Source organism: Scophthalmus maximus, chromosome 19, assembly GCF_022379125.1.
Source record: "Scophthalmus maximus strain ysfricsl-2021 chromosome 19, ASM2237912v1, whole genome shotgun sequence".
Classification (NCBI taxonomy): domain Eukaryota; kingdom Metazoa; phylum Chordata; class Actinopteri; order Pleuronectiformes; family Scophthalmidae; genus Scophthalmus; species Scophthalmus maximus.
In genome coordinates, this window is record NC_061533.1 from 14,318,338 (window position 1) to 14,387,992 (window position 69,655).

Consider the following 69,655-nt stretch of genomic DNA (forward strand, 5'->3'; position numbering starts at 1 on the left):
AGGCTCGTGCGGAAAGATCCGCTACTCGCTGGAGGCGAACCTCAGCAGGCCCATGAGATTAGACTGCAAAGCCAAGGAGCAGTTCACCCTCCTCCACAGAGGAAACAGTGATCCATCGCTGATGGTACCCAACTCAAAACACATAGACTGGCTCATGAATGCATTTCCAAGGTGTTCGCTTTTAAACAGACTCTGCCGCAGTAATGGGATGTTTTAACACCATCTCCAATTAATTTGTCGTTTCTGTCAGACTCCACAGCACAGTGTCATTGATAAGAAGATGAGACTCTTTACTTCAGGAACAGTAGGGATGGATGCAAATATTGCGCACACAGGCTTCCGCCAAGGTATTAAATCATACACTCACTCATTCATGCAGAGTATGTTATCAATGGGCTGTAGTAAAAAGAAAAAAACTAACAGCTGAACTATCTGTAGTTCAAAGTCCCTTTTTGTCATGGAACTTTCTTATGGTCTAATGATAAGCACATTCATCATAATAATTGTTTTTTAGTATTAAAGTATTAAAACAAACCTTAACTGAATCCAGTAAACTTAAGCTATAGCTTTACTTTGTTTGGCTATTAAAACAACAAATTACAACAAAGTCAAGATGGATATTTTTATATAACAGATGAGCAATGTGTCAGTCTGTGAAACCATTCTCCACTTGTTCTGCTGTCAGGCTACATCTTGGCGTTTATCAATTTCTACTTATGGCCAAAGAGGGAGCCCTTCAACAAATAGTTGCATGAACCAGCTTATGTGTTATTCTTACTGAACTGAAATTTTGTATTTCATTTAAATATGTTTTCAATATAAAAAGTTAGTTTTCTAGTTTAGCTCTGGAGATGTTTTCAGACATGAACTCTGGAAAATGTCCACAAAATTGGATCCGGACAATTTCCATTTCCCTTCACATATGAAAAACGCAACAGGAGCTTGTCAGCAGATGCATTCACACCAGCAGGGAAATGTCCCAAACATTTATGCGAGGAATGTCGGCCAGGTAGAGCGCCCACTTGCTCGCTGTGAATTTTCTGGAGATTTTCCAGTTGTATTCTCACATGGACTCACTCTGGCATTTTTGGGAAATTTTACTTGGGGGGGACTGGCAGAAAAAGTTTTGCGTACATTCTTTCTCACATACAGTCCCTCGGCAAAGATGAGGAAAATCTCAGGACGGTAGTGCAAGTGGGAAAGCAGCTTTATAGTAAGAGAACAAGACACATTCTGTCCCAACATGTATCCTCACAGTGACTCCAATTTATCATGTGTCCACAACTAATGCAGCTGGAAACAGCTGACTTTTTTCATTACGTTTGTAGTATTGATTTGCGCGGCTTAAAAATGCCACATTTTGTACGCAGTATGAGATTATTGTTCTCACTTCTGTGTAGGTGTTAAACCAATGAGTAAGACAATAAGTGCTACTGTTGTTGTTTGTTTTTTTCCAGGGGAAGGCATTAAGGTTGTGGCCTCCATTCACAACAAGTCATCTCGAGACATCAAGCCCAAGTACTGTTTGTATGAGAAGATCAGCTACTTTGCAAAGGGGAAGAGACGAGTGCAAACCAAAGACATCCTGAAAGAAGTGGGCGACGCCATTCCACCTTCTGCCGGTCAGACTGTAACCAGGACCATCACCATCCCTCCCACCACGTGTGCGTCCATCTTAAACTGCAACATCATCAAAGCAGAGTACAGGCTCAGGGTGAGTACCTCCCATTCCAACACATGTTCATGCATGACTTTACAGCAACAGGACTCCGCGATCAGTATGACAAACGCAGACCATTTCTTCACCAAAGGTCTATCTGGATGTTAAGTATGCTTCAGACCCTGAGATCAAGTTCCCCATCATCATCCTGCCCGCTTTACAGGGGCCTGTTGAGGAAGACCAGCCACCTGCATACCCCGCCTATGGATATGAGGGATTTGCCAACTCAGACATGCTAGGAGGAACCAGCTTCTTACAAAACCCGACAGCTTTGGTACCTTCTGCTCCTCCCCCGACCTATAGCACATATGGGCTGTACCCCTCCCTGACTGGTTATGATGAAAAGTAGATATCTATATATATATATATATGCAGGCTAATGGCCAGAATGATGCCTGTCAAAGATTTGAAGATAATCTATTAGCAAGAATAAAGGGAGTCGGATGTTTTATGAGCTATTGCTTCGAAAACTTCATGTATGAATGTATTTTCCATTCCTTCCATATCTCAGTCATCATATCAGTTTGTTCATTCCTACAGTATGATCATAAATTATACTCCAATCTATGTGGGCTTCAGGTCGCGTCTAGAGACCTTGGATGCAGAAATACAGCATAAAAAAGGCCTTTTGAACTATTCATGATGTCATTTTCTGACTTCATTGTGATTTCTTCACTATATCACTGATCATATGATCTAGTAAGGTGGGGAATAATTATCTGATCAATATAACCACTCACACGCACAGAAGTGAGAACAATTCCCTGTAGGGTAATAACTCAAACTAAGAGATAAAGCTTCTGGTACAAGAGATTGCATGTTTTCTTTCCACTGGAAAATAAAGCCTGAATGGGTCACGTGCTGGTTGTGATCATAGTTCATAGGTGAGTGAGCTCATCTAAAGGCTGTATGAGGCTTCACCTTAATATTCAAAAGAGGGCAGAGGTGAGTCTTTTTTTCCAAGGGACTGTTTATCTGTCAGCTGATTTCATGTGAGCGAGGCAGCCGAGACATTTCGTTTGCTTGTTAAATAACATTACTCACTTTGTGTTCCAGTGCATTCAGGCCTTGTTGACCCTCTTCAGTGTGCCTGTTACTACGTCTGTGTATGAGGCTGCTTTCTCTGCAGGGGGTTTGGTGACCTGGACACTGTGCAGGAGCTTCTTTGTGAAGGAGTCGTTGTTCCGAGTTCGGTGTGTTCATGTGCTTTGGAGTCAGAATGTGGAAAAACATGGTAGTTGTGAACAAAAATATGTTGTATTTATGTGTTTGGAGCATTTATACAACACATTACTATGTTCGCACAACGTCGAAGAGCAAAGAAAAGGGAGGAGGTGTGACAGGAATGTAAATAATAATAGTAATAAAAGTTGTTATTCTGACCTGGGGGTGCGTTCACGTTATCCCCTCCTCCCTTCCCCTTTTTCAAAGTGAATGCTTCCCTGCAAGGAAACTGTCCTTCCGCTCTAGACAGCCATGTGTGTATGTGTGTGTGTGTGTGTGTGTGTGTGTGCACAGACCAGAATATAGGGTTTTAGTTCCATTATGGGGAAATGTGCAGTGTTGCAGCAGCAAAGGTGGTAGTAAAAATAAATGTATTAACATCAGTAAATAAAAGTAATAAATAGGTAAACATGCCATACAAACACAAGGAAATGTGAAAAAAAGTAGAACTCATACATACAGTGTAGGCAGAATATATACAGTGAAACAGGGATGCACATCAGATAATGGAGTTGCACCGAAAGACAGCGAGTGTTGCACATTAAATTCAGTTGAAGCTGAGACATCAGCGTTGACTCTGCCACGCTCCATCACATCTTCATGTGGTGTACAAAAGGTGCGACACCCAATCGTCTCGTTTGATCAGACGACATGGACATACCTGTGTGCAGCCTGACCTCGGAGTGTGACGAGAATCCTTCCAACCGTCCCACGCGGCTCCTCTTCAGGATGGGGACACGCCCACCGCGGAGCAGAGCCGCTTCCCGTCCTCCTCACCCGGCGACCACGCACCATGTCGACCACCGTGAAGAGCCTCAAAGTCACCTACGACCCCGTCAACGAGAAGAACACCTTCGTCTCTGGCGACCTGGTCGCCGGGCGGGTCGCTCTGGAGGTGGCCAAGGAGTGTCAGATAGACTCCCTATTGATCAAGTTTAAGGGCAAAGCGGAAGTCTTGTGGACGGAGAGGCACGGCCAGACCACCGTCGTGTACCACTCCAAGGACAAGTACTTCAGCCACAAACACTACTTCATCCGAGGCAAAGATGTCAAAGGTACGTTGGCTTTCATTAACTGCGTTCCTCTCCCCTCGGGGGGGGGGGGGGGGGGGGGGGGGGGGACGCTGCGACGTCACAGTTTGCATTTAATCGGGATTCGATCGGCGTTGGAGAAGTTTGCGTGGACGCGAGGGGATTTTCAAAATAAAAGTCTCTGCGAAATCAACGGCATGTTTACTTGACCGTCGCCAAAAGAGTGTAGTAAGAAAGCAGCTGGCCAATCCCGGCTGACATTGGTTGAGAGGCGGGGCCCACACGTTGCCAGGGATGTCACAGGGCCAACATACAGGGACAAACAATCATGCTCACTCATTCTTGATTTTCCAAATAACCACGTCTTTGGACTGTGTGAGGACGCAGAAGTACACACTCTAGAACCGGGATTCAAACCAAGAACCTTCATGCTGTGGGGCAACCACTGTGCAACCGTCCAGATAATCACATATATTCTTTTTTTCAATTCTTCCATGTCGTATATATTACACATAGCAACACTCTGGACACAGGAAACAAAACTAAACAAACCCTACTTGGAGACATTTTTTGTTCATGCTACTTGAAAACAAAATATTATCAGAAATTTGGACAACAAAAAAATGAACACGTGTCAAACAAAGTCAATGTATTCACTGAATTGGCTGATCGACAGGAATCTAATCAGCACCTAAATCTATTTTTTGACATTTTAAACCAACTGTTGGTTATCAGATTATACACGGAAAGTATTTGCAGATTGGTAATTGAATCATTAATCGTGATATTTCCCCAGTTTAAAGAGCAAATTCTGTTTTTGCTAAATCAGTGAACTTCTGTTTTTCAGACGATGACAGCGAAACACTATTGACAACTCAGCATGGAGATACATGTAGGTATTTCACAGTTGTCTCTCGAGCTCTGCTGTGGATTAACTGTTTTAATTAAACAAAAATATCCGGTGTTGTTTTAATTCAGTCAAGAATATCTTCAAACAAGTGTAATATAAAAATGTTATATTTGGCCAATATTAACAGCTTCAGTGAGCTGAGGTGCCATTATTATTTTCAGTCAAGTGCCACAGGTCTGCATTTACTCTCTACTGTCTAGCTATTGAAGACATTTTAAGAAGCATCCTACCACCAGCCCCAAACTCCTGTACATCCACAGGATCAGTCCACACTTTGTAAAAGTTTAAGGGCAGTAAAATAAACAGATGTCTGAACATCTTTCTTTTCGTTTTCAGACAGCAGTGTTGTCTCCCCAGGCTGCCATGTCTACCCATTTTCCTTTCAGGTTCCTGACCAGTAAGTAATATATATTTTCTAAGTGGTTCAATAATGAAATAGAGCAGGGTAAACCTTATCCTCTCCACACTTGAAAATAAGGCACTTCCATATTATCTTTGCATCATAATAATAATAATAACATGTATAAAGCGCCTTTCAAGGCAGCCAAGGATGCTTTGCATTTCACTCACTCACACACGCATACACACACACACACACAAAGGTCATGAGAGATTTTAGGCCTTGTTGAACAGGTGGGTTTTTAGGAGTTTTTTGAAAAAAGAGGGGGCGTTTGGGATCTCTGAGGGGATCAAGTTCTAGAGGGTGGGGGTTGCAAGGCAAAAGGCTCTGTCCCCAAAAGTCTGCAGTATGGTGTGTGAGGGATTGAGAGCGGGCCGATTCCAGGATAGGGTTTAGGGATGGAGAAGGTCCAGTAGGTACTGGGGGGCAAGGGCATAGAGAAATTTATTGGTGAGGAGGAGGATTTTGTATTTGATGCGATGCTTGACCAGGAGCCAGTGAAGGTGAGTGAGGGTGGGGGTGATGCGCTGCCAGGGCCTGGTGTGAGTGAGAACCCTGGCAGCTGAGAGTTCTGCACATGCTGGAGCCTGTCCAGGGCTTTGCTGGGTACCCCGAACAGGACACCATTGCAGTAGTCCGAACGGGATGTGATGAGGCCATGAATGACTGTGTCTGCCACAGAGTCAGAGAGTGAAGGCCAGAGCCTGGACATGTCCTTGAGGTGAGAGAAGGCAGATTTGGTGATGAGTTAGATATCTGACCGGAGTGAGTGGGTGGAGTCCAGGATGATACCCAGGCTGTTGACATCTTGGGTTGGGGAGATGTCACAGCCCCTCCACCTTGAGGAGCAGATCTCCGACCCTCTGGAGCAGTTGCTTGGGAGCCACGACTGTGTGCTCTGTTCTGCTGCTGTTGAGTTTGAGTAGGTTAGTTTACATCCACGATTTTATTTCATATAGGCAGTTGACAAGTGAAAGAGGGGGGAGCTGATTGGATGTTTTGGTGCTAAGCTGAAGCTGTGTATCATCGACCAGTGGAAAATGTCTTGATCAAACTTATGTTTTGGAACTGTAGTTTTAAAAAAAAAGAATATTTGCTCAAATAATTAACCACCGGGGATATTACTTAATAGATCTGCTGCATATTCATGTGTTTGCTTGCAATCCATTTCTTGTGTTCCTCTTCTGGCCTTCTGCTCTCGTGCTGTAGGGATATGCCGTCCTCTTTTAAGGGTTCTGTTGGTAAAATTGTGTACTTGCTGGAAGCCAAGCTGAGCAGATCAATGAGGATTGCCAAGAAAGATTCGACCAAGATCAACTTTGTTACAAAAGCAGACTTCATCGGCGACCCTGGGCTCATGGTATGTGCTGAGTTAAATCGTTGTTTCTGTCATTCTGAAGGGGATCCAGCCCTTGTTTAGAACGTGCAATGTTTTTGAACCCTCCAGAATTATTTACATTCAGCAAACACAAACTCTAAAAAACATTACAGCATACTCCATCATTCAACACCTGCATTCCTTGGCCATATATTGAAATTAAATTAACTGAGGTAATTTTTTGTGTGTACCTGGAACAGATATTTCCTAATGGTTATTTTAACATGACACCTGTTGAACTGATGTAAGCCTATGCACTGGATAGGGACATTTGAGACACCAGAATAAAAGATGAAATGTTTAGTGTTTTCTATCCGTTGTTTTTAAGTGCATTGCATGAATCAATGTGGTCTTCTTTCAGACTCCGCAGCACGATTCTAAGGATAAGAAAATGAAGTTTTTCACATCAGGAACAGTAGCCATGGACGTAGATATTGAAAAAACTGGTTTCTTACAAGGTAAGAATATTATAATGATACTATTGACCCTTGTCACTTTAATGCCAAGTGTAATTATGATGTTTTTTTTGTTTTGTTTTTCCAGGAGAAGGATTAAAGGTTCTGGCCCACATCCAGAACAACTCCTCTCGTGAAATCAAGCCCAAGTACTGTGTGTACCAAAAGCACAGCTTCTTTGCAAACGGGAAGAGAAGAGTGAATACAAAAGACCTCATTAAAGAGGTGGGAGACCCCATCCCTCCTTCTGCAAGCGAAAAGGTCACAAGGGTGATCACCATTCCCCATGATTTTGAGCCCTCCATCCCCAACTGCAGCATCATCAAAGCCGAATACAGACTCAGGGTAAGCAGCTACAGTATACGACCAGGAGACTGGCAAGATGAATACGTGTGCTTTGTTCTCATGTCACTGTGCACAATATGTCTCTAAAAAAAGTATCTATCAGAGAATATGGTGATGAATAGAGAGAGCTCACTTTTGCACCAAGCATCTTATCTCTGAAATATGTAGCAGCGAAAATGAAAATGAAAAATGAAAGGATATTGGCTTTCCTTGTTTTATCAATTGTCTCACATCTTCCTGCTTCTTGAACACATGCTCAGCAGCATAGTATCTAAAGGCCATGAGTGCATTACACACACACAAGGCCTTTGTCTAAAATCCTACAGCTGATTGTTTTTGCTGAAAGCTTTTGAATCCATCCCTCTCTGTTCATTGGGTTTTCATATGTCAATATATACAAAACTTGTTGAGCAAAGACACCAGACTCTCCATGAATCATTTCAGTAAAAAACAATATAAACAAAAGCCTAAGACTATCTTATTGACAATAAAGTAAGACCTGAGTAACTAGATTGACTCTCAATAGAGCACATTCCTTCTTGGCCCATGCTCCATCCTTCCACAAAATCTCATGGAAATCCTTTTGACTGGGACATTTTGTTGATGCATGTTTGGAAAATATGCTACTGTCAAATACTTACCCAAGTACTCCCACTCCTTACAACAAATGAAAGAACTGTTCTAATATATTGATACTTCTGTGGGGCTGGGAAGCGGAACAAATAAAATCCAACAAAATAACATTGGCAGTGTTTTCCACAGGTCTACCTGGATGTCAAATATGCTTCAGACCCAGAGATCAAATTTCCCATAGTCATCTTGCCGGTCACTGAGGTTCCTGCTGTGGCACCACCACCTGCTGCTGCTGGCTTTTCGTCTGGATTCCCGAGTGCAACATTCGGGACTCCAGACCCAGCAGCCTGGGGCGTCGCACAACCACTGCCACCAACTGCACCTCAAGCTTTTGAGCCCCCTCCTGCCTATGGAGCACATGGGATGTACCCTCGTCTGTCGGATTTTGGCAGCAAGTATAAGTGACGGGACTGATAAATATAGAGTTAGTAGTTAGTAGTAGTTCTAGAGTTAGAAAGGAGAGTTACAATTTTATGCTTTTATGAAATTATTAATCTAGAGTGCATTGCTTTCATTGGTACGACTTTCCACAACTTTTAAATGTCAAACCATAGCAAATTATGGGCAAAGTGCCCTGTAGTGAAACAAGTTACCTCCTTTGATCACAGCCTCAATATATTTACTGCAGGAAGTGAGATTTTTAAAAGTTTTTGGGGGGGTTAGGGTTAGGGTTAGCCTGGTGGTAGACACCACCACTATCTGCTATTATGGTCCAAACATTTCTCTTTCAAGTGAAGGGAATTTTATCGTGCAAATGTGATTGAGCCATTTTAATGTCAGTCTTTGAGTGATTTTATCATGTGTTTGATTGTATTGATTGTTATCCGTTACATTTCTCTGGGAAAAATGCTTTTTGAAATAAACCTCAGACTATTATCTGGTCTCCAAATGAATACTGACTATTCAGAGTTACCCTGAGTGAGTGAAAAGCATTGGAGGAATGATAAGTAGCCTCCGCACGCACAAGTTGTAGACACCCTAATGCAGGCAGTGCTAATGTTTTTATACATGTAAATCATATGATGACAAATAATTGGTTAATCTTAGATTTAGATTTCCTTGGTTGAAAAGGTAATGCATTACTACACTATATTAATCATTACATCATTTTTACACTATAGTATCGTCATGGTGATGTAATTCCACAGTATGATCAGGTCGCGTCTACAGTCCTTGGATGCAGAAATACAGTGTAAAATGCATTTTGAACTGTTCATGATGTAATTTTCGGACTTCTTTGTGATTTCTTCATTATATCACTTGTCATATGAAATCTAATATGATGGGGATTAATAATCCATTCAATATAATCACTCACACGTACAGAGGTTAAAAAACAATGCCCTGTGGTGTAATAACTCAAACTAAAAGATAAACCTTCTGGTACAAGAGGTTGCATGTTTTCTTTCCACTGCAAAATAAAGCCTGAATGAGTCATATGCTGGTTGTGATCATAGTTCATAGGTGAGTGAGCTCATCTGAAGGCTACAGGGTGTTTTCACCTTAATATTCAAAAGAGGGCAGAGGTGAGTGTCTGTTTTTTCCAAACTCTTATCTGTCAACTGATTTGTTGTGAACAAGGCAGCTGAGACATTTTGTTTGCTTGTTGAATAAAATTACTCACTTTGTGTTATAATTAAATTGAAACAGAAAGACAGTGAGTATTGCACATTAAATTCAGTTATTACATCATGCTACATATCCAAAAGTCATTACATTATAAGTTGATGTGGTTAACAAGAGGTTTGACACTTAACAGGGCTTTGCGATGGACACGCAATCATTTAATTTTATCAGACTGGAATTAGGAATTATCTGTTTGTAGCAGCTAAATGTAACAAAAACTTTAAAAACTTATACACCTGGTTCCTCTTTAGGATTTGGACACACCCATCGAGGAGCAGAGCTGTGGTGAGGTGGAATTGTCAGATTGGCTTAGGAAGTTTCCTAAATCATGAAGTCTACTGGAAGTATTTGATCAGATAAAAGCTGTTAGATATAGACACCCCAGAATTCATTGCGGCAGCGATATTTAACGTGGAGTGGCATGCACGAACGTAAAAGATTCAATCCGAAGTAGAAGTAGAAGAAGTAGAAGGGTATGAATATGACCCAGAAGAGATGCACGTCATCGTGTCAGTCACTGTTAAATATGAATCATTTACATCTGATGTCACAGGGTGGTAAAACACACTGACATATGCTGATGGAGCCGCTGCGTTTTTTGTAGTTCATCTTCGGAAATTTGTAGTTTCACCACGGCAGACGCACGTCAATAACATCCGCCGCCGCATGATGACGAAGTACATTGACAGTGAAGTTGGATTCTCTGAGCAGCACTCTTGGCTTTGTGTCCTATGAGTCCTCCTTTACACCTTTCCTTTACCTCATGACATTTTCCACTGAGGTCTAAGAATAGTAGATAGGTATAGTAGATAGGAAGGACATTTCGACCGCACCCTTGTTCTGCTTTCTCCTCAATAATCACTTTGTGCAGCCAGCGTGTGTCTGCGTCCATGCACCATGAAAGTGAATTTTTTCCCCCGAGGCTACCTGAAAACAAAAGATTTGGACAAGAAAACCCTAAAAACACAAATGTGTAAAACAAAGTCAATGAATCCTTTGGCTGATTGTCAGGATACTAATCAACACTCAAATCTTTTGTTAGACATTTTAAACCAACTGTTATTAGATTATACAAGGAAATAATTTGCAGATTGGTAATTGAAAAAAAAAAAATCATCCTAACCAGCAAATTCTGTTTCTTGCTAAATCAATGAACTTCTGTTTTTCAGACAATGACAACGAAACACTATTGACAAACCAGTATGGAGATAGATGTAAGTATTTCACAGTTGTGTCTCAACCTCTGCTGTGAATATACTGTGTTTTTTATTACGCAAAAAAATCCTGTGTTGTTTTAATTTGGTCAAGAATGTCTTCTAAAAAGTTAAATTAAAGCTGTTTTATTGGGCCAATATTAACAGCTTCAGTGAGCTGAGGCCATTATTCTGTCCAGTCACATCCCGCTAAGTGCCACAGGTCTGCATTTACTCTCTACTGTCCACTGCGAAGCTATTGAAGACACCTGTGTTCCAACAGTCAGATAGGAAACTGCATCATACTGTCGTGGAATTTTGTCTATCCTCCCCTGAGAAACTGTTAAGACGAGTATTCTCAGGCACCAAGCAAGGTCAACCTGTCTGTGGCAAGCCACAACGATCATCGAGCAACTGAAGTCTCTCTCGAGGTGTCATAGTCGCGGGGAGATGATGACATTACCCTGAACTAAATACACTACAGAGACCAGGAACAGGCAGATTGTCTTGGGGCTTCATACACTGACCACCCTTGTTGATCTGTGTAAACGAACCAGAAATCTCCTTGATATATATTGAACTCTTATAATAAATACTTCTGCTTAAGACATCCACTGTTTCCGTTTCCCTGAATCAGCATCCACTCCATCAATTATTTCTTTTCACCTACCACCAGCCCCGAACTCTTGCACATCCAAAGGATCAGTCACTTTGTAAAAGTTTAAGGGCAGTAAATGTCTGACTAATACATAGTGTGTAAGCAGAATATATACAGTGAAACCCCTTTGTCTATAAACTGATTAGCTAAATGTAACGAAAAACAATTATGACACCTAGTTCCTCTTTAGGATTTGGACACACCCATCGAAGAGCAGAGTTGTCCTGCTTCCTCCTCAATAATCACTTAGTGCAGCCGGCATGTGTCTGGGTCCACGCACCATGTCGACCACCGTAAAGAGCCTTAAAGTCACCTATAACCCTGTCAATGAGAAAAACATCTTCATCACTGGCGACATGGTTACTGGTCAGGTCACTCTGGAAGTGGCCAAAGAGTGTCAGATAGACTCCCTATTAATCAAATTTAAGGGGAAAGCCGAAGTCGTGTGGACCGAGAGGTGCGGCCAAACCACTGTCGTTTACCACTCCAAGGACAAGTACTTCAGCCGCAAGCATTACTTCATCCGAGGCAAAGATGTCAAAGGTAAGTTGGCTTTCATATCGGCAGAGTTAACTTTGTTCTCCTCCACTCCAGAGGAGGCTGTAACTTCATAGTTTACATGTTAAGTAGGATTCAATCGTTTTCAAGTGTTGAAGAATTTTTCATGTATGCAGAGGGATTTAGAAAAATAAAGGCTCTCTGAAATCAACGGAATGTTTACTTGACAGTTTGTCAAAGAGTGTAGTAAAACAGTAGCTGCCAAGTCCTTTTCCTCTTCTTCTTCCTCCTGCTGCTGCTACTGCTGCTGCTGCGGTCTGAACCTAAATTTCGGTGTCATTGGATTTAGCACAACTTCAAATTAAAGTGAGCCTTTTACATGAAAGAGACTGGAAATGTTAAAGGTGTGTGTGAGAGGTTCCATGTAAAACATCCATCCAGCTTTATTCTTTGGGGTAGTAAAATTAGATTATACAAGAAATAATTTGCAGATTGGTAATTCTTAATAAATCAGTGAACTTCTGTTTTTCAGACAATGACTATGCAACACTATTGACAAACCAGCATGGAGAAACATGTAAGTATTTTGTGGGTGTGTCAACCTCTGCTGTGGATCAGCTGCATTTTATTGTGCAAAAACATCCAGTGTTGTTTTAATTCAGTCAAGAATGTCTTCAGACAAGTTTAATGAAAAGATGTTGTATTGGGTCAATATTAACAGCCTCAGTGAGCTGAGGTGCCACTATTCTGTTCAGTCACATCCCGCAAAGTGCAACAGGTCTGCATTTTCTCTCTACTATCCACTGGGAAGCTATTGAAGACATTTTAAGAAGCTTGATGAAGATGTTTGTCTCTTTACCATCTCATTACATCCCACCTGGGTTCTAACAGTTCTGAGTCAGATAGGAAACTGCATCTTACCACCAGACCCAAACTCCTGTACATCCCTACTCTGGGGCGGACTATGGGGGGTACCCTGGTTAAAAAAAACGCGTCACTTAAGTGCTCTCTAGAGTGGCGAAAACAAGAGGAAGTTCCCTCTTGGCTGCCCTTCACATGTGAAAAAATTATTGAGTGCTCTCTAGGGTTCCCTTTCATGCAATAAATTATGACGATGTGCCCTTTAGAGCAAGAAAACTTTAAAACGTGTCTTAATGAGTGCCCTTCTTGTGGAGAGAACATGATGCAGTGCCCTATAAGGTGCCCTTACAATGGTCTAAACTTGACGTTCCCTATATGCGTGCCCTTCCAATGGAAAAGGGTGCCGTTATGAAGTGCCCTCTATGCTACCCCTACATGACAGTGCCCCAAAGGGTGCCCTTTCCAGGAGAGAAATGTGATGCAGTGCTGTATACGGTACTCCTACAGGTGAGAAAACATTATGAAGTGCCCAATTTGGTGCTACTGTAATGGAGAAGTGCCCCTCCAGTGGATGAAATGTGATGCAGTTCTGTAAAGGGAGTCCTTACATGTGTGAGAATCTGGAGAAGTTTCCTAATGGATAGCCCTTTCTCCCAGGGGAGGAAATGTGATGTGGTGCCATATAGGTGCACTTACATTGGGATAAACTTAAGGTTCCCTACAGGTGCCTTTCTGATGAAAATCTCATGAAGTGCCCTCTTAAATCCCCTTCCAAGTGAGAAGACTATTTCACCATACATGATGCATTACAGCTTTTTGCGCGTTGTTGGGGCACAATGTCGTGCAGTAGGTGCCCTTTTATTTTTTTTCGCCCCTGCCCCTCAAACTCCCGCAGTCCGCCACTGCTGTTCATTCAAAAGATCAGTCCACACTTTGTAAAAGTTTAAGGGCAGTAAAATATACAGATGTCTGAACATCTTCTTCTTTGTTTTCAGACAGCAGTGTTGTCGCCCCAGGCTGCCATGTCTACCCATTCAGCTTTCAGATCCCTGTCCAGTAAGTAATATATATTTTCTAAACGGTTCCATAATGAATTAGAGCAGAGTAACCCTTATCCTCCCCACACTTGAAAATATGGCACTTCTTTATTATCTTCTGAAAAATGTCTCCATCACACTTATGTTTTGCAACTGTTATTTTGATGGAATACTTTATTAAATAATTAGTATTGTTTTATAGATTTGCTGCATATTCATTTGTTTGCTTGCAATCAATATATTGTGTTCCTCTTCTGGGCTTCTTCTCTTGTCCTGTAGGGATATGCCATCCTCCTTCAGCGGTTCTGTTGGTAAAATTGTGTACTTGCTGGAAGCCAAGCTGAGCAGATCAATGAGGATTTCCAAGAAAGATTCGGCCAAGATCAACTTCGTTGCAAAAGCAGACTTCATCGGTGACCCTGGGCTCATGGTTCGTGTTGAGTTAAACCTTCATTCCTGTCATTCCGAAAAGGATTCTGCAGGACCCATGACTTTAATCCAGCCCTTGTTTAGTACCTGCAATGTTCTTAAACCCCTCCAGGAGTATTTACATTCAGCAAACACAAACTCAAAAAAGCAGGTTTTAAAAATATCACAGCGTACTCCAGCACCAGCAAAACTGCATTTGGCCATATATTGAAATTGAAGTAACTGAGGTACAGATATTACCCAACCGTTTGTTGGCACCTGTTGAACTGACTCAGGCACATGCACTGGATATGGACATTTGAGACACAAGAATAAAAGATGAATAATTGAGTGTTTTCTCTCTGTTGTTTTTGAGTGCATTGCATGAATTAATTCGGTTTTCTTTCAGACTCCGCAGCACGAGTCTAAGAATAAGAAGTTGAGTTTTTTCAACTCAGGAACGGTAGCCATGGATGTAGATATTGAAAAAACTGGTTTCTTCCAAGGTGAGAGCCCTCATAATAATATTGACCCCAATCAGTCTCATGCCAGTTTGTTGACTGGTGTGTTGTTATGATGGTTTTTTTGCTTTTTTCTTCAGGAGAAGGATTAAAGGTTCTGGCCAACATCCAGAACAACTCCACTCGTGCAATTAAACCCAAGTACACCATGTACAAAAAGCACAGCTTCTTTGCAGGCGGGAAGAGAAGAGTGAATACTAGATTCCTCTTTCAAGAGGTGGGAGACCCAATCCCTCCTTCTGCAAGCGAAAAGGTCACAAGGGTGATCACCATTCCCCATGATTTTGAGCCCTCCATCCTCAACTGCAGCATCATCACAGCCGAGTACAGACTCAAGGTAAGCAGCTACAGTATACGACCAGGAGACTGGCAACAGAAATGCATGTGCTTTTTTCTCATGTCACTGTGCACAATATGTCTCTTGAAAAGGTATTTATCAGAGAATATGGGGATTGATAGAGAAAAATGAAAGGACATTGGTTTCCTTGTTTTATCAATTGTCTCCCACCTTCCTGCTTCCTGAACACATGCTCAGCAGCATAGTATCTAAAGGAGTGTCTGTGTTACGTACACTCATGGCTTTTGCCTTAAATCCTTCAGCTGATTACTTTTGCTGAAAGCTTTTGAATCCATCCCTCTCTGTTCATTGGGTTTTCATATGTGAATATATACAAAACGTATTGAGCAAAGACACCAGACTATCCATGAATCATTTCCGTAAAACACAATACAAACAAAAAGCCTAAGACTATCATATTGGCAATAAAGTAAGACCTAAATAGCTACATTGACACTCAGTAGAGCACATACCTCTGCAATTTTTTTTTCCATTGTTATCCATGTTTAAATCCCTGGGAAACTGATCCGCCCCTTTGTCTGGATCTGCCCCAAACTTGAATGGGTTCCTTCTTGGCCCATGTTTGAAAAATCTGCTACTGTCAAATACTTAGACTTACCCAAGTACTCCCACTCCTTACAACAAATTAAAGAACTGTTCTAATATATCGTAACTTTTGTGGGGATGTAAAGCAGAACAAATAAAATCCAACAAAATAACATTGGCAGTGTTTTCCACAGGTGTACCTGGATGTCAAATATGCTTCAGACCCAGAGATCAAATTTCCCATAGTCATCTTGCCGGTCACTGAGGTTCCTGCTGTGGCACCACCACCTGCTGCTGCTGGCTTTTCGTCTGGATTCCCGAGTGCAACATTCGGGACTCCAGACCCAGCAGCCTGGGGCGTCGCACAACCACAGCCACCAACTGCACCTCAAGCTTTTGAGCCCCCTCCTGCCTATGGGGCACATGGGATGTCGGATATTGGCAACTATTAGTGAAGGGAGTGAGAAGATATTTGTGATATTATTATTGTGATATTAGTGATTCATGATGTGTTTGATTGTATTGATTATTGTCCATTAAATTTCAACTATTATCTGGTTTCCAAATTAAAAATGATTATTCAGAGTTGCTCTGCAAATGAGTCATGACACAAAACTCTTATTAAAAGATTTTGTTTTTGCTTGTCCGACAGCTGGTGAAACTTTTCTTCTTATTTCCATTTGTAAGTGAATATATCAGTTCATAGCCATTACAATTTTAAAGTTTCATTTAACTTTAACCACATTTGCACTAAAATCCTGTTATATCAAACAGCACATGTGGTGCACTAAATTTGTTAGACTCGAGTGGAAATTTTGTCATGTGCCCTACGCATGTGACACACTGAGAAAGGGACAAACTAGGCCATGTTCAGACCTGGTATTAACATCTGGCTTGGGTGCGTTCACACTGACCACTTGTGATCACCTGATACTCGAATAAATACCAGTGTGTTGCTTCGATTTTCCAGTTGCATTGTAAGATACTGTTTTGCATTTGTTACAAAACAGCGAAGTGGATGGCTGAATGTTTTTTCCGTCACCATGCATGCAGGCTGCTGGCGCATACAAGAAAAACAGGTGTAACCACATTTGCATGCTGTTGATCAGACATAAAGCAGCTGTGCAGAGCATACACGGCTTCAGTTTCTTCTTGGTTTTACAAGAGACTTTTATTTTCCACTGTGTTCCTTTGTGGACGATGACCATCCAGAATTTCTCAATTGAATATGATGCCATCAACAGCCAAAACACCTTCACAAATGGAGATACCATCAATGGAAGAATCATTTTGGAGGTTTCCAAAGAAACTAAAATCCAATCGCTCATGTTTATAGCAAAAGGAAAAGCTAATGTTATCTGGCATGAACATTATGGGCAACATCAACACCGTGTTTTCTGGTCTGATGAGAAATACTATGAAATCCAACATCATATCTTGAGAGAAGCAAGACAAGATGGTAAAGTATTAAATTCATACATTGATATGTGATGCATTGTACCTAATGAAATGACTTTTATATGATAAGCCATTATCAATATACCGCCAAAAGTTAATTAAGACTCTAAATAAGTGATTGTTCTTCAGGTACTGAAGTTGTTGGGAAAGGAAGACACATATTTCCCTTTTCCTTCAAGATTCCTGAGAGGTGCCTATTCTTTACTTAATCTTTATTTAAGATTGATGTTTTATTTTGCTTCAATTATTTATGTATTTTGTTATTTCACTTCACAGAAAAATCCCATCATCTTTCAAAGACTGCACAGGCAAAATCGTTCATAAAGTGGGGGCAGAGCTTAAACAATCAATGAAGCTGACAAAAAAAGCCAAAGCCCACTTCACATTTGTCTCCAAAGCAGACATGGATATTCCAGACCTTATGGTAAGAAATGCTTAATCTCTGGGAAAAAAATTATAAAGTAATGAATGTTTAAGAAAGAAGATAATTATCCGCCTGCATTAATCAGAGGTGGGGATCTGTTCTTTTAGGAACCTCAGTATGGCTGCAAGGATAAATCGCTCAAAGTCTTTGGCTCTGGAAATGTTTCGATGAATGTTCACACCAAGCGGATGGGATACATGCAAGGTAATAATCTCTAACGCACCTGGTGAGTTTTAATTCACTGCTTTTCCTCGTCCAGTAACTGGAAAGACCGGTCTCAGTGATTCGGAAAAGAAGGTATGTAAAGCTGGCGAGTGAAAAGATGTTCAATCACGGAAACATGACTTGCGAATTCTTGTTTCCTCCTTGGCTCCTCCTACATGGCTTCTTTACATATCTGAGGGCTGGAAATCTGTGTGGTACCGCATTTGCCCTGAGATAGACTGTCTGAATGAGGTCATGAGAATGATTTGAAACCATTAAAAGGCAGCATCTATGTAAAAAGGACATTACAGATTTATATACATATATATACAATTAATACATTTTTAACAGGTTCAATCAGGCTTTTGTCAGATTTTATTTTAGGGTTATATTCATTTTGGGATTGTTTTAGACTGTAGCATATCTTGTATGTAGACAATGGTTAGTAGACTGTAGTTTCACATTGAATGAGTGTTCATTCAGCTGCCAATGAACACTGTGAAATTGCTCCCTGTCAGTGTGAAATGTATTTCATAGAAATGCATGTAGGGTTTCAACAGAGGGTTTTCAAATGTTCTGTCTTTGTCATGTCCTTGGTGACAATTCAGCACCTTTTTGTATTACCTTGACCACTGGCCAAGTCATTGTGTTTCATGCATTTATTCCCCCGCCATTGTTCACACTGTCCAAATAGACAGTAGAATTGCACAGAATGGTAACAAGATGTGAATCTTGTTTTTGAAATCTTTCCTTTGTTCGTGTTACAGGGGAGCCGGTCACCGTCACGGTCGAAATCACGAACCGCTCGAGTCGCGGGGTGAAGCCCAAGTTTATACTGTACGAGAAAAGGAGTTTCTTTGCCCAGGGTCGCAGGAGAGTTCACACAAAAGAGATTCTTAAGGAGAAGATTGAGGATGTTGCAAAGTCTGAATCTGAAGAGTCTGTGACCAAGGTGATCCCCATCCCTAAAAGACTACCCCCCTCCATCCTGAACTGCTCCATCATCAAGCTTGAGTACAGGCTGAAGGTAACAAGCATTATTGTTTTTTACAGTTTGGATAGATTGGGTAGACTGTGGGAGGTAATATATCTGGTTACTGTTTTGCTAAAAGGGCCAATGTGGGAATCTTGAAGGGTGGATTTCTTTGTTCATTTTCCAGTATTTTAAGTTTCTCATGTCATAAAAAAAATAATAAAGTTAAACAAATCATTTCTATAGAAATTCTGCTGTGCCATGATCTATTCAGTGGGTCAAGGAAAGAATTTCCTTATATGTGTTCATTACATGACAATGCAAATACTAAAATAATCTGAAGTAACTCATAATAAGGCAAAGCACACACTAATGTAATCAACGAAGGAAACTGCAACTCCCCAAGGTCAAGAAAGACAAAAGCTGAAGGGGACCTGTGATTATAAAACAGATGAATGATAAATATAAGCCACTTAGACTGATGCAAAACGTAACAAATATGAATATCAACATTCATCAGTAAAATCAAAGTGGAAATAAAAACGAGAAACCATGGGTTTTTTAAAATTGATTTTACAGATCTACCTGGATATCAAATGTGCGAAAGACCCAGTGATCAAACTCCCCATCGTTGTCCTGCCTGAGGTGCCTGCAGTAAAAAATTCTCCTGCTCCTGCTGAATTTGGATTTGAAGCACTTGGGAAACCGAACCAACCGACCTGGAGCTCCACACCACAACAAGCAGCACACCAACCTCTTGACCCCCCACCTCCATATGGAGTATATGCAATGCCCCAGAACACCAATACTCATCTGGACAAAGCACTGCCTTCTAAATACCTGCCCTAAAAGAGTCACCAGTTTGGCTTTGCACACCTAGAACATGTTTTGACTTGTGATGGACGGTTGAAAAAAAAAAAAAGGAGCAAAACGGATGTTAAGCTGAGATGTCACCTTTCCTCTTCTTTGTCATAATGTGTTTTCTGTATTGCCAACAGTGGAGTGTTATTTAGCACGTAAACACACAACGATGAGTTAAATCAGCGGAATGTTACAAGAACTACATCACAGCTGCATCCTGGCAGTTAGAAATACAAGGCTTACTTTAAACACTTTGGATGCAAACTTTTGTATAAGTATTGTTGAATTCAACATCCTGGATATAAACATATAAAGTAGATTGTAGAAATCTATTTGCCGTAATAGATTTCTACAATCTATTGTACAAAAGACCTTTGTCTTACCCCCAAGAACGTGTCTCACGAAGAGTTCATTGGGTCTACGCTTGCCTATTTTATGCACTGTAAAAACTGGGATTGGGGTTGATTCATTTGTATGAAATAAATATATATAGAAATGAAGGGAGACTGTGTGACTACAAATTGTTTACAAAGTTCCCCCTGATGTAAATTAACAGCACGTTATGTTATTTGCATCTGTATCAATATTGATCTCTCATTATCGATGTTGCTGCTCTGTTTTGTAATGTGTACGGTTAAACTGACAGAAAAAAGTGTCAATGAACAAAAATTAGGAAGGAATGCCATATTTTTAAAAATTAAAAATATATAAGTGCTCACATTTTGCCGTGCTTTATACCAATGAACTTGCTCACACAATGGACAGCGTTTGTTCACAATATCATTCTCGGTTTATGTTGCCTAAGGCTGCGAGGCTGTTGGCTAGAGTTACCTGTGTGAAAGTGACACCTGCGGCCCCTTGATCACGGGATCTCATGTGACACAGATACCGGCTCTGGAGAACGTAAGACTTCAGCACCACTGTGGATCTATTCAAACCTGCCTCAAGTTAACTCATAGGAGCTTCTTCTTGCGCCAACATCTTCTTCGTTCTGCACCACAAACATCTGGACGGTTATTCGATGTAACCTTATCATGACTGTAAAGCATCTCTCTGTGGAGTACAACAAGGCGAATGAACGAGGGACCTTCTCTCCCGGGGACACTCTCACTGGGAGGGTGACGGTGGTGACCAACAAGGAAACCAAAGTGCAGTGTTTTCTGGTCAGAGCCAAAGGAAAAGCTGAGGTGACATGGTACGAACAAAAGGGACAAACCACAGTGGCTCACAGCGACAAGAAGAAATACTTTTATTTTGAACAAATTATTCTTCAGGATAGAAACAAAAGAGATGGTTAGTATGGTCCCTCTCTCTTGTGAGACCCTCAAAGCTTCTGAATTAATGGATGATTCCTAACAGATGAATGTATGTTTAACACAAAAATGTCTCTTTTTCCAAGGTTCAGAAATCCTCAGCTCGGGGAGAAACGTGTATCCTTTCACGTTTGCGATTCCCAATACGTACGTGTGCTAATCTAACCTTAACATAAACACCTCCTTACCAGCTGGTGAAATGAAATGATTCCCCTTTTTATTGCCTTACAGGGACATGCCCTCATCTTATGAGGGGAAATGGGGCAAGATAACGTATAGTTTGCGAGCACAGCTGACCCAGTCAATCTGGCTGGTCCACAAAACCAAGACTGAGTTCCCTTTCCTCACCAAGTCGGATTTCCCCTTTGCCTCCAAATCAGAAGTGATGATCATTGGACTTAAGGCAAGGAATTAATTTTATACATATGTATGCTATACGTGTGTGTGTGTGTGTGTGTGTGTGTGTGTGTGTGTGTAATCAACTATGCAGCTAATGTCGGATCAAACAGTTTTAGATCTGGCTTACTAATTGCTTGTGTCTTTGTTAGGAGCAACAATGTGCGACCAGCATTTCATTTTACGGCTCTGGAAAGGTTACAATGAATGTTACCTCAGAAAAAATGGGAGTGAAGCAAGGTAAACAGGTTGCAATAATAATAATGACTTGGTATCTGTTACGTGGCCTTGAACCTTAACAATAAATGTAAATGTAAATAGGTGAGGCGATGGGAGTCTCTGTTGAAGTCGTCAACACCTCAGCGCGCACTGTAACACCCAAATTCTACCTGTGCGAGAAGCAGACGTTTGTCTCCAAGTCAAAGAGGACAGTGCACACAAATGACATCCTCTTTGGAACGGGAGACTCTGTGCCAGCTGACACCAGTCGGACTGTAACCAAAGTGCTGAGTATCCCTCCACAGACTCCCCCTACCTTCTGCAACTGCTGTATGATGAAACTCGAGTACAGACTCAAGGTGGACTACTTCACTGTTAACATTGACCCACAACCAGCTCCATTTGTACGAGGGATTGCAAATGTTTACGACGTCAGTAAACACGAGATCTGAGAGAGAGACTCATCAGGGCCATTTGAAGATGTCATTAATTGACTTTTAAGTTTGGATAAGCTGTACGACTGCTTGCTGAAAACCTTCCTGTGCAGGACCTGTTGTGACAATAGCACCACGCAGTGGCTGTATGGAGGGCGGCGAGACAGAGGGAGGAAAGAGAGGGAGAAGCGAGGCCTCCCGAACTAACGAGGGCACATTTAGGGAAAAGTGTCACATTACAGTCCAGCCTGTCGTAGGTCAGTGCTGTCAGTAAACACAGTGACAGAGAGACAGACCGAGCAAAGTCATCATACTGTTCAATGAAAACAAGATTCATATTAGATTTTAATTCAACCTGTAGTATTAGTATGACTCTTGCTCAATTATTACAAAAGGTCATTCAAATGACTAAAGTGGGGTTTTTCCACCTGAATTTGGTGTGCATAAGCTAAAAACAACATTCATAATTGTGTTTCTTTGGTCACAGGTGACCCTCAATGTCCCGCTGGCAAGAGACCCGGCGGTCAAACTTCCGCTGGTGGTTCTGCTGGGTTCACCAAAGCCGCATCAACCAAAAGCAAAGAGATCCATCTGGTTTAGAAAGCTTCCTGGTTAGAAGACTGCACGTGATCAAGAGAAGGTGCGTCTCATGTAAGACCAGGAGTGACAGGACTCAAAATCACAACACAGGGTAAATGTGCCAAATCAGTGTCGCGGCATTTATCTAAGTGGATGTTTTCCTTTTTTTTTGGGGGGGGGGGTCAAACTACCTTTTAAGACCCCCTGAGAATCTGCTCACTGTTAGTTCTCAAGACCACTAGATGGAGATGTGCCACTAAGTAAGTTGCCAGTAACAATCTGACTCATTAGTCAAATTGTCCGATTTATACTATTTAGTGAAAACTGTCTCCAGTGACTGACAAATGATGATATATAAGCTGCATTATTAGATCGTTCCACTTTACTGCTGCAGCTCAAGCTTGTCGTAGTTAGTTTAAACTACTTTATTTCTGTGGTTCCCGGGTCGGAGCCGTCCAAAGAGTCGTGACATGATTGATGAGCTAGGAAAGAAGAGAAAACAAAGCACTGCAACATAAATCTCTTATCTATTCTTTCATTTTTCTTTTTTCTTTTCAATAGTTGCCTTTTTTTAAAACATGGGCGTATGTTGAGCCTCTAGCTGTTAAACAAAACCATGTGAGGAGTGTAGAGGGGAAATGTCTCTTTGGTGGAACTGCTAACCACTCACTGACATGATGAACGTTCTGTAACAAGAGGCCATGGTTCAACAAGGTCACAGGTCAACAAACCTAATGGTTAATCTTAATCTGTGAATTCTTCTCTTGGACTTTATCTACAATGTTTGCTTTAATTGAAATCTTATTCTGACAAAAACCTAGTTGAACTACATCGGTCTGGTGTAGTGGGGTGGTAGTAGAAAGAAGCACAAACTGGAAAAGAAGCTAAAAATTGTGCTAATTCACTTGAGTACATGTACTTAGTTACTCTCTTCACTGCACCTGTGAAAGGGCTGAAGAAATCATTCAAGTCATTCAATTGTCTCCTCATTATCTCGGCTGTCGGGAACGAACATTCATTCAACACAGCAGAGAGATGAACAAGGAAATCAGCAAGTGCGGAAAATTAGATGTCAAGGATTTCTCATGCTCATCATTGTCCGTGGACACATTTTGCCACAGAGGAAACTATTGAACAAAGGCGCATTCATGATACTAACTACATGTGTTGCCCAAGCAGCGGCTCTTAAGTGAAACCAGGCTCGTGCTCTTGACAGGGACTCAGATCCTTCCCTGCCCAGGAGGGGAAACATGTTGAGCGCTAAACATTTTATGGTTGGGATCCATCCTGGAAGCATTAGATCTGGCTATTGTGACACCACATACAGCACACCCACCTACCCAGAGAGAGGGGGCGCAAATAGAAATCATAGACTTCATATTCATCCCTCAAAACAGAGAAGAAAACCAACAATGTTCTGCTCTCAACCTTAATAATAGAAAAGCACAACAGTGACCACCAAAGGCTTCAGACTCCACCGGTCTGATGCACATGTCCCCTGCACTGCTGTAGTGGGAAATTCAAATTAAACTCCTATTTCACAATTGACTTGACATCATGTGTCTTTTGAGTTTAATAAGAAACGTATACATATTTAAGTGGAAACACATTAAGTTTAATTGAAATAACATGTCAAAATGCCTTGGGCAGTTTTTAATTTATAAATTATCGTGAGTAGCTAATACATTTGACAGTGTAGTAGTGTTACATGGGTAAAGGAAGACTGACAGCTACTGACACAACTGTGGTTTCGTGCAGCACACTACGGATTCAGCTGATCTGTCCTTCTACCTCTGCATGAAGATGTCTTCGGAGCAGCCGAGTGTCTCGGGTTCTTCAATGAAAACAGAATATAAATGTTGAGCGTGTGGTTGGGTATGATGCAGAACACGGTGCGACAGATTCCCTTAATCCCTGAATCCCACACCTGCATGAGGAAGAAGACGTCTCCTGAGCAGCAGTTTGGTTTCATTTTCTGGCTGCAGCCGTGGTCTTGGCTGTGCTATAGCAGAGCCTGCCTGGTAACCAGCCTGGCTCTGCGTACAGTGTGCAGGCTGTCAGCCAGCCAGCTCCCTGCACGCACCCCACACACACACACACACACGCACACGCACATGCACACGCGCCACAGCCTTGCCTGTTTTTGGAGCAGGGAGGTGCGGCCTCTGGCACTCCCCCCTCCCCACTCCCCCCTCTGTAGCCAGAGCCTGTACCATGACAACCGTGCGGGCCTGCTGGCGACTCCCTGTCTTCATCAGCCACGGTTGCCATAGCAACTCCCCATGGGGCTCCCGCAGATCAGCGGGATGGGCGTCCAGTTGACTAACCCTCTCCCAGCTGGGGAACGGCTGAGGGAGAGTGAGGGAGCGGAGGGGAGGGGAAGGGGGGAGTGTGTGTGTGTGTGTGTGTGTGTGTGTGTGTGTGTGTGAGAGTGTGTGAATGTGTAGGATGGCACAGCAGAGCCTGAGGAAGGAGAGAGAGTGAGAAAGAGAGATAGACAGACAGTGTGAGAGAGGGAGGAGAGAGGGAGGAGAGAGACCTCAGAAGGAGTCACAGGAGACGGCGAGTCTGATGTGCTGAAGCAGCCTCTCTCTGCCTACATTGCCGTCCTTAAAACAGAGTGGACAGAGAAGAGCATTGATGAAAATACACAACAGTGAGTTCAACAGTAGCCACAAACATTTCTTAATTCGATTCTCCGGGGACGGCCGGGACAGCGCTGTGATGTAGGACACCGTTAAATGAATGTCGTCTCCCTTTTAAGCTCAGTCGAACCCATCAGTCACAGAGATTCCTCTCCCTAAGAAAAAAACGGTCTCTTTCTGTCATCTTTCTTCCATTTTCCCAACCATGCCAGTAACAAGCACGGCTCTCTGGGTTTGGACTCTGTGTAGGCCACAGATGGCTCCGTGTCTGTGGTGCGGTTGGAGAAAGAAATGGCATCACTAGGTCCGTTGGCTGCAGAGGACTGAGGGGCTTTTCCTACTCTCTAATTGCTCCAAGCTGTGTCCCTTTGAAGGCCCAGAGACACGCAGATTTTCATGCGTGTCTCTGGGTGAAGGAACACAACAAGCCACCGAAGTTGAACCCATTTCGAACCGGTGTAAATCCATTCGATACTCAGATTTCATTAAAAATGTTTTTTTCCTCTTTAATATTAACTATGGTGATAAAAAAAAAAAAGAATAAAGAAGAGGTGATTCGGTTAAGTTCATCATAGTGAAGTTTTTATTTTGGAAAAGGAGAGAGATAAACTTCCCATAATAAACATTTTCTGGTCTACTGTAAGTGCAGAAAAGTTTGTTTTCTTCTTTTTCATATAAAATCCTTAACATATTTTAAACGTATAAAAAAGAGTGACACAAGGCAGTTCCATCAGTGTTACAGAGGGCAAGTTGCCAAAACATTCTATACTTATTCAAATAATCTACAGTTTCTCACTAAATTTTCTCTATTATACGTGCAGTAATATTTCTATCCTAAAACTAGCTAAACTTTAAACTGATAAAGTATGTGACTACGTTGTGCACTTGTAGTGGTGACCTTTGGAATTACAAAGTGTTTTACTGTTTAAAAAAATCCCTTGACACAAATTGTTTGATTACACAAAAGGATGTATATATATATATATTTAAAAAAAGTACAGTTTTATTTATGAAACTCAGAGAAGCACCCTCCCCTGCATAGGTGGACATTGCATATCTTGCAGCCGAACACGCTTTCGTGTCGCAGTCCCTTGTTGGTGCAGTTCCTGCAGCGACGGGAGCGCTCTGACATGCGCTCCAGGCGGTGTCCGTACTCTATGGGTGAATCTGCGTGTCTCTTGCGCGCTGCCCGCTCCATGCCCCTTGCCCCTTGGTAGTCTCCAATCAGCTGCTGTGCCAGGCGCACGCGGAAGTGGCGCTGGGTGAACTGCTTGCCGTTGAAGCCCGCCGGCGGGGCGCCCCCTCGGCTCTCCCGCAGCATGATGTAGGCGTTGACGATGCACAGATTGACGTAGAACCACAGGAAGTAGCGCCACCACTTCTTGCACGGCCGGCCGACGTGGTAGCATTCCCTCAGCTGGTCGCACAGGTCCACTCCCCTCATGTTCTCCTGGTACAACAGCAAGGGCAGAGGTCGGGGGACACCGAAAGACAAACCCGAGCTGTCCATACTGTCGCTCTCCCCCTCCCCGTCTGTCTCATGCTGCTGCCGACCTGGACTGATGCCCACAATCCCCGGGGCAGAATTGGTGGAGAGGCAGCTGACCGTCTTGACATCCCGTGTCACCGTGGCGACCAGGTTGCCACGCTGGCACTGGTAAAACTCGCCCTGGGACAGCTTTCCGACATTGCGCGGCCTGAGGACCTCTGGGTAGCCTTTGCGGCCCGGCTGTGTGGGCCCGCAGGCGTACAGGCCGTCCCTCAGCAGCCTCTGGAGGAGGGGCACGGAGGTGAGGAAGCTGTCCATGAAGAGGTGGTGGTACTGACCCTCTAGGCCACGCACTAGGGAGGTCACCACCCTGTAGCCCAGGGAGGCCACCGCCTCGTCCTCGCTGGGCTTGCCCACACAGATCTTGGCCCGGTGGCAGTAGCCCGAGCGCGAATCGCACAGCATCCACACGGTCAGCCCCTTCCTCAGGGGCTCGGAGGGCATGTACTGGCTGGGGGAGAGGCGTCCCCCGGCCACAATGGCGCACTTGTCCACGGTCAAGCAGCGGTTGGGCGCGTACGCGTCCCACATGGTGTTCTCCAGCACGTCGAGGAGAGGCCGGATTTTGAACAGGCCGTCGTACCCGCGCTCCCCCCGCACAGGCTCCGACTCGCGGTCGCACAGCTGGAGATACTGGGTGAGTTTCTCGAAGCGCCTGGCCGTCATTGTCTTTTTGAAACCCGCGTTGCCTATGAAGACGTCGCTGGCCCAGTACATGCCCGCGTCCGGCAGCTGGTTGATGCCCATGAGGATGTTCAGCCCCACGTAGGCGCTCATCTCCCTCGCGTCCGTGGGGTGCCAGTGGGGGTCGGACTTGCCGCTCCTCCTTTGCCGATAGAGGGCGTAGTTGTTTGTTTGTTCTACCATGTGTTCGAGGAGCGAATCTGGGAAGAGTATCCGGAAATAGTCACGGGTGTCAGCGTCGTCCCCCAGCGAGTGCTGCGGGCCGCTGGCGGCGGCGAACGGCTCGATCGCGATGAGCTGGTCGGGCTCGCCCCAGAAGTCGGCGGAGGAGCAGTCGTCGTCCAGCTCGTCGCCGAGGCGGAGGAAGCCGCCGCCGCCGCGCCGCTCCTCCTCCTCCTCCTCCTGCTCCAGATCCGAGAAATCGATGTCCGAGTCGCGCTCGGCGGCGGCGGCGGCGTCCGAGCAGTTGGTGGAGGTCGAGTAGTAGCAGTCCTCCGCCTGCTCCTCGTCGTCGTGCTTGACCCCGTTGCTGCCGGTGACCAAAATGATGTTGCAGCCGCCTCCGGCGATCAGGCCGGCCGCGTCCTCCTCCTCCTCCGCAACCGCCGCGGCCGCGAACCCATTCTCCCCGCCGCCGCCGCCGTCGTCGTCGTCGTCGTCCTCCCGCACCCCGTCCTCCTCGTCCTCCTCGTCCGAGTCCGGCTTCCTGAACGGGATTTCGAACCACTTCACATCGGCCGACAGATTAAGCGGCGACTCCTGACCGTCGCACGCGCCGCTACTTTCGGCGTCCGCGCTAGTTTCCAAAATAGTGAAAAGCTCTCTCCCTTTTCTTGCCGTCGCCATGTCGGGGTATTAAAGTGCCCCTGCATGAGTTTGGTGGTTTTTTTGTTGTGGATAATTTTCCGCCGTAGATTTTAAAAAAACAACAACAAGAAAGAAAGAAAGAAAACGGGGGCTCAAATCTCAGCGAGCCGCTCGGCCCCAGACGAGCCGACGTCGCGCCCCGTCGCCCCCAGAAGAGCTCGCTGCTCGCGGAGCTCATGCGGCGGCGCGCGGACGCTCGGCTCTCATTGTTTCCGCTCCCGGTCCTTCTGCTCGTCGCGGCGCAGTGTGGCCGCAGACGTCAGAAGCTGCATGCATGTCCTGCTCTGCAGGGCGTTTTGCGACTGCAGCTGGTGGGGCCGCTCGCTCGCCCCGGCTGGCAGATGGCCGCTCGCTGTTCTAATGCCCGCTGGCATTCGCCACTATCAATACGCCGGATCCCCATCTCCGAGGCCGCGGGCATGTAGGAAACCACTGCGTAAAAACGCGAACATGAGAAAAGGAACCCCCCCCCCCCACCACCACCACCGCCGCCGCCGCCCCCCATATCAGGCTGCTGTCAGTCAGCTGTGATCAGGGGTCATATGGAAACTTTTGCAATAGCCACTGCAAATCGATCACACACTGCAAATCTGTGTTTCACAGTTTATTCATCTTTTTTTTTTAAAAAAGAGAGTGTATTATGGCCTTTTATAAATGCACCCACAAAGCAGGCCAACTGCGTCAAAACGCACACAGTGCGGTCAAAGTGCAGTGATGGATGCTGCCCCGGTCTCACAGGACTCCCTGTTCATCCGTTTGCCGAACAGACTACACACTGAACTCGTAGCTTGTTCATTCATAAACATGCTTCTTGCCTCTGACAGGTTCCTACACGAATCTGAAGCCCTATAGGCTATTGTGGAATTAGGGACCTCCCTCTATTTTATGAATGTGGGCAGATACTCTTGTGTTTTGCTCCACAACTGAGGTTGACGAGCTCTCCCTGATGAGATTGATCGAGCAACCTGCAGACCTATTTTTCTCTGTTATAGCCTGATTCTGTCTTCATCCTCATCATGTTCTCAGTAAATAATCACCACAACAATGTCAGTGACATTACCCATTGGAGCAGCATGCCTGTGAAAGTACGCCACTCGAGGCGTGTTTATTATTGTCAGCGCCACGTGTCATTATCATAGTTTCCCTTATGACCTGTAGTCATAAGTATGTTTGATAATTAATGGCAGAACAAACAGCCCACCTTTCATTCGCTGCTTTTATTTTGCAGCGTTCTCCCTCAGGTGCAACACCCGGTGATAGGCAGGAGGAGCACCAAAATAACCCTGGTGTTATGTGATGCGAGACAAGACAGACAACACCCAGACGCCGAAGAGGATGCACTCTACAATTTCCAACATAATATTGTTTTGGAAGTTAAATGGGATTACATATCATGTCTTTTGATTGATACGGGGTTATCAACCAAAAAAACCCTGCATTTTCTATTTGTGTCAGCCCAACATGAAATGTATGACCCTTGGCCTTGACCCAAAAACAACACAACTCTGGTCGTGGAGGCCTTGCTCACTTGGGAGGAGACGAGTAAAATCACGTCTTCTTGTATTGGGGGGGAGGGGCTGCAGGAAGGGTCCTTTCCAAATTCTTTCACCAATGGCCTGAGTCTACATGGCTGGCTGAGCACTGGGTTGCTGCCCCTGGGCCCTGCAGCGGAGGCACGATTTATGCGTCCTTCCTCCCTGGCTTATTGCACAGATTCTCAGTGGTATCATGTTGCCTGACTGAGCTACAGGCCTAACCGCTGTTTCTATCGGCGGAGTAAGGTTGGAGTTGGAGCTGTGTGAGCCGCCGACACTGGGAACCAGTATGTTGAGAAACAGTGGAAAATGAGCGAGGATGTGGTCCTCCAATATCCAGCCCAAAAATAGAAGTAAAGAAGAAAAAAAAAAAGGCTCACTCCAGCGTTTCCAGGCCCCTGGAGCAGAGTGCTGCAGCAGACCCCTCAGAGACTCCCGCGGTGGGGTGGAGAGACGCCGACCAATGGGGGCTCAGGCGTTCAGTGTGTGTGTGTGTGTGTGTCTGTGTGTGTGTGTCTGTGGTTATCTGTGTATGTGTGTCTGTGCGGCTAACTCAGCTCCTCCACAGCTCACATCCCTCTCTCATGGAATAAGTGTGTGTGTGTGTGTGTGTGTGTGTGTGTGTGTGTGTGTGTGTGTGTGTGTGTGTGTGTGTGTGTGTGTGTGTGTGTGTGTGTGTGTGTGTGTGTGTGTGTGTGTGTGTGTGTGTGTGTGTGTGTGTGTGTGCGTGCGCATCTGCCAGAATGTGAGCAAATGGTGCAACCACTGCAGCCTGTGCTGAAGGCAGACCGATCCTACTCTCTGTCATTCCCTGACTGTGTGTGTGTGTGTGTGTGTGTGAGTGTATGGGTGAGGGGCTTATTAATAGTGGTGTTTTCTACTACTGCCAACGGCATTTTTGTTCTCTGCAGATACGATTGGAATCATGAAAGCAAATTATAAGCAGAGTGGTGAAAGTGTGATCACAATAGTTGGTCGAACTGATTTGAAACTCACTTTCATTGCATTTTCAGCACAACTACAGAAACTGCAGGATAGTAGTTTTACCTTTAATCGACATTCGCGTAACTTCTCATTCATCTCCTCTGCTGAAGTGTTTACTGTTGTCATGGACTGGTCTTCTGCCGTACACGTAGAAATCCCTATTGCCTCCCAGTATAATCCATGTGATGTGTAATACTGACCTTGAGAAACACTCACCTGGTTGCCCCCTCCCTTTTAGGCAACTGCCGTACACTGCCCTCTGGTGGTGGTTGGACAGAAGTAACAATTCATCAGCACCGTGGAAAAGATAGAGCATAGATAGTGTGTCACGATGTGCTTTTAATTTTCATTGTCCTATTAAGTATCACACACACCAAGGTATCATTAGCATGATACCTGTTATATTCAATGATTGATCCCAGGTTAGGATCAACTACAGTTTGCCATATTTTGCTGTAAAATGCATGTTGTAAACATCAAGCACAAGTGGGTTGAGATGTGACGACAATGAATATTTATCAGAGGACGAACAGATTAAATAAAAAACTAAAATAATATATATATATATATATATATATATAAACAGAGTAAAATCATATATATGAACAAACATGTCAAATCTATTCTTGCTGAATCTAAAACTGCTGAAGGAACTTTTTTTTACTTGTAACCACTAGATGGAGGTAGATGACCAAATACAGAGGAAGATTACACTTGTCGTGCTGGACCAGGACTGACAGACCTGGGCAGTGAGAACTTGGCTCTGGTCTCAACATGTTCTCTGGCGGTTCCATTCGAAGCCAAAATCAATTGTCAATGTATCTTAATTATCACAATGATTCATTTCCTTTAGACATAAATGTATGTATTTTTGTAGCCATTATAAGGTTTTATTCGCTGGAATTTGAGAGTGAGAAAACAAATGTTATAGTCAGATTTAGGGTGCAGAGGAGCCGACACTTTATGGAAATAAAAGTTTCACTGAAAACGATTCAAACTCTTATCAAAGTGGCCTCAGGTTGTTTTTGTTGTGATCACAGTTAACTCTCAGGTTAATAGGTCTGCAAGTTTGAAGTTCTGATCTTGATTAGTTTTGTTCACAAACATAATTAAAACTGCTTGAACTCAGAACAGCAACACACAATTTATAGTTTGCCATCAGTCATGTTGCTTTCAGTTACTGAAGGCTCAAGGGGATTTTGAAGATTCCTGTAACAAGGTTAATGTTCAGTCAACTTCGTTCTTAAAGAAATCTGTGCATTAATGTGGACGTGTAACAATCACACTGGCTTTAAATGGTTACTTGTCAATAGGACAGAAAATTAGGAGACACTGGTGGGACAATTTTTAAATTTCAACTTTCCTGCTGATAATTAATAGTTTGAGAGTTATGAATCGCATCCCCTTGCAGGAAACTGAAAGGTTAGGGAACTGCTATGGTGCCTAAGGAATCTCATTTTGCCGCCTACCTCTGGTACAAAACTTGAGTGTTGATTTTGTCGTCATGTGACATTACAGCCAGCAACACTTTCCCACAATGACGCATCAAAGAGCACAAAATATGGCACATTTGGGGATTGTACAAAAGTGATGACCGGAACACAACAATAGTTTTGAAGAGTGTGTCACCAATTCTCAAACATATGCCAACAATTCACACCGCCCTTTGTTTGCATCCATGGGAAACTGAGCATCGCTATTAGTTTGAGATGTAATTATTGTTCTCTATGTGGGTCACTTGATGCAGTGTACTGATCGTTGGCTTGTCCCCTCCAGTTTATTAGTCCACTGTGATTATATTATTAACAATAAATCATCTCTTTGCGTCGGAGTCTCCGAGATTACAAGGACTGTTTTCATGTTGAAATTAATTGGCTCCAAATGGCCTGGAAACATATCAACCAGTGGATCATGGGTGTTGTGCACAATCATTTATCAGTATTGTAAGTAACAAACAATGTGTTCAGATGACTGTGTCACACGGGAAACGTGTGTTTTGTGCCAACTTGCCATCCAACGACCATTCACAGAAGGTATTTATCAAACAGCTTTAAACAACACAAAGCCAAGACTGTAGGAGAAGTTACTGTAAAGAAAGCTGTCTGTAACCCAATGGGTTAATGTTTCCCTCCCATTGGTTCTGGTTTTCAGCATCATGTACAGACACACGGTACCAGTGGGTAATCATTTAAAATATAACTCATAACCAGATATATGAGTCACTTGGGAAAACATATTTCCTTCAAAAGCAGCATATCCTGACGACAAATTCATTTCTCACCACTGGGCCCACATGATGCAATCAACGTGTTGCGCGATCCATCGTTTCAAAAAGTTTTGCGTGAAGCCTCCATTCTATTGTAAGTTGAAACGCTCCCTCTTGCCCAGATTTGACTTGTAGGAGCTCGTCTGCTCTTGCACAAGACTCTGCAATAAGCACATTTGGACGGTGTACTGCCAGGAGCAAGATGATCCACAATTATGCAAACCACTTAAGATTATGAATATTCTTGTTATCAAACTGTCTAATGACTCCCCGAAAAACCATTAAGATCGTCGCTGCATCATGGGCAGAGTATGTGTGCTTCGCCACGTCAGCCACATCAAATGCCAATGACCAATTGCATGATCTTCGACGGGAAGAAACCCAAACTGCTATTTCGTGCACTCCCCCAATGTCGCATTAAAACGATCACCCAGGGCGGATTATAAATCTCTCTTTCTCCCCTTTTGTCTCTGGTCTTCCTCTGAAGAGTAAATCAATGGGTTCTGTGGTCCTGTTAATAGTACCCCCTCACGTTAGGGCAGCAGAGGGAGGAAGTGACCACATATGGACCTTGTTAACGTCCCTCGATGCACACCTCAGGTCACTGGACAGGGGAGCGCGTGGGCCGGTGCATGTGTGTGTGAGACAGGGACACTCTTGTCTGTAATCGTGCACAGCCACCGCCGCTCTTCTGGAGTCATATCTCTTGGTACTTATCACTTTAATTGCTGCCTCCTATTGTTAAGTACCTGGTTGGTATGTGCAACATGTGTTGTTCTTCTTTTTATTGTTTTGCACCAGTGTTGCCCGTGCAGCCTAACCTGGATGGCCGTGGAGGGGGAGATTGTGAAAGACACACTGACATCCAGGCAATCTTAAAGCTACAGTGTGTAATATTTAGAAGAACGTATTCACAGAGTTTGAATATATTGTCCACAATTATGTGTTCATATGTGTATAATCACCCGCAACAAAGAACCAATGTTTTATCGTCAACTTTGAATGAGTTACATAAAGTAACATGAGGGGGGACCCCACCTCCACGTAAGTCCCCATGTTTGCTACCTTGTGTTGTGCTGCGTTCAGGTTCCACTGCCACTCGGGAGGTCGGGAAAAAATCACCACAACGACTTCCGGCGGTCCGAATTCCGAGGTATAATGGAACGCAGCATTTTGGTTGCACAAAACGAAGCAAAATATGTCGCATTTGCGTTGAATCTCCAGCGCTGCGGGAAACCGGAAATGGAATTTTTCAGGGCGCCCCAATAAAGTGTCCCCTGACGGATGCTCAGTCGGTTGCGGTTTGCAACTTTACCACCAGATGCCGCCAGAGAAGTACAAAAATGACACAGTGGGGCTTCAAAGATAATAGAGTAACAGAGGCAACTTTTGTGCCCCTGGTGGTTTTCAGGAGGTATTATTGTTTGGTCACTGTTGCAGAGACGTTGCAGTGGCGAGACGCTGCTGAGGACGCAGGCTCTTTTACCTCGGAGTCGGTTCCTGAAGAAGTTGTCAACAGCGCTGTGGAGATGACAGAGGAAAAGAAGGAAGTATGTCCACTGAATCTCCTATTTCAGTGTTTTCTGGCTCTCGGTGATAATAAGCAGCAGCATCAAGTCAGTGCCAGCAGACTGGCTACTGTCCAAAGCAGAAAACAACCGTAAAAATCCCACGTCCAGTTAAACGTCCGGTAGTATCAAGAAGTAGGCTGGTTGTGTTACTCACTCATCTGGTGGAAAGGAGACAAACTGCATGTTGTTTTTGAAGTCTCTCAAGCTCTGGAGCTCTGTCCATGGAGAGAATCCCTGTCGGAGGTTGACCCTTGTTTTATATCTTATTCTAACACTCTCCTTCTTCGCCTGCTTTTGTTCCTCCGTCAGCGGTATTCTTTTTCTCCTGTAAGGTTGAGTTGTTTTTGTCAGTTCGGCTGTTCCACTACCATTTCCATCACTGAGGATCGATACACGGGGAACTCTATTCCCCATTCGTTGTGTTGGTAATACAATGGGCAACGCGGTTCTTTTGTGCCGTAAGTTGAGTCATCATTTTTGGCGGGCCAAGAGAATAACATGATTAAAGGCGTCGTTTCTCGCCATTACACTGTGCAATCACGTTTGAAACATCATAATGACAAGATTAGGACAAAATGTCATCTATTTCCGCTTGAAGATGAAGAAGACCACTCTTTTAAAAGAAAATGACTAATGAACAGACTTGTTATTCTGAACCCAAACATTCTCAAGACTTCGGCAAACCGAAGAAGAGAAACCAAGGAAAATATTTCAAAGTGAGGAACATCACTCTCCAAGTGTTTGGATTGAACACAAACTATTCCCAGAGCTCTCTGTAAATCATAGGTGATGATTATTTTCACCAGTTATCAGGACTGTGAAGTTCTGCGAATCCGGAGGAAATAATACATCTGCATGTGGCACGATGTGTTTCAACACTTTCACAAGAGACAAATGACAATATGTTCTTTTTTTTTCCCCCCATGTCTCTCGAACTTGGCTTTTCAGGTTATCATCTTGAAAGTTGCACTGTGAGAAGATGAACCCGGGGGTTACATATGTGTTCTTTATTGTCATATATCAGCAATTTGATTGACTTCAGAGGGTGAAAGAGGCTCGACTCTTCCACCAATCTGTATTTACAACAGGACACCATGAGATGAGAGAGTCAATGCTTGTCTTTGGATATATATGACTTGAGTAAAGACGCAGATTTTCCCTCCTTACTGTTGCTCGTATGGCGTCAAAGCCAAGAGCAGGGAGGCCTGTTGCTGCAAGACATCATCTCCCTCTCTCAGCCTGAGTCATGTCTGAGAGAGAGGGAGGGGACGGACAGAGGAACCTTTGTAGCACTCTCACTTCCATCCATCCTAAAAAAACTGCCTCATCTGAGCAGAAATAAATTCCCCTTCATGAGCGTATGGAGTTTTAGCCTGAACGATACTTCCCAATGATAACGGCTGGCAGTATAGACCGACTGAGACACCTCAGATTTGTCTGACCATAATTTATCTTGTAGTGATGTGTATGACAGATAAACTACGAGTCAGTTCAGTCTCCACCAACTGTTTCCTTATAAGTACAAAACAGGAAACTATTATGAAGTTTTCTTATCTTTTTTCTTCTTCTTTTTTCTTCTATTATCTCGGGTTTTTGCATGATGATTTAAAACACAAACAGCGTTATCACATTCCCCACACAAGCGATTCTGTCAGTGTTGCTCAGGAGACTGAGACACACAAACTGCCCTGTGACCCATGCAGTCATCTCAGTATCTTTTAATTTTGCAGTAAAAACATTGGTTCCTGCAAGAGTAGCGTGAGAACTGAATCTGACTGGCTTCAATAATCCTAATTTAGTCGTGCTTCTTATTCTTATCCATACAATTTATTGTAGTGCTTTAACACTATTCTCTGTTTTCACAGTATGAACATGTTTTAGTGTGAGGGGAAGGTGAGGTCATCCTGCGTCACATGTGTATTTATCTCTTTCTCTTGCTTGTGTGATCTGACAGACACATGTTGAAAGTTCTAGGTTAGAAGATTCATTTTGTGGGTAATTTTTTTTACTGCATAGATAAACAGTTTGAGGAAACAAAGATGTCAGCTTTCCTAGTGCATTGTGGGCATTGACGGTTCACTTACATTTACAGTATTCTATGTTCTGATTAGAGGAACAACATCATTTGCTTTGTTACATTGTGATTGGGGCCGTACAAATTAAAATATTTATATCTTAGTGATGGATTATGGTAATTTCCCTAAATGTGAGTGGAAGAAACTTGTCATTGAATAATCATAGTCCTCAGATTATACATGTTGTAACAATTGTAGGCTCAAAAGTTCTGAAACAAAAATTGTCTAGCACAACAAAATTTGCTCCTGGGAGAGTGCGAGGAAAACAGTAACAGTGTCCAAGCCGCTCTCCGCTTTTCTTTTCAAAAATATTTGATGTATAAAAATCATAGCCAATAAGTTAGAGCAAATCTGTGCTCAAGCCACTTCATCTCCATGAGACTCAGCACTCCCAGAGGTTTCTGGCTCCCAATTAGTCAAACCTGGAGCTCTCTTCTCATTGATTCACAGAACATGCTAAGCTGAGTAGAGAAACACAATGTTGGCAGCTCCTGACATTTCATTTTCATCTCCTTTCGCCGCCAGACAATGACTCACAAGTGGTGAGAGTCAACGAGCCGGCTCATTGTCTGCCTCCCCCCTGACCTTTGTCTTTTATCCCCTCACTTTGTCTTCGTTTCACATGTCCTTCAGGTATGAGCATGAAGACGGCACCTCACCATCACTCACTGCTCATATTCAACCCTTCTACACAATTGTTCCACAGAAAAAAAACAGCCTCAGCACAACGGGACCGTTGTTACTCAACAGAGGGGATTGTTATTTTCACTGCGCAGCACCGAATCCTGCGGTCAGCTGAGTGTGAAAGTATCTCATCATTCAGACGAGGAACGTTTACTTAAAATTGAACTAGCGCGCCAAAATCCTGCTGGTACAATAGATTAAAAAACAGAAAAACAAACACAAACAATGCACTTTGAGACAAATTAAAAAGATTGGCTTTCAGTTCCAGTTTTCATCTATCCAATCCAGATGTTTACGCTCTAATTTCCAGCAGAGCTGCTGCATTGTGTATTAGCTCTATTTCTCAATCTCGGGCTTCTCCCACAAGCGTGACTCTACACGGCATCATTTTCAAACTGATGATTTCATGTTAAAGTTGGCAGGTAATGTCAACCCACAGCTCTGTGTGTAGCACTGCTGTTATATGTGTTATCTTGACAGGGTGTGCCTGGTGATGTCTACAACTAGTACGCACGCTGTCCCCCAACGTTAATAATATTATGCTGCCTCTGGTCTTGTGGAGACCAGGAAACTACATGGAACTCTACAAGTCATTCAAGATCGGAGCAGACAGACTGAAATGTGTCCCTGCAAAGACCATTACAGGCCGGTGACGTGAGTCATGGTTTTGTGGATGAGTCGAGATAAATCAAGGATGTTTGCAGAGTATATTTTTGTTGAACAAGGAAAAGTCAGATTGCCTCTCACATTGTGCTGTGTGATCGCTGATCTTCGATGCTGTGACAGGCTCCATTCAGTGATGGTTGAGGATTTTTCAGTATGTGTCTTGACATAAGTGATAGATAAATGATCAATAATCTGGTTTCCATTTGAAGCAGATCTGGATTGCCACTCAGTGTTATTCAGCTTTGAGACTTAAATGGAATGCAATTCATTAGGGATTAAGAGAAGGTGTCAAATGTGGACAGATAATTATATATGTAAACACACACACACACACACACAAAATGGCCGTATGACAGTGACCCAGGACTGTGACCTGACATCTTGCTTACCGAAGCAAAATGTTATACTAATCAGATGTCTTGAAAGAATATTAGTTTGGTAAAAAGTCAGTGAAAACAATGCAGTGTTTAATATTTCTGTTCATAATACCAATTGAGTGTATTCAGACATGATTTCAATCTCAGTTTCAATACCCAACAGTATCTGTCTGCGTGCTTGCATTAATGGGTGTGCAAATGGAGTCAAGTTGACCAGACACCTGTATATGAGTATGTGCGGAGTGTGTGTGTGAATTGTGTAAAAGTTCCCACATTTGTACGGTGACTCGCTCCGGGCTGCTGACGTGCTGATATTACTGTTCCTCCTCAGCGGGCTTCGCTCAGCTGTACAACAGCGAGCTGTTACAGTATGAGTGTTGTTCCATCAACTGCGCGGTTCCTATGGCAGCTCTGAGAGATGAAGCAAAGGAGCGCACGTCCCAGTTCATGTCTGGAAACGGGCCTGCTGGACTCTCTTCGGCCAACATGGAAACGGTCCTTGGTCTTCCTGGAAGTGATGGAGTCTGATAGGCTGGAGACACTTCACACTACAGGCTCACAGGAATACTGCGATGACTTCTTAAATGGAAAAAGGACATCTTAGAATTATACACAAAATAACACTGTTGCTAAGTTGTAAAACTCCTGCAAGGCAAAACATTATGTGGCTCTGATTCAGGAGTGTTCAGACTGAAAGCAAAGCGATTTTCTTCTTGATTTACTTGCTTAAATTTTGTTTTTTCTGTATAATTTTGTGTTTATGCAGTCTGTGTTTGTTCGCCCCAAACATGCAGTCTTTGTTCGCCTGTAGCTGTGCAGATCTTTCACTCAAATGTTGCAGTACGGAGATTCCTGTTATATACTGTGTAGTGTATTCTGCAATTCATTTTTTTTTTTAAACAACAACATAAAAACAATTACCTGAAATGTAGAGTAAATGCACCCTCACCTTGACGTCTCTAGGACCTACATGGAAGGGAAAACTGGCTCCTACAAAGACACAAAATGTGCGGCAGGCAAACGGCACATATACAGACCCAGCGGTAGTGGGGATACACACGAAACACACAGGAGGGTCTATTTAAGTCAGGCGTGTTAATGCATTGTTGTATATTTACAGAGCGGCTCTACGCCCGCGACGGTTTTGTGACCAACCTGTGCCATGACCACTGTCGTGAAATGTGGACACACGAGGGCTCTGAGCTGAAGCCCTCCAGCTCTGTGGAGCGGCCTCGTTGCTTCTTACACAGAGACAACTCCCGCCCCAGGCCAGCGAGCATGGGGCGGGCTGTCCTCTGCACAGACTGCGAATGCCACCTTCAAAGGAGACACGCAGCGCCCCAGTTTCTGTGGCCACAGGGAGCTGTCTCACAGGACCAAGTTTAAAAAATTTCTCTCGTTACCATAAAATTTCTGGTAAAAAAAAATGACACGTGGAATGAGTTAGAGTGACCTAAAAGGCCCAGGTCCCAGTGTGAGACTGCACTAGCGAATGTACAGAGTAGAGCTGTTTAAACTACCCAGTGTCCACTATAGTGTTTTTACACACACTGTCATCGGGCCTGCCACCAACCCGGACTTGCACTACATGGAGGATGTTGGTGCCTCTCAGCTGGCAACTAAGAGTTCAAGGTATATACGAGGGTGCGTGTCCCTGGTGAGGAAGTGAGGACAGAACAAAGGCTTTGCAGTATGAACGCGATGTCAAGTATTTTTAATCTATCATACTGTAGCCTCTGTGATCCGCTGTGTCTAAAGAGGAGTTTGGGGTTTGTGGCCGAAACTGAAGCTGAGGATCTACCCTCCAAGGTTTCAGTAAACAAAGAAACTGCAGGTTTTTAAATAACTAACCAACTAGAGAGGAAAATATGGGGTCACAGGGAGGTTGATCAGGGAGATACACCAGTGGTATAATGAGGACTAATCCACTGTACCCACGGATTGGAAGCTTCCCTCCCCTTCTACGTCGCCCTGTCATTATCTCCCTCACATTCTCACTGTCCAGGCATCCTTTTTTGCAGTTTTCTTTCCCCCCACTCGCCTTTCATTCCCTCCCACAAGCAGAGGCGCTGCAGTGATTCAGGCAGGCTCCACTGAACATTTTAAAGGGTCGAGGTCTGTTTGGATGCTTCTGGTTCGCTCGGCAGGAGATGGTAGAGATTTTATTGGCCTGATTGCCTTTGAAGCCCTCTAAACTACTTTACCATCAAAGGAGAAAAGAGATACATGTAAACAAGAGTAATATGTTTTGAATAATCTTCTGCTGGAGCTTTATGGATGATCAGTTATAAGGTTTTAGATATCATACTGAGAAATTGCTAATAAGATTATAGTTTTAAGTGTTGATTTGTGCAAATCGTCAGTTTATCTACAGAGGGAGATCTCGCAAATGCAATGAAAAATTCAGGGCCATTTCATTTTGTGTCATTTGTAAAACTCCCCATTGCTCATCTGAGAATAATTTCCACAATCCCTGAGGGAAAATAATAATAATGATGATCTGGAAAATGAACTCAGAATTGTTCCAGTCAGTGATCTTGACATGCCCCTCTTAGCAGAGAGGGAATGTCTCTAGTTTGTATCGACACAGCTGAGATTTTCCATAATTATGATGCATTTAATGACCTGTATTTCTGTTTGTTTTTTATCCCACCTCGCTGTCACCTGGTTGCACATCAAATCCCTGTGAAAGGGGAGGGTTACAGTTCTCTCTGCCGGTTGGGACTCTATGAAAGATGATATACATTTTGCATATGGTATGTATAAAACATACCAGGGTCTTACCCGGGATTTTAGAAATACTGAGGTCTTGAGTCCCAATCACAGAAAATGTTCAACAATGGCCAAAAGTGTAAAATCACGTTTATCAAACTTTACAACTTTTTTTAAAATTCAATTAACGGTTTATTTTAGCTGTTTGTAGATTTTTAATATTTAAATGCTGCTCAAAACACATCTCCATAGTGCCATGGATTTACTTAATCGTTAGCATCAGATGTTACTACATTATTACATCAAGCAGCTTGATTCACACTCAGTTTAGTGTCAGTACAGTTTTGTAAGCCAGCCGTTCCCACGGTTGCAGGAGTCGAGGAATAAACACAAACTTTGAGGATGGAGGTAATGATGATCACACCGAGCAGAAAAAAAAGGTCTGCACTTTGCCAAAAGGCATCGACTTGAGTAAATTTTGATTAGCCAACTCAAACACAGAAATCAGGAGATGCATTAAGGCACCTCAGAGACAGCAGGAACAGTCCAAATGTTTTTTTAGGCATCCAGTCACTGAGCTGCTGCTAGATAGTCGTCCTTGTTATTGTTAATGCCTGTGCCCACCATTTAAGGGAGTAGAATAATCACATCGACCCAAAAAGTAAAAAAAAACAACCAAATACTTTGAGTTTGATTTGGTCCACTAACACCAGGCCCGAGAGTCTGAGGCAACAATCAATTTACTTTCTCTGCAATCTGTAAGATTCGGTTGATTTTGTGTTAATAATCAGAACAATCACAGTCTCTCTACACGTAACGGGGCCATTGATCATAGCCGCTTTCATCTGCTGCACTTAAGGGACTTCAGGTCTTCCACAGCGTTTCCCTTTCATCATCACCCAAGACATTAGCAGTTGCTTCACCGAACCAGTGGTGTCCCTCCAGCCCGCCAGTATCTCCGGCCCTTAAGATAGAGGCAGATGACTGAGAGCTTCCTGCCCCTCTGTGTCTGCATCTGTGTCTGCGTCACTGCCTGATAATCACGACTTTAGCGGCAGCCTTCACTTGATGCTTTATCTCGGCGGGGGAGAGCCAAAACGGACGCGCGCCAGTATGGGGTGCATGTTCCCTAACAAGGGACTGTGTGTGGGTTGGTGTTGGGATTTGGACACTCATCAGTGATCAGGGTATCAAAGGTGGGTGTCAACAAGTGTCCTCAATTATTTACCACACGAGGGGAAAAATGTGTGTGGGACTGTGTTTATCCAACACAACTTAGAGTTAACCTCAATGACTCTGATTTACCTTTATCTTAAACAAAACCATGATACATTTTTACAATTTAATGGGCAAAAGATTTGACAAATTGGTCCAATTTTGTGGCTAGTACGTGTCACATTTAATGCTTTTTTGCAACTCCTAAAATATGATATTGGAAGTATTGTTCGCTAAATCAGCATTTACACTGGATCATAACTTTCCTAAAAACATTCTGGATAGCCTCCAGTCTGCTGAATTTTGTCCAGTACCACAGTACTTTCATGGTTTATAGTAAAAAAAAAAGTATTCGGAAGTAAATACTAGGACTGATATCTGGCATGTGGTCCAATCAACTGACAGCTCTTTGCAGGAGACCCTGTGAAGATGAGTGTTGACTACGAGGTTATAGAAGAGGTTATCGCAAACTCTTCACTGTCCATCTCACTCCGAGCAGAATCCTAAGAACTCCACTTCAGATGTGATCCAGAGCAGCAGTTCTTAAAGTCACAGTATCTTCTTCACAGAGAAAATATCGAAAAAAGAGAAGATTGACAACATTTTTGCAAGTTGTCATCAACGCGTGTATTTTGATTGTTTGGAGTCATTGTTAATGACACTATCTTACAGTGTGGCAGGATCACAAGACATGAACAGATGTCAACAGCAAACACTGTTAAAAGTGGTTGAGTTTATGACAAAAACGTTATGTTTAATGATTAAAATCAACATTCTCAAACCAGATTTCCAAAATGTTTCTTTAATAAATAGTGACAAACTGACTTTAAAAACATCAGTAGCTCTCAGTGACAAATACGTACGACAATTTGACTTCCAGAGAGCTATTATACCATTTTGTGTTTGCGGTGGAACATGATCTCACTGTCTCAGATACAACAAAGAAAGGACTCCGTGTGAATCTTTTAACAGTTATAAACATTTATGAGGGGAGAATTTTTCCAGAGGATTTTACACAGGTCACTGTGACAAACTCAAAGTGAAAAAAAAAAAATCTGTTTGAAATGTTTGGGCAAATGATCATTTGATCACACACAGACGTATACAAACGGGGTAACTTTCCACATAGGCAAACACAAGGACAGACCTGTAAGTCTGTGGAGGGATCGAGACACACTCTGGAGCCGTCACCTCACCCCCTCTACTCACAAAGACACGTTTTCTCTCTCCGTGGCTGCGACGAGCGGTGACAGGTCTCCCGTTTTTTACATTATCTAAGTGACAACCACTGGAGGCCCAGTTGTGCCAGTGGGATCGTATTGTTCATGCCTTGTTGCCTGTTCATTTCCCCGATGTTTCCATTTGTGGTTTCTGTTGGACTGCTACTGTTGAAACAGTATACTGAAAGCCATGATGACACAGCAGCAAGCCACCCAGGGGCTCTTCCGCTCACCTGTAGAGAAATAATAACATGCCAATCAATGTCAATGAAATTAAGAGGGTGAAAAAAAAAAAAAGCACAAGGCAATCAGAGGCTTACCTATTCTGGCACACTTCCAGAAAATGCCAAGAAGCCTGGAAGATAAAATGATAACAAATATAAGAAGAGGTTATCAGAAACGACTGTTATACAATAGCTAAAAAAAGCTAGTTTGGTGCTGTGTATATATATATATATATATATATATATATATATATATATTAATTAGGGTAGTGTACAGATACAAACTGCTTGTTAGACCTCTGTCCATGTACATGTGTAGTGAAAGGGGGACAACAGGCACATTTGTTTTTTTCTTTATCTCTAGAGACAGTTGAGGAAAATATGGTTTTCCGGGCCCTCACTTTTCTGATGCGTCTCTTGGTCTGAGTGTGTGTGTGTCTATCTTTATGATGAACAGCTTTCTTAACCTTCATACTAACCAGTTGTTTTCAGCATCCAGTCTTAAAAACAACTGAATATTCCCGATGTATATGTTACATTTTCTACAATCCAACAAAAAACTGTTTGCATAATCTGTGGAGTCAAATCAATACAAATAAGGACTCATGCTTAAGTCTACAAATCAATCGAGAGAAAATTACATATATCATTCCACCTTCCACTCTCAGCCTCATGGGTTTGTCTGAAGGGGATGTCACGCCTTGCTACAATGAAGTGTGTGTGTGTGTGAATCATAGAGTTTGTACATCCAAGAATAATAATGATGCAGTAATGGTGAAAGGCTTTAATTTAAGGCTGCTACTTTATTCATCTCATAGAGCATATTCTTATTAACTGAAATTGTGGTCTGTGATGATGCACGTATCTCTCATTGGAAGAGACAGAGATTGGTATTTTAAGACTTCAATGGCAGCTTCCCATTGTAACACGTTACATCTGAAACAGGATCTGATCATACCCAGTCTTGTTCTTGTCGAGTAAGCTGGGAGCCAGCGCTCTGATGTAGGCACAGGTACAGATCAGGAGGAGAATCACTGTTAGCAGCGACTGGAAGTTGAAAATAGCTGACTGCAAGATAAAAGACAAATTATATATTTAGAACAGAAGATGAGCTAAAGCAGCTTGAAAGCAATGAGTCAAAATTCACTGTAGTTCATTTCCTTTAACTATAAAAGTCATGCCACTTGTGTTAAGGAATGTTGTTGTACCAGCTGTGTGACAGAGAAATGGGCTGGCTCTGTAGACCCAGTTACGGTCAGAGAGACTCATCGCCGGAAAGAAGGTTCTTCCATAGTCTGCCAGTATTTCCCTCTTTAGGTGTATGTCAGTACATAATATTAGCATTTATATTAATCTACAAGATCAGTAGTCCTGTGCTGAAAGAGCAAGCAAAGACTGTTCTGCCTTGCTTTAGGTCATATAGCTTATTTATAACCGATAACACATTAACAACACACCAAACTGACTGGTAGGTTTGTAATGTAGGTCCCTATTTTTGTGGACAACAAGTCAAAAATTGCCAGCTTGCCTGTTGCTCCTGACATTAAAGCAATTATAAAAGAAAATTAAATCATGGTGCATCAATTACAATGACTAAGTTAGACAAAAGATGCTCATGAATAAAAATCAATTATTTAATTATTCGTTGACAGTTGAAGTTTGAACAATTAGGACACTAATTATTTTTAATTAAATTTTAATGGAACCTCTTCTAGATGTGTCTCTTTCTGACACACACACACACACATAGAGACACAGATACACACACACACACACAGAGTGACAGACACAGACACACACACACACACATAGAGACACACACACACACACACACATAGAGAGAGACACACACACACACGCCCATGGTGCAGCTACGTGGCAACAACACTTCATAGCGATGCTCTACTTCGCTGTTATAACTAAATAGACTGTGAAACCTTTGGTCTTTGTCCTTAAACGACCCACGCTGTCACACAACCGCGGCTTACGCTCCTAACACATCTTTAATACTTCGATTATCAACGAGCGGAAGCGCACAACGTGATAGCTTTATTTGCTAAACTGTTAGCTAATGCTAGCTGAGTAGTTTAGCATTGACTATACGTGCTGTGTTCCGCCGACCGGTGACTTTAGTGGCCGTCGCCGTCTGTCGCACAGATTAGCTGCACACTGTGTTTTATACACGCTGCTTAAAACAAGACATAGAAGAGCAAAAAACGCCACCGTCACAAAACTTACCATTTTTGTTGGGAGTCAAAGCCACATCACACTTCCTTCCCTCTTGGTACGAACGCTACGTAGCGGACGACGTTTACGTAACGTCTATTTTGCGTTGTGCCGCAAAAAAAGGTCGTTCGCTGATTGGCTGAGGAGACAAGAGTTGAAAGTTGAAACATCAACAGCGACAGCGACAGGAAGCATCAAATAAAACGCGGTAATGACTACAAGTTTTATTCACACATCACTTCGTTTGGACGGTAGTTAGTCCACTGCGTACCGTAAGTCTCTTGAGGAAAATATGTTCGTTAAATGCTCTACCGACTAACTGAAACCATGGAACTAATCATGCAGCGCGTCAAGATTATTACCTTGCACCGATGATAATTTAACCATGTTTTGTTCCACTGGTGAATGTAGTGATCGTTATTTAGACTGCACAAGCAGAACCCAGGAAGTTGTTCTGATATTATAATAGGCTGTCGAGAATAATAAAGAAAAAACACGGAAGTGAACAGCTGTCATAGAGCATGTGTGTGGTGTTCAAAGGCTGCTTTAAAAACTCGTTCACCAGACAATTCATCGGGTATGACACCGGGTAGATATGTTTAAGTTTGATGGTTGTATCTTCTAACATGCAAGCATTGGTAATTTGAAAGTGTTTAAGACTTCACAATTGAGCAAATATAAATAAAATAATCCTGAATTTAAATTTAATAGAAAAAAAGACTTTATTTACAGGTTGGTATTCTAACAACTCCTATTCTCTATTGGTGATTTAGGAAAAACATTGTTGTGGTCCACTCATCTCTCAAAGTTTGCCCAATGAAGTCCCCTCCCTCCAACCAGCAACACATCTTGATTGCATTTAAACCAATGTTTAACATCTTCCTTCCTTCCAAGACCCTCCTGCAGGGCTCTTCATGGGAGAAGAAATCTGTCAGATTGTAAACCACTCATAAATCATGTTTTCCATATTTTACTTCAAGAGTGTGGATGACAACTTGGTTGAGAACACAATCCTGATACTGGAAGTGACTTCAGTGATAACGGTCACATGATATCTGCACTGAATTGACCATCAAACTAAATATGAGGAAGATGTAAATGGAAGGTCGGCAAATTATACCAACAGCTTTGTTCTTTCACGGGTGGTTTTGTTCCAGAGTCTCTACACTTTAACACACATCATTTGCACTTGGAACTGCCACACGTGACTGAGCACGGCTGAGGTTTGGTGTAACAACAGCAATTCCTCTGTGAATATTGGAGATGTGAAAATGACCTGTTATTGTTAAGCTAAATTCAGGGTGAGTAAGATTTTGTTTCCAGCATTATATGAATGATCCGAGATCAAGAGGGCAACCCTTGAAATCTATTGTGTTTAAAATGATTGCCCTCTTGTTGAAATTAGTCATCTCTTCAATGCTTTGAATGCAAGGAGAAGTTGGTGTGATAGCTATTTGTGACTGCAGATCACTTTTGTTTTCAGTGGAATTTAAATAATGGAAAGAAATAAACTGTTTAGCATAATTTTTTTTGGGAGAACTCCATTAGAGGAGGGTGGCATGCAGGACCGTACAACTTCTTCAGCTAAATTATGCTGCAGCAGTACTGCTTTTGACATTTAGCTTCTGTTTTCACTTCATTTTTCACCCAGTGTGGTTATAAAGTGTCATCAGAATTATTATTCCGGGTAGCCCTTTGAGATCTTTTGATGAAAAGGGCACTATAAATAAAATGTATTTATTTATTTATTTATGTCGTGGGAGTATGGTCACTACAGAGTTGAGAGACTGATGCATTTTGGCAGGCTGTGTGTTGCGGTGACCACATAAACTACCAAGGAAGACACATTGCTAATGATGTTAGACACACTGTAGATCCAAAAAGTTCCCTTCGCTACATTATGATGAAAAGATTTCAGACAGTGTATAGTTTCTCCATTCAATAGAAGGCACATCTCGTCATACTTTGTGAGAAGGACTATGACCCTGACCCATTACCACTACATCACTGTCTCCTCTGCTGGCTTTTAGTGGCTTCTAGACAGAAGTACTAAAAGTGAATTTGAGAACTTTCCAAACCTGGTGTTTACGTTGAAGCACACATCATTCAGGTTATTGTGATGCTTCACTAATTCAGCTTCCCACATAAGTCAGACACTTTCAGGTACGTTTTTAAACCTTTAGGATCTGGATTTTTCATTGCTCGTGTTATATTTGCTAATGCTGTTTTTGATTGTCTGGTGGTTTAAGGTAGTCAATATCTGTAGTTATTAAAGACTAAAAGGCTTTGGCACAGCTTGCTGCTGTTTAGGATAGCGCTGACTGATGATGACAGCAGAGGACCAACCAAAGTGTTGTCCTTTTCATCTTGAATTGGAGAAAGCAGGAGGCGAAAGTCCTGTGAAAGGAAAGCAAGAGGACTGGCCTAATTGTCAGGGCCCATTGAAAGGACAGTTAACTGCCTTGTTATTTTTTTCTACTCTCTATGAACATCTCATTTAAGACGCATTAAGATGCATAATTAGAGGTCTTATGACTCATTTGGCAGCTATTCCCTGCACGGAGTTATGTCTTGCAGTTTTCATATATGCAACAGTGCAAAAGAAATGACAATGAAAAGCTTGAGCAAAGAAATGAAAGAGGGCGTGAGAAAAGAGGATGAAGGCTGTGTCAAAGCTGCCGGGGAGCTTCGGTTCATGATTTAAGCATTCCACTGATTCCGTCTGCTGATCGAATAAATGAACAGATGCTAACAGGAAGACTTCTGGATAGACTTTGAAGGCTCTGCGCAGCTCTCCATTCCTGACAGACAGCGCTGTTTATTTAATTGGAGTGTCCTTCTGTCATTACCACAGGGTCCTAGTCCCTGCAGAACAGATGTTACAGTAACTAATGAGTAGCTGTGCTCACTTCATGGGGTTAAAGTTGAACCCTTCATCCAGCCACACCCCTTCTAGAAGCACAAAGGGTCAACTTTAATCTGTTGCAACGTTTTTAGTGTATGTGAACATATGCACACGTGTGTGTGTGTATGTGTGTGTGCGTGTGCGTGTGGGGAGAGCATGAGTATGTTTCATTTTGAACAACCTTGACCGACTGCTCTGTCAGCATATATGATGGTGGGTACAAGAAAGAACCCCCACCCCAAAAAAACGTGCTGTCAGGTCATAACTTATAGCAGTGTCCGAAGGCGCTCATTTTCATTTTTTCCAAACATGTCCAGCTTGGCTAACTACCAATTTGTCTGTCCTTTTCCCCAAATCTCCACACACGTTGCCTTGTATTTAAGCAGGAAAGATGTCCAACTCACCTCTCACTTCACATGGAAGCACTAATCGCAGGTTCTGGCCAGGACATCCGTAATCAAGTAAAAGTTTCTCAAGCCTCTTGAGAACAAAAGTAGTGTGATGATGGCTTTTGTGGAAATGTCATATTTGTCCCAAATTATCCACTAAAATCTAAATAAGTGGGATGTGAAAATAACAAATAGTATCTAATGCTTTGAGTCCTTTATCAGACGTTATCAATCCTGGAGTGGATTTTATCAAATTGAAATGAGAAAAGTAAACTTGTTTGGCTGTGTTAGGATGTCCTCGCGTGACGAATACTGCTTATTTGTTAATATTATTCTTTAACAGCATGAGATTACCCTGCTGTGGGTCATGGAGCCCACACACTCATGCAAATCCTTGCCAAAACCGGTTCATATCCACGTAGTTCCACTGACTCAGAGACCCCCATTGAGGACACACACGGGGACTTTTATTACCAAATCCAAGTAGTGAAACAATGAGGCACATTGATTCAGCTGGAAGATTATCACAACCTTACAACATCAAAATGGAGAGATTGGAGGCCTGCGGTTTAATGAGGGCCCGAAACCAAACACTTAACAGTTGTGCCACTAACTAACCTTAACACAATGCAAAAGGCTTATAGGGTTGGAAAAATCATCATGGTACCGTGTTAGAGAGTTTCTAAGTTTCTATTTTTGATTTTCTGCAGGTCTGAAGGTGGTGAGACATGAGTGGTACAGTCCGCCAAATCACAATAACTACTGATCCAAGTACCCCCTACTTCCTGCGAGTGGACTGGGCAGGAGACCTGGGTGCTGGATTTACACTAGCTCTCACTGATGGCAGCTTGGCGTGGATCGGAGAAGGTACATTTCAAAAGCACAACGAGAATCTGGGACCAATCAAAGTATTCAAAACTAGAGCCTGACCAATATATCGGTTGACCAATAGTATCAGGCGATGTCTTTCACGGACATAATGGTATTGGTAAAAGATTTTATGTTTATGTACATTTATGTTTCCATTTTACATAAAAGTGTTTATTTTCTTAATTCAGTTTATATACATTTGGTTTTATTTCTGTTTTCTTATTATTTATAGTCATTTATAATAAAGTTTATTTCTGAGTCATATGGGTTTGATAATGACATCTTAGGAATCATTGCCAATTTTTTTTTAAATATGTATATGTCGTCTGATATATCAGTAATTCTCATGCCACATTTGTTATGCTATAATTTTGTTTAAATTTGGATTTACATGTAACACAGAGGCTTTTGACCATTGAACAGCCTGGGTTATCACGAGGCCAACCATTCATTTGACTGTCCAAACTGTGCAGGCACCTGGTTGATCCCCCATCTCATAATATTGTAACGGTTGTTCCTCTAACCAGAGGGAAAAGCAATGACCTTGTTTCATCGTCCCTCTTCACTCCTGTGCTGCAGCTTACAGGTGTATAAAGTAGATTAAACCTTACAAGGGTTGTCTTTGTATGTGCAAGTCAGTCTTCAGTGTGTGTGTGTGTGTGTGTGTGTGTGTGTGTGTGTGTGTGTGTGTGTGTGTGTGTGTGTGTGTGTGTGTGTGTGTGTGTGTGTGTGTGTGTGTGTGTGTGTGTGTGTGTGTGTGTGTGTGTGTGTGTGTGTGTGTGTGTATCTGTGGTTAAATATGCACATGGATACGTATTCTGTGGAAGGACACCTGGAACATAACTGCTCCCTAGTTTTCTATCGCTGTCCATCTGCAGAGTTGACAGGCAGAGATGGGGTTGTGACAGCTATGTGGGGGCTTCTGGGTCTTCAGCGTTTCTGTGTTTGATGTGTTAACTGGGACCCTCAACCCCTTGTGAGCAGCTGTGAAACAGCTGATGACATTCCCCATGGTTTCTCTGCATGCTTCTCTTAAAATCAGCTTTCACATGCATTCGCGCATTACCGTGTTTACATTTTTTTTTCTGCAGTTAGCCATCACCTCTTTGCCCTCTGTCAAATTGTATGACCCGAACATGTGGGCAAAAATGTGGAAAATACCTTAAAGAGCAAACAGAATATTTCAGCAACACCTTTGTGTTCAGTTTCAGAAGATGAAGTGACAAAGGAAGCCAATGACCTGGGAGTCACGAGGGAAAGATATGTGAGGGATCTTCTTCAAGCGCTAACAAGAAGTGAAGAAGGAAGAGGAGGAGGAGGAAGGAGAGAGGGCGACAAGGAGGTGTATTCTTTCCAACTTATTCCAGATCACTGTCACCTCTCATATCAGAAGATCTGTGATAACATCTTGGTGAGCAAAAATCTCTGCCGAGATATTTATTATTAAATGCTGAATGTTGTGAAATCTGAGGGAAATACGGCACATATGGTCCAGCTAACAAAGTCTTAACCTTGTTTGGTTTAAAGGTTAATATGATGAACTTAATACAAAATCACACTAACGAATGCAGCTTCTTCATTCCCCCCCTGGGATGCGTGCATTGGTACAGCTCTAATACCTACACAGAGGGCAATAAAAATGTAGGGCTTTCCGAGGAAAAAAGAAAAATTGAACCCGGCTCAGAATTTGCTGCATTTCAATGCCTCATCATCGCTGTCCAATCAAAAACATGTACATGCACATTTTTGGCAGACGACTTTGTAATATGAATGCCACAGTTCAACTGTTGTCCTCAAAATCACTGCGATGAAAGATAAATGTAGCTTTTTAGCCACAAACCTGAATTTATTCCTGAAAATGACCTTTCTGGATTGTACTTCATCCCCACTATCTGGACCATTGCGCCTCCATCAACACCACCAACGTAGCCTGCCATGAAAAGTTAAAATTGCAGCAGTTAGTACTTTCCTGTAGATGGACCACATCGATATGTCTGCAGTTACCTCTCTCCTGCTGACATAAAACACAAGGTTGGACTGGGACTGGTACTGTTGGCACTGTGACCCTTTTTGCTGGTTTTGGGCGCTTTTCATCACTGGCACAGGACACATCATAAAAAATGGTTAACTTTCTAACAGAAGTGTGGCAGACTCAAACTGAAGTGGGTATTTTGAAAGGCAAACGTTGAGGAATCCGCACATCATGCACTTACCTCTCGTCACTGTTCCCTCAGGATAAATGCAACTAACGACAAACAACAAAATAGAAAGGAAGTCTTATTTTTTACAGCGCGCTGTTAAAAAGATAAGGTTTATAGTCTTCCAACATTATGGCAGAATTAGAAAGGCTTGTCTGCCCTTAGGCCAGTGTTGAAAGAGCCAAAGATAGGATAGTCATCTGACAGCAACAGTATGAGGTGGATGTCTAATGGCTACAGCTTGTTAAAGTGTGGAGGAGATGGTTTGTTGATTGAAAAATGGATAAATGGTGGAGTTGGCTCACATAAAAAATCACTTTACTTCATGAAAGCATGTGTCTTGTTAAATATATGTTCAGTGAAAATGTTCAGAGGCGTGTACTGTATACTGTGCTGACTGCTGAGTGACAAGTGTGATGGAGTACAGGTCATGGCGCATTCAGTGGATTTCGGTGTTATTCATCCAGACAGAGGAAGCTGTTGCCTACAGGGAGCACTTCACTGGGGGTCCTGGGACTGCTGTGCTGGCAGTGGAGACCAGAGGGAAAAGGCCAGGGGGTTAGAAACATGGTAGCGACCATAAAGCCCTGATTTATGGATAGGGCTGTCCCCATCTCACAATGTTAAACAACGGTTGATTGAGAGCCCTTTTCTATCTCCAACTCCCCCTGGGTTTCTTTGTCTTTGTGAGTGTTCCTATGGTGTGTGCGTATATGTATCTCTGTCCGGACATGTGCAGACATCTGTTGGTTTTAGACGAGGATAACAGGCTTTCTGCCTCTGGGTGCCGCCCTTGACAAATCAGTCATTTATATTTGTATGTGACTTTTGTCATATTTCAGCAATGGAAGTAATTTTTTGACATGACATGAGCTTTTGAGTTTTTTGTCTGTTGTTTTTCGCACAGGAACTTTTCACCAAAAGGCGCAAACAAAACCACACAAAATGATTGACACGTCTCTGTGCTTTTTAAAAATGTAATCTTTTCTTGTTGACAGTAATCATCACTGTGTGGGGTATGTGGTAGACACAGAAATCTAAGAATCCTGGGGGACTATGTGCATTTAGTAAAAAAACTGCCACTCTTGTTTAACACCTGCTTCTTTGCCCCCCCCTGCTCTCCCCCGTTCGCCTTTTGTTGAACACGTCAGGGGTTAAAAAGTGGAACATATTTTCCCAGCCAGATAATTTGAGGGTGCAGAAATGACCAAAAATGAGGCAGGTTTCCTTTGGGAATAGAAGAAAGGAGGGTAGAGACAAAACAGGTGGTGAACTTAACCTGACATTAATATTTTATGAATTTGACCCCAGAAGTTGTAATGATGAACGTAATTTGGGTGTTCGTTGTTAAACTACTCCTAAGCAGGTGTTTAAATGGCCAAGTCTGACATTATCTCCTCCTTAATGTCTATTTAAGTACTGTACTAATCTGTCATTGGTGGAGGGAAAAATCCAGCACAGACACACAGCAGCATAGCAACTGAATAATCTTGCAGATTAACATTTTTTGTGCCATTTAAAAAAAAAAAATATATATATATATATATATATATATATATATATATATACATATAAATACATGATGTAGTACTGGGACAAGGAACAGGATGGTCACACAAATGTTATTCAGACGCTTCCCATCACTTTGTAAAAATTGTCACTTACAGCTGAGTTCTTACTTCAGACCAGCTTCTGTCCAGGGAGACTGGGACTGGAATCTCGACAGTTGTGGTAATTGAAGCCGCAGGATTCTGGATAAATCTGAGTGCATGAATGTGGCGAAGATTGTTCCATGTTTTATGTCTGTCAAATGGAACGTGTGTTATAGTTCACTGGGGAATCCTGCTGTGGAGCCTGACGCCACTAACTGTGGTAGTCCATATCCTCCCAGATTCTGAAGTGTGAAATTACACTACGTATTTAGATGTTTGTATTTGTACATTCACAGCCGGAGTGTGACAACATTGTTTACAATTATTGTAAATTATAAGCATGATATTTTCTAATCTGTGGAGTATATGGGAAGACAGGTGAAGAAGGATAATGACGTTGACATAAATGTCTTGGTTTTATCTTCATTGTCTGCACTGAGTAGCTTTTTTTTAGTTTCAGTTATCATTAGTTTAATAACGAGATCTGAGCGCAGATAATATATTTTTTACCTTTTTCCACTGTGCTCAGATCTTGACGCTGTTGTTGTATTTTCATTTTACTTGCTCAAGTTGTCTGCTCTCTACCAAATGTTATAAAACCATTGCTCTAACAGCAAACCCCTCCAGTGTTTTTAGATATGGATTTCTTATTCACGGTTTAAAATCAACCATAATATGGCTTAGAAAAAACTGAAGTTAAAAAACACAATAACAGATTTTTCAGGGTTTCCTTCCAGTTTGACAAAACAGAAGTATTGCCAGTTTAATGATATTTTGAATCTATTCTTCATATATTTCTGAAAGCTACTCTTTGCTGTTTTGAAGCAGCGGTGATACTGCCGCTGTTTTCATTATCAATGCAGAGATTAATTGATGACAATTGATGACATAATGTTTTGTTAAATTTTTGATATATACTGTATATATTTTATAGTAAAATAGTGAAAAATGCCTAACACTATTTCCCAAGAGCCCAATGACAGAAAATGGGAAATGAAAATCTTGACATTTAGGAAGCTGTCGTTTAGTGTCTGATGAATTGGCTCACAGTCAGGTGCACAACATAAAAGATGAAAACACTAAACAAAAAGTACATGAATGTGTTCTATAACATAGGACATACAAAATTCAATACAGTAAAACAATATCCAAAAATACTAAAATGCTAACTTTAAAAATTATGCAAAATGTAAAATGAAATCGTTTATTGCACAAACACTGCTGGTTGCTACAAGAGCAGTGCTCCTTTTTCCACTGTATCATTTGTATGCTTATACCAAAGAGCATCATCTGCCAGCATGTGGAGACTGATCGTCATAATGACATTAGTCAATGTTAACACTTTGGATAGACCAGAAGAGAAATTCCTTCTAAATGCATTTTGTAATGAGGCAAACCTTCACAGCCTTGAAGCAGTGGCGCCCGCAGAAATTGTTCACAGGGGGCGGTAGAGGGGGCGACTGAAAATCTCTGGCGGGCAAACCAAAACTAAACCCCATAACTGAATTTCAGGAATCCTATTATGCCATTGAACTACATTTTGGAGTTTTAGATTTCAGCTTTGGAGGGTTGGATGTTGTTTATTTAAGTCTGCCTTTAGTTACCTACATTATTAAATACTCTTTTTTTCCTTCTTACCTTCATTTGGGTCCTGCTCCTTCAAACCTGTGACACTTAAACCTAACAATATTCTGTAACTATTATACAAATATAGTTCATTGATTTAAATGGATAGTACCTAATGTAACATATATTTTTACCCAATATAAGATATCAGACACAAGCAGAATTTACTATAATTCTGCTGCTCTTGTATATATCAAATACAAGCTGCTGGGCTGGCTGCATTTATTTTGATTTATTATTGTACTTAGACCTAACTATACTATTATAAAAATAAACTTTATTGATTCAAATGAATAGTACCCAATGTAAAGTATTAGATAGAAGCATTTGACCACCATAAAGCATGTGAAGGTGCCACTGCCTTGAAGCAGACAAAATTTATATTGTTGTGGTTTCAAGAAAAACAAATCAAAAACAAGAAAAACGATGAAAACAGCTATCATCCTAACACCAAAAGCAAAAATGAAGACATATTGGTGAGATGTTTGGCTTTTGCAGATGTTTTCCTTTTGTTCCCCTGCACTTGGAGTCTGGGAAATTGTGGTACAACAGGAAGCCAGATTTAAATCCTGACCACCACAGTCAGATCCACCAACGCATCCCCTCCTGCTGTCACCACCATCAAGTTCCACCTCACACTAAGCTTTTCACTGACTTGTACTGTGTCTCTCCGGTTAATGTTTACATTATTAATGTGAAATAACTTTCATAATGTATTCCTGCCTTGCTACAAACATCTCTCAACTCAACATTTTAGGCAGATGTCTCAGAGTGAAATTTTTTTCTTCCACTATCTGTTCTCAAGTCAGTACTGTGCCACACATTGTTTATGAGAACGTGTGGGTGTGTGTGTGTGTGTGTGTGTGTGTGTGTGTGTTATCAGGGATGGACTGACTGCCGTCGCCCCTCACTTCCTGCTCTTTATCTGGCCTCACGCCTCTGCATGTCAGACTAGTAGGGAGTCGATGTGACAAGCTGATCTCCGCTCGATGCCCACACTTTTCAAACTGTGCACCCGTTGCCCACCCTTGAACATTGCCTCTTTGTCATCATGCACACGGTGCTCACCCACTCACCTCCCCGTTTCTTTGGACACAATAGTTGTTTTCAGATGGAGAGAAAGAAAGACAAAATGGGTTTGATCACAATTTTTAAGGTGTTTTGAACCACAGGGCCTGTGGGCATTGTTCTTGTCTTGCTTGACATTATGCTGGATTTTTGTTAGCAAATGACTTAAATTAATATGTCAGAAATGTTCACGTTAATAACAGTGATGTCAGTTCAAAAAAGATATAGTATTGGTATTGATTAAAGGGGGTTATTGTCCTGTGATCCCGGGGAATAAACGGTGGGTTAAGTCTTCAGCTGTTTGTTGGACGGTGTCATAAGGAAAGCTTTGTGTCCTCGGTGCCCACAGTTTGTTATGGTATAATTTTCACTGCGGCTGTGTTCTTTTGGCTTCGTCCTCCACACCTACGTCCCCCATGGGTTTGACCTTATGGTCTGGCTATAGCTGTCAGGAGACACACTCACAAACAAACAGCTAGACCACACACACACACACACACACACACACATACTCACACACCCACCCACACACACATACTCACACACTGGACTGTCCGGCGACGACCATTTTATATTTGCATATTGTACTCAATGTGGGTACACACAACGGCCTCAGGTTGTTGGTTCTTTTGATTTGCACACTGTGTGTCATAAAAGTCATATGTCTGATGGTGCCAAAGGCTGGACCATTTACTTGTTGGAGTGTTGTTTTAGTTGAGAAAAACAGCAGAGATATGTGGCAGTGGGTTGTGCGTCCCAGACAAACAGTCTGACCTCCCACACCTTGGCAGAGGTTGGCAACAGTGTGCAGATTGACCTTTAACTTTATCTTAGTCCCAGGAGAGAAGCCAAAGCTCAAGAAAATAAAGATAGCTTTTCAGCCTTTCTTCTGTCTTTCAACAAGGAACCTTAACCAATAGAATAGTTTCCATCACTGCCTATTGCTGATTTAGAAAAGTTTGCATGCTGCTTGCCCACATTTTAACATTTATCTTTTGGCGAGTGCATCTTTCCTCTTTCCATGCAACAAAGTAAGCTAAAGGTAAACCTTTGGTGATGTGGTATTTACATGTTTACGGCAGGAGGTTTTCTCACTATTCCCTAAAAGTAAAGACAGTGAAACAAATAACTGTTGGTATTTAAAGGAAGGAGAAATAAACAGCAGCTGGGTGCTATTGTCATTGTTAATCCAGTAAGTAAGGGTTGTGCTTCCCTCAGTTCTGATCTCTGTATCTGGTGTGTTAAACTGGTAACACCATGTTAAACATGCCGGTCAGGAAAATGTATGGTCCTCAACAGAGTGAGTGGGTAAAACTTTGATGACTTCAGTCTCAGTCAGTTTTATGGTAAGAGACTTGTATAGTAAATGTAGGACATTGGAAAATTCTTTAAAGTGTGGAAATAAAAGTGGACTCATTGTGTGTCTGTGTCCAAAGCCCTTCACATCATGCCTCCTCACCTTGCTGATTTATTGCCCAATGACTGTTACAGGTAGAACAAGGTAGAGGGAAACATCAAAGCCTTCACAATTATCACTCCTCCCAAACTCTGCAGCTCTGCATGACTGCGTACAGATAGGTGATGTGCACCCTAAGCTGCTGTCGGACATGAACTCCAGAAAGTGTCTGGAGATTGTTGTTCACATATGAAGGAGAGCACAGCAGGCGATTGTTCGAGTTAGACATGTTCACATCAAAAGGGAATCCCCCCGAACGTTCAGGCGCGGGGTGGCGCCTGGGTCGAGCGTCCACTCGCTCACCGTGAATCTTCGCTAGGGGGCTGGCAGGAAAACCTCCGGGGAATGTCCAGAGAGACACTTTGCGTACATTTGCGTCCTCACATACAGCTCAGGAAAAAAATGTCCGGACTTTAGTGCATGTCTGAAAGCAGCTCCACTGCTGTTGTGTGCAAGTTGGTATATCTTTGTGGACGCGGCCCCTTGCGCGCTACTCAAAAAGCCAAACACCGCCCGTTCTGACTGGGCCTCTAGCTGCACTAGCCTCGCCGTTAATAGTGGACCGTGTGGCACAAACACAGAATCTCTTGTCACACAAACTGGCTTTTAATCCCCGAGAGGAGGACAGCAGCCTGTGACATTCTGATGTTACTCTACATTTTTATGAGTTCCTGGGAACCTCGTCCTCCTTTAGATCCTGGGTGGTCCCCTGTATGTCCGGATCCCATTAAGATGAATTTAGTTACGTCGCTGATTCCGTCATTGCATTGATCAGGGATGTTATTTGAAGCACTTGCACTGAATAAGCCGTGTAACTGCAAAAGAGCGGAGAGGTTTTAGAAACTCAAGCAAATATCCTTTTTACATATTTTTGCGGAATCAGTCTGTTTCATTTTTTTGAGACGAGCTGTAAGGGAAGGGTAGAAAAGGTGGAGGAGAGGAAGAGACGGAGAGAACAGAAGATTAACAGAGGTAGACGGGAAGGTTAAGCGAATGTCCACTCACCGAAACATGTTCACGTTCACCAGCGGAGGGGAAAACAGCTGTGTGGCCTGGCCTGCTGGGACAGCGTCAACCCGGGACAAAAATGACAAGTATTTTATGAGAGCTTTTGAAGGCGGCTGCTTTATTATAGTGGGTCTGTGACCTCGACACAGCCCAGGGAAGATTTAGCTGCTCATCACCTTCTGGTTTTCCTGTGTGCGTGCGTGCGTGCGTGCGTGCGTGCGTGTGTGTGTTCGGCAATGGGAAAGTCTCCAAGGCAACAAGGCAACAAGCCAATGATGTTGTGCTGGCACTTGAAAATGTGTGTTTTGTCGCAGCTTTGATGAACAGACATTCTCTGGGTCGGACACGGTTTCACGTGCCCCGGGGTATTCTGTATTCATTCCGTATTCAGTTATTGTTTTCTTTAAAGTGATTTACATTTTGCCCATTCCAAGTTCGAGGGCTTCAGTGGAATTTAGAAAATTTTACACATCAACTAAATGTTAAAGAAAAGTCTGTATTTTTTTTCTGTAGCCAGCTGCAATTCCCCATTCCTGCTGTGTGATTAAGTGCCAAAATGCAAACCGAATGAGGAATGTTTTATTACTTCTGAAGCCTGCTTGTGATTCCAAAGAGCCGCCGCCGAAACCAAACAGAAGGGAAACTGTGTGCTCACTTGGATAGTTTAGTCCCGACCAGTGAATTCATCGTGCATTTCTCCCAGACAGAAGAAAACACCTCATCATCCTAAAAAGTCTCCCACTTCAAAGAAAACGTGATGTAATGGTTTGTTGCACTTCCATATTGCACAGCCTCTCTGGATAACGGCGAGGTGCGAGTGCTTGCTCATTTTTTCACTGTGAGCAGATTTCAGAAGCTGCTTTAGGTGAGAATATGAGGTTATTGCCTCAAATCTGGCCTGTTACTCATGTTGGGATAATGGTGTTAGATGTGCTTGGTAACGTCCTCCAGGTTTTCCTAGAGGATACCCAGGTACTCCTGGGGCAGATGGGAGATATAGTCTTCCATCTGTCATGATGTCTCTTCCCAGTTAGGCATGCTCAAAGGAAAGCACCCAGAGGTTATACTTACCATGTTCCATGAACTGCCTTAACTACTAGCTGTCAATGCAGAGAGGTCCTCCCACATTGCTGCGCTGCTCAGCTGTTTAAGAACAATGAAGCCAGCCAACCTGCAGAGAGAACTTTATTTCCTTAAATACGAAGTTGATGCTCAAGCAGTTTTTTTTATATAAAACAATCCAGTCTTATTTGATCGTTGTCCTTCTCGTCTCTCTACGCTTCTTTCCCCTCTTTCCTCCAGTTGCACTTGGGCTCTGCTGAGCTCCAACCGGCTCCAGACCCTCTAGAGCTGAGCCAGGAGATGATTGGCCAGTCCTTAAAGCGCAGCGCCGATCTGGAGTCAGCAAACTGCCAGCTGTTGGAGGAGAACCGTAGACTGAAACAGGAGCACCAGCGAATACTTGCAGAGTAAGAAAGAGGAGGCAAGCAGCACTGCTGCTGGATTAGAACGTAGGTTTATGAACACGTGAGATGCAGAGCAAATGGAAAATAGATTGACAGAATCGAATGATGGTGTTGTTTGTATCCACAACAATAACCAAGTATGACATCATCACTGTTCGCCCATTTTGGAGGGATTTGAGGGATCCACCCAGTGTTGCAAACGTGTCTTATGATTTCCTGGAACTAACTGCAGATGGTTTATTTGTATGTCTTTCATTTATTTTTCCTTGGCATTTCCATTCAAATTGCATTTTTGTCTAATGGTTTATTTCCATCTTCATTTTGTGGACAATGAATAACACATTGCCAGACGTGGATGCTGAGGGTCACTTTCGTCTGCACAGGGTGGATGCATCATATCATTCTTCTTGGCAACAACGCTAATTTGCAGCTTTTAAAACATGCATGTGTCTGTATGCGCACATGCAAAGTGAGTCTCGGCATGTATTTCATTGAAAGTTGTTTGTGTTTGGTCTCACCAGGCTAGAGCAGCACGTTCAGGATAAGGAGAAGTTGGACGTGCATCTGTACTCTCGTTTTGTCATGGTGCTGAATGAGAAGAAGGCAAAGATCCGAGGCCTGCAAGACACCATCCGCCAGCTCCAGCAGAAAGATGAGGAGACGGGACAAAGGTCTTAACATGATGTCTGCTGATTCTGTGATGCCCTGGTATACCTGGCCAGGACCCTGCAAAATGTTTTTTAATCATAGGGTTTCCTTTATTCATAAATGCACTGTATGTGCTCATAACAAAAACCTGTCTGAATAAATACTGTACCTACCAACAAACATACTGTGTCTCACACACTGATATACAGTACATACAAATCTACATGAGAGGCTTTCTCTTCTCCTCTCTAACTTGTTGTCATTTCTTACAGTGACAATGATGCAACTCCAGGAGAAGATGGGAGTCAGGTCAGGAGAGAGGACACCGTTCAGAGCATCCATTCGTCTCTGGAGCCAACGATCCTCATCACGGGTGTGTACGTGTGTGTGTCATCAGAAGAACTACGTCAAAGGCCCTTAATTAAAACCTCACATTTGCGTATTACAGTCGTGAAAGTATTTTGATCTTTGCCAGCATCACAATATTTTGTAACAGTGAAACTGATAATAAGAACCACATTTCTTCTAATTATTCGGAAGAAAAATAACAAAGGCCTTGGAGGAGTAAGTCAGGGCCTTACCAGTGCAGTATATAACATAATGAGACCTGGCAGTAAGCTGTGTCTTTGTGAGTTTACACACACAAGGTGGGAGATTAATCAAAATGTAATCCCTAAGTGTCATCATATTATAGAGTGAACACAGATCTGCCGGGTAATGCATGTCAGTCAAATAAGGCGTAGGATGGGGCTAAATAAGCTGAATGCTGAATTACTTACACATACACAATGTTTTGTGGAAAAGGGTGTGCAAGTATTAAATATGGCAAATCTTTTCGCCCATTCCCGGTACTCTTTGTGATGTCATAGGTCACGATGTGACTGAGTAATGATGCAGACTCACCAAGTGAAACTCACAAGTTTTCGCTTTCCTTGAACTTATTTCACCATCCAATAAACTTGACAGTTGAACAGAGTTAATTATGCAATGAGGGGGTTTGAATGCAAACTTAAAAGCACACACAAGCAGAGTGCGTATACCCTCGGGTAGCTGGGTTCTGGGAAAAGTCATAAACCCACCCAGCGGAGCCCGCTGTGATTGCTTCAGCGCGGCCTGCCGTGAGGTGGTCTTCCTCTTCCTGCGTCATGCAGAGCGGGCTTGATGTCACATTTGCTGAGTCATACCCCCCTCTGCCACTGTGCTACAATCTGTTGGGATACCCCACTTATCGCTCTCTCAATGACCGTGTTTGTGTTCGGAGCCAAACTCAAGCCACCCCGAGAGGATAATACGTTTGCAAAACACGTTGATGCCTTAGTGACTTCAGCATGTTCTCGTATTTTGGCACTCTCTCTCACACACACACACACACACACACACACACACACACACACACACACACACACACACACACACACTCACGCTCACACTCACACACACGTGCACACACCCTCCCCTCCAAGCTCTCGCTCCCACCATGGCTTCAGTGGAGATTGATGGAGGTTGTAGATTGCGCAGTATGGGTCTTGGCTCTCACACTTTGTTGTTTGCAGTCCAGAAAGGTTTTACAGTGGTTTCTTCTGTTTTCGGCTTGTCAGAGGAAATCGCCCGGCACCTAATGCTAACTTCCAAGCCTAGATTGATTTTGGCCCCATTTCTCTTGATATCCTGTGCTTTTAAACATTAGGGGTGTGTATGTGTGTGTGTTGTATTATTTATACTAATTCAACTGTTTAACAAATCAGTCTCTAGGCGTTTCTCTCTTGGCCATAAGCACTGTGGTAGAAACAAGACCCATATTCATGTTATTGGCGGTTAAAGATATGCTAAAGGAGGAATAATGCGTTGTTAGTCCTTCTTGTTCATGTTGCGCAGCCTCAGTCTGGTAACCCCACCAACCAATTATTCCATAGCCACGTTCACAATGATCCGTGAACATGAAACGCAAATTATGAGCCCAAGCAAATATTTGTGTTGAAAAGTCACTAAACATAAAAGTGAATTAAGTAAACTTTGGTGAATTTTTCGACCTTGACATTTGCGGCTATTGCAAAGTTTGACCCATATCAAAAAACAGTGTGCACCATAGCAGAGTGATCTTTTATTTGCATTTAAAAAATCCACCAAAACCCACCACAGTGGGCTACACATTCCAGATCTCTGTGACACGAGCCACCCCAGGTAATCTTCGTGCCTGGGGCTGTATTTTCATATTGATAGGAGAGAGTCGTAATGACTGAGCGGAATAGGAGAGAAAAGAAGAAGCCTGCTCTCTGACCTGATCCCCTCAGGTGTAGCATCTGATAGTGACAACATAGGAAACATATCACCCAATGAGGCGTCTGAAGGAGAGCAGAGAGGCAACGTGGCTGAAGGGAGTGTCAGCGTAATGGGGAAAAAAATGATAAGAAATGAGTTTCTTTTTTACAGTCAGATGACCTGTAATAACAGACTCCATATGCTCTCCTTTCATTTTACTGTGAATATATGCACAAGAACAGTTTTTTAATCAGCTCAAGTCGAGTATTTCTCTCTTATCTAACGCAATCTGCTCAATCTGTCGATCTTTGGATCCGAACGGGCTAGCGGCAGTGTTAAAGGGCAAACAGGTGTGTTTATATGTCTGTCTTTATATAAACAATAGTATGTGAGAGTGACCGGGCTTGTGTGGAATGCCAGATCTCCATTCCCGATAAACAGGACTGAAGGTGTGGAGTTGTCTCCGGTCGGCAAAGGTTATCTTAGGCAATATGCCCCGAAAACTGCCACAAATGTGCCACAGATGACACTGATGGAGAATCGGTTCTAGTGATGAAGATGGAGAATTTGGGCTTCGGAAATGAAACCACCCAAGAAATCCCTGAAAATCTGGAACAAGATGTCGGCGTGCAAGCATAAAGAGGCGTTTGTTTCTAGAGGCGATTTACAGTAAACAGTATAAACTGTTAGTCCAGCTATATTAATGATGTCATTGAAAGTAATGATGTAGAAAGAGGTTGTATCCTCAACAGTTGTTTTGGTGTGTGCCTCTGTCTGCAGGTCGTAATCTTGTGTGCCATGGCATCTCTGGGGACCAGACCTTTTCCGATACCGAAGAGGAACAACCGAGACGGAAGTGCAGGGCAGAGCAGGAGTAAAATCACAGGTTAGTCCTGGTGCAGATGCAACCGGCGCCTCGCATTATTTGGCATCATATTTGTTCTTGCCACTGCTTCCTCTAGGTCACTTGCAGGTTTTTAGTTCACAAAAGCATCCGTGTACCAAAACTGAAGTCTCTCTTCACATAAGGTAATAATGTAAAGACAAAACATGTCTTTGGAGGAGTTTGGCTCGGAAAATGTAGATTGCATTTTGCAGATTTTCAAGTAGCTCATATCAAGTAAGTGTCAACATGACGCACAATCTCTCCTTTCAGTCCTTTCAGTTAAAGAATGAGCTGTTCCATGTGGCTCCAAGCCAGAGTTTAACAACGAAGAAAGAAATCACTATAAGCTAATAGCTTCATAGTCCTATGAGACATTCTTCTCTTTTCCCTCAACTTCATGAGCTCTTCCATCACACAAACAGATGTGTGGTGCACTGCTGAATGTTAAGCCCCCATTCTTTTCATTTCCCCCATCAAAGAGGGTGGACTCATCATTCTGTCGTCATCGTTGGTGGTACAGGTAAAAATCCACCCATGCTCACTTCCCTGCGTCCCACAGTGTCAGCCCTGCAACGTGTGGATTTTTCCATGATAATTTGACTGTTTTTTTCTTTCTTTTTTTCATCTTACATATCACTGATTGCTTTGCTCATTGGGATAATGAAGAACTCGTCCTGCTGCCTCTGACCACAACACTAGTCTTAGATGTGGCACTGGTCTACAGAGGCTTCACAATATTGCATTGTCCTCCAAATGAATGATGAGTTAAGTGCAAAAAACCCCCCAACATGTTCGGGGTTTATAGAGATGTGCTGAGCAGGAAAAAAAAAAAGAATGTACAAACCCTGGAATCACAAGTACAATTTAAAAAGCCTTTTATCTGAATATGAACATCTTAACAACTTGACTTTATAAAGACAGACTCGCCGGTGGGTCTGACAGCTCCACAGATAAATCAGCCCCTGTTAGTGTTTGGAATTTGAGAGGTGTCTCCCAAATATCCGGCGCAGAGATTCGATGTGAGGTATTTTCAACATTCAACAGCTGCACGTTTTCTCGTACTGACTCACTGCACCAGAAGGACCCGTGCATCTCTGACTCCCAACTGTAAAGGGACTCAGAGTAACATTGCGCCTTATTTTCATGATGCTGCTGCAACAACAGAAACGTCCACCTCTGATGTGCGTTGATTGTGTTGGAACAGTAGTGGCTGCTCTCAGTTGCAATCGTGTGTTAAGTCAATATACGTCACATATGAGTTGATAGACTCTCCCACGTTTGTTGCTGGGACATTTCTTTTTAATCCGACGAGCTCATACCATCCTCCCACAGCGTACATTTGGGTGTTGGCTGGCAGATAAACAACATGGCAAATTACTGCAGTGTGTAGTGTTGCGCAATCCAGCTAAGAAATGACAGCAATGGCTTCTGAGCATGTCTACTCTCATTTGCACCCTCGCCTTTGCATTTAAGCTTTTTTTTTTTTTTTTTTTTTCTTTTGCTAAACCAATAGCATGAGCTTTTTGAGAAGAATACTCAGTCACTCGATTTTGCGTTGGACAGAATATAAAATTCAAAATGTGATGTTTGTTTTTACCAGTGAACATAATATACTATCACTAACTTTTTCCATCTGTCTACCCTTTGTTCCCTTCTGCCTTTGCCTCTCTTCCTCCCTGTCTTGTCTCCACCTTCTTCTCCAACGCACAGATGATATCCAGGACCCATCAACATGATTAAAGCTCCAAGTCTCAGGCCTTTTGCAATAAACAGGTTTTCTTGATCCCTATCCAGCTTGGTGACAAGCAAGCCAACCCTCACTTCAATACACTCAACCAAAACAGTGACATCGGTGTCCTGGAGGTGTCCCCAGATTTGATGCCAGATTTTGTCCCAGATTTTGAAACTGTCATGCTACCGGCATCAGGTTTGTTTTCGCTGTGACATTAACCTGCAGAGCTCTCACGAGAGACTTGCTGCTCATCTTTCATCTTCAATAATGGATGAAAAGATGGACGACAATGACGCCATCGGTGCTGCTGTAAGGACTTTGCCCCGATGCGTTAGTGTTCGTGTGATAACATGCACCTAACGCCCTCCAGTGCTTCCTCAGGAACTGATGGCATTTCTGCTAATGACATGGAGAACATGGCGGAGAGTGTTGACCAGGAGTATGGAAGCAATTTCTCAAGAGCTTGACTTCACCCTGCGCTCGAATTTTGGCTGCCAAGCCCCTTGGCCTTGGCTCTGTGATCGACCAGAGGAAGAGTAACAACTACTGAGGGACAACAGGCAACACCCAGAAAAACAGGGTGTCACCACCATGGAACCAAAGCTGCTTTGTAGCTGCTTATTCATCATGTCTCGCTGATGTTTTCCTCCCTCTTTTCATTATGAAAATAAACTGTATGCCATCTCTTTCATTTCCCCTCTCTAAACTATCATTTTGCAAAAGATGATTTGTCCTTCACCTCTTTTCTTGTTTACATCTGCCCTTTTATTGTGTAGATGTTCTCTGGCCCAGACTACCTCAGGGTTGTTTTGCAGAGGGTTAATACGGTTATGTTGCCCTCACCTCTTCACCTCTTCCTTTACCTCAGCTATCAGCTCTAGGTCTCAAGGTCATCACGCTAACAATAATGAACCGAGGGAGACGTGACCATTACCATTATTTGAGCCTTCTACCTTTGACTTCTGAACCTCCCTGCCGTCTTTTAGAATTTGGATGATACCTATATGTCTGCTGAAGACCACAGGTGGCCGCCGGCATAATCCCACAACACGCGCTGGTTGGTATAGTAATCCCCACAGGAATGTCACACTCTCTCCTCGATACATCCCGTCAATAAGGCGTTTTCATACAGGGAGGTAGAGATCGGTGACCGAGGATAATTGACAGATGAGCACATGACAACGTGCTATGGAGGATGAGACAAAGTGGGGAAGAGTATGCTGAATATTTCAGCTATTGCTTTCATTCAGATTTTTTTTTAATGTAGAATATGTTAAAACATAATACATGATGTTGTGAATAAAACCTGATGGTTATTTTTGTCTATTTTAAAGACTGTAAATGCATCCTTGTTCAGTTGATCCAAGAGTTGTTGTTTCCTTCATTTGATTTTAAATATAACGAATGTTTCCGGAAAATATATAAAAAAGACACAATAGAGATTTTAATATTTTACAGTTTTAATTTTTTTTTTCAAGTCTTGGAAAATATATGTTGTGAAATGTCTCACAGGATGAGTCATTTTTTTATCAGCCTTACATAAATAAACAATTTGCATAGCAATATGTTTTTGTCTTCATGCATTTTCCTAATGCTACATCTCTTTTCTAAGATACAAAACATTGATCAGAGTGATCTTGCATGACCTATCTGAGAAAATTCAAATATGACACTGCTCGGTCACCTGGTTCACGGTCAAATGCTGTATCTGGAATGATTGCGAACACCAGACTTTGGAGCACCGACTTGCATGAACATCACATCTGTTCACCGAACTCACCCATTGCGATTGGTTTCCTAACATTTTGGACTAAATCCTCATGTCCCCCTAGCAAGAGCATGAATGAGCCTATACATTAGCTCCTGCAGCAGAAAGGGTCAACACTTGTTTGTGAGAGAGCGATGACGGCTGTGCAAGCCCGAAATTAAACATGCAGTCACTCGCTTATCATCGTCATCCACTTACTGTGTGCACCTGTAGGATTCCCATCACCCAGGGATATTGGAGGTCCCTTGCTGCTTTTCCGCCACCGAGCTGCGGTGGGACAGGGCGGTCTTTGTCTGCCGCCGCGCCGCTGTGCTCTCACTGCTCTCTGCCTTGCACTGTAATGTCTGAAACAACCTGGCCTGAAACAAGCAATGCTTGAATACTGAAGACAAAGTCCTTATTTTCATGAGTTCTACCCAGAGCTCGCCGCAGAGTAACAGTTTTCTCTCTTTTTTCAAACATGCTGGACCGTTTGGTCCATGCTTTGGTTTTGATTATGACACCACAGCCCCCTCGCTGTGCGGGACAACTCCAGTGTGTGATTGTGTAAAATCGCATTGCCTTATGATCGTTAGAGTAGTAAACAGGCTTTCAAGCTCAAATGTAATCTGTTTTATTGGGCAAGTCACCTGCTGCTGCTTTCGCTCACAGTGGGCAGCACGGTAGTTTCTGCTGGGGATGGCACACCCGTGCAAGTAAAGCAGTGGGCATGCTGTTTGAAACTGAGGGGATACGTTTCAGGGCAGTGCAAAACCAGCAGCGAGCCTTACTGCGTGGTCTCTTTGAACTGAACGTGTGAGACTGTACTTCATGTGTGTCTGTGCAGTATGGACCCCCATACCCATACACAGATGTGACTTCTAGCAAAGCTCTTCTAGTGTAGTAAGAAAGACCATACAAATCATCATATATGACAACTGTCCAGATGTTGCAAATTTGCAAAAAACGTCTTAAGTATAGTGATACATTACTCACTCGGTTATATCGTATACCATAAAAGCCACACAATGTTGTAAACTAAGACACCGCACATCACAAATGAAACTTCTCTGGCTGCTTTATTCAGTGAACGAACCGAATAATAATCAATCCATCCATCCATCCATCCATCGTCGACCGCTTTATCAATTTAAGGGTCGCGTGGGGGGCTGGAGCCAATCCCAGCTAACATTGAGTGGGTTCACCCTGGACAGGTCGCCAGCCTATCGCAGGGCCCCTGATAATAATCTCCCCTCCACAATCTTTTTTTAATGCTGACTTGACTTCCAGTCACGGAGGCGTTTCTTGCACTGATCACGTTGTGCCTGTGGCGGAGTATCAGCTTTGTGTCAGCCCAGTCATTAAAATAGCCTTTAGATCATAACCAAAAAAGCGAGTGGGTCCTCTTTCAGATGCTGGTGTGAACTGATTGGACTCATTATTTGAATTAAACCTAATGCTCTGAAGGTTTTAACAGGATGGTTGAATATTAAGTGTGTGATTATGGCGACCTACTGCCGAGTGTACTCAAGGGAGACTTTCTCATTTTTTTCTCACATTGTAAAGCCGTTTGTAACTTTGTGAGGAAAGGTGAAATATAACA

General features: G+C 42.8%; 8 protein-coding genes across 12 annotated transcripts in view; 6 read left to right on the top strand and 2 right to left on the bottom strand.

The window, feature by feature from the left end:
• LOC118313506 overlaps positions 1-3,123 on the top strand; it is a 9,286-nt gene extending 6,163 nt beyond the window's left edge. For 3 of the 4 annotated variants that reach the window (XM_035639002.2, XM_035639000.2, XM_035639001.2), the window contains 4 exons: positions 1-124; positions 251-347; positions 1,458-1,714; positions 1,812-3,123. The exon at positions 1-124 is cut by the window's left edge and continues 21 nt beyond it. In XM_035639002.2, the coding sequence (XP_035494895.2) occupies positions 1-124; positions 251-347; positions 1,458-1,714; positions 1,812-2,069 (736 nt within the window). In that variant the 3' untranslated portion in view covers positions 2,070-3,123. The remainder of the gene's footprint in view (positions 125-250; positions 348-1,457; positions 1,715-1,811) is intronic. The other variant, XM_035639003.2, reaches the window with a different exon arrangement.
• Positions 3,124-3,270: 147 nt separating this feature from the next.
• LOC118313510 (arrestin domain-containing protein 3-like) lies at positions 3,271-8,972 on the top strand. The gene is made up of 7 exons (XM_035639007.2): positions 3,271-3,999; positions 4,823-4,867; positions 5,222-5,282; positions 6,495-6,645; positions 7,025-7,121; positions 7,207-7,463; positions 8,226-8,972. The coding sequence occupies exons 1-7, from the start codon at positions 3,738-3,740 to the stop codon at positions 8,499-8,501; spliced, it is 1,149 nt and encodes a 382-aa protein (XP_035494900.1). The 5' UTR covers positions 3,271-3,737; the 3' UTR covers positions 8,502-8,972.
• Positions 8,973-11,794: 2,822 nt separating this feature from the next.
• Positions 11,795-16,427, top strand: LOC118313509 (arrestin domain-containing protein 4). Its single transcript, XM_035639006.2, has 7 exons — positions 11,795-12,116; positions 12,604-12,648; positions 13,928-13,988; positions 14,249-14,399; positions 14,787-14,883; positions 14,979-15,235; positions 15,976-16,427. The coding sequence occupies exons 1-7, from the start codon at positions 11,834-11,836 to the stop codon at positions 16,231-16,233; spliced, it is 1,152 nt and encodes a 383-aa protein (XP_035494899.1). The 5' UTR covers positions 11,795-11,833; the 3' UTR covers positions 16,234-16,427.
• Positions 16,428-16,562: 135 nt separating this feature from the next.
• On the top strand, positions 16,563-20,201 carry LOC118313508 (arrestin domain-containing protein 3). Its single transcript, XM_035639004.2, has 6 exons — positions 16,563-17,240; positions 17,369-17,429; positions 17,516-17,663; positions 17,771-17,867; positions 18,635-18,894; positions 19,420-20,201. Exons 1-6 carry the CDS (start codon positions 16,808-16,810, stop codon positions 19,687-19,689), a joined length of 1,269 nt encoding a protein of 422 aa, XP_035494897.2. The 5' UTR covers positions 16,563-16,807; the 3' UTR covers positions 19,690-20,201.
• A 144-nt stretch (positions 20,202-20,345) lies between these two features.
• LOC118313511 (arrestin domain-containing protein 3-like) lies at positions 20,346-25,005 on the top strand. The gene is made up of 6 exons (XM_047329221.1): positions 20,346-20,994; positions 21,101-21,161; positions 21,246-21,417; positions 21,563-21,650; positions 21,732-21,988; positions 22,551-25,005. Exons 1-6 carry the CDS (start codon positions 20,736-20,738, stop codon positions 22,677-22,679), a joined length of 966 nt encoding a protein of 321 aa, XP_047185177.1. The 5' UTR covers positions 20,346-20,735; the 3' UTR covers positions 22,680-25,005.
• Positions 25,006-26,290: 1,285 nt separating this feature from the next.
• On the bottom strand, positions 26,291-27,703 carry LOC118313920 (piggyBac transposable element-derived protein 4-like). The gene has a single exon (XM_035639907.1). It carries the CDS (start codon positions 27,701-27,703, stop codon positions 26,291-26,293), a length of 1,413 nt encoding a protein of 470 aa, XP_035495800.1.
• A 15,551-nt stretch (positions 27,704-43,254) lies between these two features.
• On the bottom strand, positions 43,255-46,628 carry tmem167a (transmembrane protein 167A). Its single transcript, XM_035640214.2, has 5 exons — positions 46,505-46,628; positions 46,155-46,281; positions 44,875-44,984; positions 44,013-44,047; positions 43,255-43,925 (listed from the first exon to the last, which is right to left on the bottom strand). Exons 2-5 carry the CDS (start codon positions 46,155-46,157, stop codon positions 43,855-43,857), a joined length of 219 nt encoding a protein of 72 aa, XP_035496107.1. The 5' UTR covers positions 46,158-46,281; positions 46,505-46,628; the 3' UTR covers positions 43,255-43,854.
• LOC118314080 (DNA repair protein XRCC4) lies at positions 46,219-67,868 on the top strand. 2 transcript variants are annotated; one of them, XM_035640212.2, is made up of 8 exons: positions 46,219-46,350; positions 50,147-50,303; positions 51,512-51,717; positions 60,617-60,783; positions 61,302-61,451; positions 61,701-61,801; positions 64,468-64,573; positions 66,284-67,868. In XM_035640212.2, exons 2-7 carry the CDS (start codon positions 50,165-50,167, stop codon positions 64,563-64,565), a joined length of 861 nt encoding a protein of 286 aa, XP_035496105.1. In that variant the 5' UTR covers positions 46,219-46,350; positions 50,147-50,164; the 3' UTR covers positions 64,566-64,573; positions 66,284-67,868. The 2 variants fall into 2 exon arrangements, with proteins under 2 accessions (XP_035496105.1, XP_035496106.1); XM_035640213.2 differs by having other exon boundaries at positions 46,290-46,414.
• Positions 67,869-69,655: the final 1,787 nt, after the last annotated feature.

Coding starts and splice junctions, on each gene's coding strand:
- LOC118313920 (XM_035639907.1), bottom strand. CDS start 27,703: ATGGTAGAACAAACAAACAACTACGCCCTCTATCGGCAAAGGAGGAGC.
- tmem167a (XM_035640214.2), bottom strand. Junction 44,048..44,874: donor CTCGACAAGAACAAGACTGG/GTATGATCAGAT, acceptor TTTATCTTCCAG/GCTTCTTGGCATTTTCTGGA. Junction 43,926..44,012: donor CTGGAAGTGTGCCAGAATAG/GTAAGCCTCTGA, acceptor ATTTCTCTACAG/GTGAGCGGAAGAGCCCCTGG.
- LOC118313510 (XM_035639007.2), top strand. CDS start 3,738: ATGTCGACCACCGTGAAGAGCCTCAAAGTCACCTACGACCCCGTCAAC. Junction 4,868..5,221: donor AACTCAGCATGGAGATACAT/GTAGGTATTTCA, acceptor TTTCGTTTTCAG/ACAGCAGTGTTGTCTCCCCA. Junction 5,283..6,494: donor TCCTTTCAGGTTCCTGACCA/GTAAGTAATATA, acceptor CTCGTGCTGTAG/GGATATGCCGTCCTCTTTTA.
- LOC118314080 (XM_035640212.2), top strand. CDS start 50,165: ATGAGTGGTACAGTCCGCCAAATCACAATAACTACTGATCCAAGTACC. Junction 51,718..60,616: donor AGATCTGTGATAACATCTTG/GTGAGCAAAAAT, acceptor TCTTTCCTCCAG/TTGCACTTGGGCTCTGCTGA. Junction 60,784..61,301: donor CACCAGCGAATACTTGCAGA/GTAAGAAAGAGG, acceptor TGGTCTCACCAG/GCTAGAGCAGCACGTTCAGG.
- LOC118313508 (XM_035639004.2), top strand. CDS start 16,808: ATGTTTTTTCCGTCACCATGCATGCAGGCTGCTGGCGCATACAAGAAA. Junction 17,430..17,515: donor TCCTTCAAGATTCCTGAGAG/GTGCCTATTCTT, acceptor TTCACTTCACAG/AAAAATCCCATCATCTTTCA. Junction 18,895..19,419: donor AGCTTGAGTACAGGCTGAAG/GTAACAAGCATT, acceptor TTGATTTTACAG/ATCTACCTGGATATCAAATG.
- LOC118313509 (XM_035639006.2), top strand. CDS start 11,834: ATGTGTCTGGGTCCACGCACCATGTCGACCACCGTAAAGAGCCTTAAA. Junction 14,884..14,978: donor AAAAACTGGTTTCTTCCAAG/GTGAGAGCCCTC, acceptor TTTTTTCTTCAG/GAGAAGGATTAAAGGTTCTG. Junction 15,236..15,975: donor CAGCCGAGTACAGACTCAAG/GTAAGCAGCTAC, acceptor TGTTTTCCACAG/GTGTACCTGGATGTCAAATA.
- LOC118313511 (XM_047329221.1), top strand. CDS start 20,736: ATGACTGTAAAGCATCTCTCTGTGGAGTACAACAAGGCGAATGAACGA. Junction 20,995..21,100: donor GGATAGAAACAAAAGAGATG/GTTAGTATGGTC, acceptor TCTTTTTCCAAG/GTTCAGAAATCCTCAGCTCG. Junction 21,651..21,731: donor AAAAATGGGAGTGAAGCAAG/GTAAACAGGTTG, acceptor AAATGTAAATAG/GTGAGGCGATGGGAGTCTCT.